Here is a 70,764-nt window from a genome sequence, read left to right as displayed (position 1 = left end):
ATCTTTCTTGTATATATACAATCACATCAACATAAACATTTTCTAAACAATAAACTAAAACCATAAGTTTCGATCAATATGTATGTAACTCGATCTCTTTCTCACTATAAGAGATTTCCTGAAGCTCTTCATTTGCCTCCCGAGGGTCCAAACTCGGGCTACTTGGTAATCCAAGACGAAGAGTCTGAAACTTACTCATTCTTTGGGTTGCACAAGAATAAGTCTCTTAAAGAGTTGCCTTTTCCTCAAAACAAAAGACTGACCACACGTTATTCATCAGGGGCGGGTGAAAATGCAAGTGCTTCTTTGATGAAGTTGTTTTTATTCCAGTTCTTAATCAACCCTTATCTTCAAATCGTTACTATGCCATAAAACCAAAAGGTTCGCATAAAGGGTATGTATCATGTGTCTTTTTGACCTTCTCTCTTTAACTCGTTGTTGTCTTTGAACTTCAAATTGACGTTTTTATTTCATTTATTTAGGGAAGCGTTTGCATGTTCAAAGGAGGAAGACATGGCGCCTTGTTGTTGTGGTGGTTCTCTCAATGATGTTAAACCAAGGCCATTGAATCCACATGATGTATACCAACAGTTTGAGATCATTCCTTACAAAGCATTTTTAAGTGGTGATGGAAGATTTTATGCCAAATCTCTCATGGAAGATGGTGATCCTCCGTATTTCTTAAAGAGAAAAGGTTGGGAGATCTATACTAAAACACCTAAAAACTACACGTTACATGAAGCAAATGGAATCAATGATGCCCTTCGTTCACGTCTCCCTGAATTTAGTTTCCTACCTTTAACCAAAACTTCGAGTTCAGTGGTTGTTGGCAAGTGGTATTGTCCATTCATGTTCATCAAAGAAGGAAGACAGATCGACCAGGTGAAAACCTCTATGTATTATGAAATGACACTGGAACAAAGATGGGAACGAGTTTTTGAACAAGAAAACGAGGACAATACCAAAGGAGATGTTGTGTTTGTTGATGCTGTATTTAATAGTGAAGCAGTTTTTGTTGGTGAGAGTTTGAGGGAGGCTGAGAGAAATGTGGTAAATGGAGTTGTGTGGTTTTTCTGTCGAGGGGGTGATGATGAGAAAGAAGAAAGTGTAGGGTTGAGAAGAGAAATTGTTGAAAGAATGAGGTGGGAAGAAGAAAAAGTTGGATGGGTAGATGGTGGAGAGAACAGGATACATATGGTTACGAGAGAAGAGAAGTTTGAAGGAAGTGGTGGATGGAAGAGATTTGGTTGTTATGTTTTGGTTGAAAGATTTGTGCTCAAAAGAATGGATGGGAGTTTACTTTTGGCCTATGAATTTGGTCACAGCCATCAAATTAGAACCATTTTCGAATAATTTATATGTTTATTTTTTATATTTGTATCAAATGATAGCATATTAGTATTGTGTATTTTTGGATTCAGTGCTTATATGTCAAATAGTTTTAGAAATATTGTTTTGTCGTGTATTCTTTAATGGAATGAATAAAAATTAAATTATTATTTCCTGTTAAGCTTTAAAACACGATCATTCTTTACAATGTCAAGTGTACAAGACGTGGTTAGTTTATAAAAGGACATACATTTTAAAACCTTATAACATTTCATAATCTATATGTATTAAATGATGATACTATTGTTTTAAGAAGGTAACTATAAATTTCAACACAATTTAGCATTTTAAGATTAAGGGGCTCTCTCACATGCCTTTTATTTGATATGGTAAGGGGTTGAATTTGACTCAATCAGATTTTGACCATTTGACAACACACTTAAAAGCCTCTGAGTTGGTCCTGATTCTTCTAATATATCTCTTACCCGGCTAGATTTAAGATTGTCTATAATTAGACATTTGCTCAATCAGATATGATTCGGTCTACAACTATCAAACAACCCTAAATTAAAAAATTATATGTAGAAGTTATGTTATGTAGTTTTTGTTATAGATAAATAGTCCATTTTTAATAAACAAGACATATGGAAAAATATTCACCAAGCCTAATCAAAGTCTCTTCACCAAAGCTAATGAACAATCATCGGGTGATATATATTAGGGATAATGATGATATTGGATCCGGACCAATCCGATAAAATCTTATACCAAATTGGATTGAAAAACGATACCGAATACCAAATCCTAATTTTTGTAATTTTAGAGTATTGTGTACGGTCTCATATATTTAAATTCGTATCGGCACAAAATCATGATTTGATACTAAATGCTCATCCCTAATAAAATTCGTTTAAACAAAAAAGAGAAAAAAAAAACATAAAACAAAATTAAATTTGGATGGAAACAATACACGTATTAAAATACACTACATGAGAAATAGTATACGGATTATAATAGTTGAAAAAAGAGAGAGATCATCCCTAATAAATGAAAATAATTTTGTCACATGTCACTCTCTTATTAATTTGGACAAATGTCTTTTTTTTTGTATTTTTAAATAAATGTTTTTTCCGTTTGTCATTTTCTCATTGTTTATATTTTCTTAATTAACACATCATATTTACACATCAATTAATAATTGTTTTAATTGAAAATAACCATTAAATTACAATGTTACAACTCATATACTATTGAATATGTTTCATTTTAAATTCAAGTTTTAAATTTCAAATTTCAAATTTAAATAAATTTTTGTTTAAACCTTCATACTTAATTTTTTTGTTTTATCCAACCCATATAACATATGGGTCTCACAACTAGTTAGAATAACTACTTAGAATATATATGGAAACAATGAATTAAAGGCTATATTTATAAGCTTTTTAACAACAATACTAAAACAACCATATAAGTTTTAAACCTTCTAAATAAATGAAAATTTGCTAAAACTTTATGATGTGTTTCTGTTGAAGGAGTTTTAAAGAATTAGAATATATATATATATATATATATATATATATATATATATATATATATATATATATATATATATATATATATATATATTGATGGGTTTTAGCCATAAGAACTTTCCTATGTGCGCATGCAAAACCCTAATGCTTGGATCTAGGCTTTCTAATAAACATGCTTTGAATCCAAGACTTCTAATTTACTAATTAGGTTAAACAAGAACATTAAAACAGATCTAGAATCATACCTTTGAGTTCCTTGTTGATCTTGAGGTCTTGGAGCTTCAAGAGTCACAAATGTCACTCCTCTAATGGCTTACAAACACCAAAGCAAGGAGGATGATTTGGGAGAGAGGAGAGGGGAGGAATTCGACCAGAGTTCTCTTGCTTTTTCAGAAGTATCGAATTCCCTATGCCATGGGGTTTATTTATACTTGTAGATTCCTTAAGGATTACAGATAAGTCCCTATCAGATAATCTTCTCTTAAGGCTATCCAAATCCATTCCTAGATAACTCTAATGGACGATTTTAGCTATCCTAATCCTCTTAGAATTCGTCCATAGTATATCCAAATGGATTTACAGTTTAAAGCTTAACTATCAAACAATTGACAGTTTATACCCCTTTATTTAATTAATCTCTTTAAGTCACCAAATTAATTCTAATTAATTCTATGACTTATATTAATCAAATAACAATATATTATTCATTATATTATTCACATAATATATTAATAATATTTACTCTCTCTTAATAAATCATCCTATCAAGTTGCTATGATGAAGGCAACCCAAAAGGACCATGCACAACCGGATATAGTTAAAGCCTTAGACACTATTCCAACAGTCTCCCACTTGGATAAGTCTAGTAACTATACTAGTACAATTCGGTTTGCAATCATAGCTCTCAAAGACGCTGTCAACTCTGATCTAATCAATCTTGTCCTTTAGATAAGGGAACGTACAGTCCTCTGTTAGATATCATGCTGACAATCCTATGGAATGGTTAGTCAAGCATTTAGGTTTCTCGATCTCTGATTTATTCGACATAGAACCTAATCGAACACATCAATTCAGTTCTGACCGGGCCCGGCACATAAGTCAAATCAAATCATCGAGCGGCCGAGATATCGCTTTTACCTTCTTAGATAAAAGTCACAGATAAACTTCGACTTATATGCATTTACTTATTCATTAACCAACTATACACAACAATACGTTTTATAACACCAAGTTACTGATGCGTTTTCGCATTATCAATGTACAATCAATTAACAAATAATAAACCATATATCTAGGTTTTAAGACTATATGATATTATCGTCTTGCGATCACCTTCTATATCGTATTCCACAAGGTGATTCCAGCAAGCGCGGGTTTATTCCAATGCTCAAAACTAGTTCATAAGCACTCATGAACGTTGTAGCAATCCTTTGCTATGTCTAACACCATTTAGACATTCTACACACCAATTCATGACAATCTTCTTTCATATCTACTCCCAACATATGAACGATTGTGGACTATTTGAATAATTCGATTATTCCTAATAAACTCAATTATTCTGGAAGTCAAAACATGCAAAGTGAAACAATAGCTAAACAATTAACATAAGATAGTATCGTTACTCATAAATAAAACTCCTTTATTTAATCATCAAATGTCAATTTACATTTATCTATTACACGTTTCTAATACTATCTAATCTATGCTAATATCATCCTTCAGCCCAATACTCCTAGCATGCTGTAAGTGCTTAACCCTACTCAGTCCCTTCGTAAGCGGATCTGCTGGGTTATCTTCTGATGATATCCTCTTTACTACGAGTTGTCCTTCTTCTACACGATGTCTGATGAAGTGATATTTTCTGTCGATATGTCTTGATCTACCATGATCCCTTGGTTCCTTGGTTAAGGCAACCGCACCTTCGTTATCACAGAAAATCTCCATTGGCTCCTTTATGGCAGGTACGACTCCAGGATCACTGATGAAGTTCTTTAGCCATATTGCCTCCTTCGACGCTTCGCTCGCTGCAATGTACTCTGATTCGCACGTTGAATCAGCTACGGTTTCCTGCTTGGAACTTTTCCATGTCACTGCTCCTCCATTTAGGGTAAAGACCCAGCCCGACTGCGAACGGTAGTTGTCCCTGTCGGTTTGAAAACTGGCGTCACTATGCCCTCGCACCTTCAAGTCATCACTCCCTCCGAAGACTAAGAACCATTCCTTTGTCCTCCGAAGGTACTTAAGGATATTCTTCACCGCTATCCAATGGGCTTTGCCAGGATTCCCTTGATATCTGCTAACCATGCTCAAAGCGAAGGCTACATCAGGGCGAGTGCAAGTCATGGCGTACATGATTGAGCCAACTGCGGAAGCGTATGGTACTCGGCTCATTTCTGCTATCTCAACTTCGGTACTCGGACTTTGAGTCTTACTCAATTTGGCATTACTTTGTATTGGTAATTCTCCCTTCTTTGAGTTTTCCATACTAAAACGTTTCAGTACCTTCTCCAAGTAAGTGTTCTGACTAAGTCCAATTAGTCTCTTACTTCTTTCTCTCACTATCCTTATTCCCAAAATGTAAGAAGCGTCTCCGAGGTCCTTCATAGCGAAGCACTTCCCGAGCCAGGACTTAACTTCCTGCAGAGTCGGGATGTCATTTCCTATGAGCAATATGTCATCAACATATAGGACGAGAAAGCTTACTATGCTCCCACTGGCTTTGACATATACACAAGACTCGTCTTCGCTTCGTACAAATCCAAACTCTTTGACTTTCTCATCGAAGCAAAGATTCCATCTGCGAGACGCTTGTTTAAGTCCATAAATGGACTTTTCAAGCTTACACACTCTATTCGGATGCTTCGGATCCACAAACCCTTCGGGCTGAGCCATGTAAACATCCTCAGCCAACTTTCCATTTAGGAAGGCGGTCTTGACATCCATTTGCCAAATCTCATAATCATGAAATGCGGCAATAGCTAGCATCACTCTAATAGATTTAATCTTCGCAACTGGTGAGAAGGTCTCATCATAGTCAACTCCGGGAGTTTGAGTAAAGCCCTTCGCAACCAATCGCGCTTTATATGTGTGCACGTTTCCATCCACGTCGGTCTTCTTCTTGAAGATCCATTTGCACCCAACGGTCTTACGTCCGGGCACAAAATCAACCAAATTCCAAACTTGGTTATCATACATGGATTGGATCTCGCTATCCATTGCCTCTTTCCATTTTGCAGACTCCGGGCCTGCCATGGCTTCCTTATAGCTATTAGGTTCATCAAGATTTACTAGTGTACCATCACTAATATACGTGTCCCCTTCGGTAGTAATATGAAAACCATAAAACTGGGGTAGAACTCTAACTCTATCGGAACGTCTAAGAGGTAAGGATTCGTCAATTGGTTCAACCGGAGTTTCCTCCTCGGGTTGAGTGCCAGCGGTAGAGGTTCCTTCATCTATCGACTCTTGAATCTCTTCAAGTTCGATTTGCCTCCCACTGTCTCCTTGGCTTATGAGTTCTCGCTCTCGGAAAACTCCTCTCCTTGCAACGAAGACAACATTGTCCTTCGGTCTATAGAAGAGATATCCAAAGGATGTCTGCGGGTAGCCGATGAAAATACATCGCTCACTTCGAGGTTCAAGCTTGTCGTGAGCATCTCGTCTTACGAAAGCCTCGCAACCCCAAACCTTGATATGTGCCAACGAGGGAGCTTTCCCTGTCCACATCTCGTGAGGTGTTTTGGCAACCTTCTTAGTAGGGACTCGGTTAAGGATATGGGCGGCAGTCTCTAAGGCATACCCCCAAAAAGAGATTGGTAGTGAAGCACGACTCATCATAGAGCGAACCATATCCAATAAGGTTCGATTACGCCTTTCTGCCACACCATTTAACTGCGGTGTCCTAGGAGGCGTCAATTGCGAAACTATTCCACACTCCTTGAGATAATCGTGGAATTCAAGACTTAGGTACTCTCCTCCTCGATCGGATCGAAGCATCTTGATTTTCTTGCCCAATTGATTCTCCACTTCATTCTTGAACTCTTTGAACTTTTCAAAGGTGTCTGACTTTTGCTTGATTAAGTAGATATACCCATATCTACTATAGTCATCGGTAAAAGTCACATAGAAGCGGTTCCCATCCTTCGTGGTTGATCTAAACGGTCCACATACATCGGTATGTATTAGGTCCAATAGACCCTCGCCCCTTTCACAAGTACTTGTGAAGGGCGACTTAGTCATCTTTCCAAGCAAACAAGACTCGCATGTGTCATCTTCCCTAAGGTCGAATGACTCCAACACTCCATCCTTTTGGAGTTGGGCTATGCGTTTCTTGTTGACATGTCCAAGACGATAATGCCACAAGGATGCTTTATCCATACTAGTGGAAGAATCAATATTCAAAACATCATTTCCTAAGTTATCAACAATCATAACGGTTTCATATATTCCATTACATGGTATAGCTTCAAAGTAAAAAACACCATTTAGATAAGCCAAAATAGAACCATTCTCATTATTAAAAGAAAATCTAAATCCTTGTCTATATAAACCATGAAATGAAATGATGTTTCTTGCCATTTCTGGCGAATAGCAACAATTGTTCAAATCTAAAACTAAACTATTCCTAAGCACTAAGGAGTACACTCCAATCTTGGTCACAGGCGACGATCTTCTGTTCCCCATGATTAGATTGATCCTTCCTTGCTCCACATCCCTACTTCTTCTTAGTCCCTGCACATTAGAACAAATGTGATAACCACAACCGGTATCAAGAACCCAAGAAATAGCATGATTAGAATCGTTAGATTTGATTGTATATATACCTGCGAAAGATGGCTTGATCTTTCCTTCTTTGATTGCTTGCAGGTAATCCGGGCAGCTTCTCTTCCAATGTCCTATCTTGTGGCAGTGGTGGCACTCTGCCTCCTTCGGGTTAGAGCAGGGCTTGGCGGGATCAACTTTGGTCCCACTAGAAGAGGCAGCATCTCGGGCTTTCACCTTGCGATGGTTCTTGGATGAAGCTTTCCTCTTCTTTCCCTTCCCTTGTCCAATAGCCAAGACAGGAGCAGCGGGCGGATTGGGAGTGGGTGCAACAGACTTGTCCTTGAAGTTGCTCTCAGCAACCCTCAAGAGACCTTGGAGCTTGCTTAGGGTGACCTCTTCTTTGTTCATGTGGTAGGTCATCCTAAATTGGTTGTACATCGGAGGCAAAGAGTGAAGCACCATGTCGATCGCCAAGTCTTCACCGAAGTCAACATTTAACTTGCGGAGGCGGTCAACATACCTTTGCATCTTTTGCAAGTGCACGGTAAGTGATTCTCCATGACCCATCTTCGCGGAAATCATGTTAGTGAAAATCTCGTACCTCTCTTGTCTCGCGTTTTGGTGGTACCTCTCCAATAAGTCTTGATGCATCTCGTACGGGTACATGTCCTCGTAGGACTTTTGGAATTCGGAGTTCATGGTGGCGATCATGATGCAATGTACCTTCGTTGCATCTCGCTCATGAGTTTCAAAGGCGGTGATTTCGGCGGGAGTAGCGATTTCGGGGTTGATTTTCTCGAGCTTCTCATCGAGGACATACTCCTTATCCTCATAGCGAGCAATGGTGCGAATGTATCTTATCCATTCGCTAAAGTTCGTTCCATCGAAGGTGACCTTTTGGCAAAGGCTCATCAATGTGAAAGAACTAGCAGCAGCGTTGTTTGCGTTTGACATCTACAATTAGAAAAGGACAAAGATAGATTAGAATAAGAATCCCTAATTATCACCCAATAAGAAAATTAGGGCTAGGATCCAACAATAACATTTACATACTAGAAAAGGGATGCCGTAATCTAACATGCAAATAAATTGAAGGTAAGTGAATGACGATTCACTAATTCTCCATCAAAAGCTTACACTATTAGTCCTAAGTGTTTTTTTGAGAATTCCTAGGTTCGGATGAGATTCATTGAATCTATTCAATGGCATGTTTAAATCTCGATATGCCCCTCTTGTTTGTGACTGGGATGCCGAGGATCACAAAGCGGGTGTGAATTACCATGCAAATTCACATGGCGCCTTCATTGTAACAATCACCTATTCGACGTGCCGGTAAACCACACACGCTCCATCGAACTATGATAAACAACGAATCACCCTTTGCCACCTTCGCTTAGAACCAATTAGTGTGCCGGTAAACCACACACGCTCCACCAACATCTTAGCAAGGTGCAAAGTGTAATTTCATGGGATTGCATCAATTCACTTTTCCTAAAGTAACTAGGATTGGGAAAATTTTTTAAAATGTGTGTAGTTACTTTGTATTTCTTATTATACTTTTAATGAGAGGATGAGGTTGCCCTATCCTACCCGTTCGGCTAACGACCCTCCACCAATCAAGCAAGCGGTGGGTGTGAGTGTACACCCATTAAGCGCCATTTTATAGGCCGCAACCTTATACCCACCTTATAGACCGGCTTCGTGAATGAGGCCTACTAACGGTAAGACTAGCATTTAGTTATACATATATATTATTCTAGTAATATCATATTAGTATAGGGTTGTATTTTAAAACTTTTAAAATCTAGGGTTTGAAATTTAAGTTGTCTAAATTAAAGCTTTTAATCACAAAAGTAAATTTCAAAACATGAGGGTAGGTTTTAAACATTTAAAACATGGAGGATCAAATAACAAATAATTCCAATTAACAATTAATATCCTAATTATCTATATTTGATTTATTCAAGATTTCTTTTTAAGATAATTACCAAAATAATTAAAATAATTAATTAATTATCATATAAGGAAATTAAATATTTAATTAGTTGATAATTACCCTTAACTAGATCAAGATAATAGTCATATTTATCAGAAAAACGAATTAATGTTGATCTAATTAGTTTATGGTAAGTTAAGATAAGATAAACACAAAGAAATCCCGAATCTGGCCATTCCTGACGCCGGGACTCGCCGAGTGCACAAATGGACTCGCCGAGTCAGGCCTACTCGCCGAGTCCACTTTGAGACTCGCCGAGTCCATGACTCAGAAACCAAAAATTCGAATTTTGCAGGTTTGTTTCAGTTAATCAAGCAACAATTTACAGAAAACCAAGCTAGGCTCTGATACCACTGATGGGTTTTAGCCATAAGAACTTTCCTATGTGCGCATGCAAAACCCTAATGCTTGGATCTAGGCTTTCTAATAAACATGCTTTGAATCCAAGACTTCTAATTTACTAATTAGGTTAAACAAGAACATTAAAACAGATCTAGAATCATACCTTTGAGTTCCTTGTTGATCTTGAGGTCTTGGAGCTTCAAGAGTCACAAATGTCACTCCTCTAATGGCTTACAAACACCAAAGCAAGGAGGATGATTTGGGAGAGAGGAGAGGGGAGGAATTCGACCAGAGTTCTCTTGCTTTTTCAGAAGTATCGAATTCCCTATGCCATGGGGTTTATTTATACTTGTAGATTCCTTAAGGATTACAGATAAGTCCCTATCAGATAATCTTCTCTTAAGGCTATCCAAATCCATTCCTAGATAACTCTAATGGACGATTTTAGCTATCCTAATCCTCTTAGAATTCGTCCATAGTATATCCAAATGGATTTACAGTTTAAAGCTTAACTATCAAACAATTGACAGTTTATACCCCTTTATTTAATTAATCTCTTTAAGTCACCAAATTAATTCTAATTAATTCTATGACTTATATTAATCAAATAACAATATATTATTCATTATATTATTCACATAATATATTAATAATATTTACTCTCTCTTAATAAATCATCCTATCAAGTTGCTATGATGAAGGCAACCCAAAAGGACCATGCACAACCGGATATAGTTAAAGCCTTAGACACTATTCCAACATATATATATATATATATATATATATATATATATATATATATATATATAAAGAATAAACTTACATCAATTAACATATAAGAATAAATATTGTTATATATGTAGATTATAACATTCTATTTTATTTATTATTTCTATTTAATTTTATATAACAATTCATTTTTACAGTACATTGGAAAATAATAATACTTTAATGGTTGATTTTAAACAAATGAAATTATAAATTATTATATTTTGAATATTATTGATTTTTTTTGTTTGAGGTCACTACAATGTAACAAAAGGGATCAATAACTAGTTTATATATATATATATATATATATATATATATATATATATATATATATATATATATATATATATATATATATATATATATCCCCTATTATAATAAAACAGTACCTATGCTCCACGTGTCAATCGCTCCGCCCCTTCCCATCGAGTTTTCCAGCCCACAATTTCTATGTGAATTTTCCAAATTGCCCAGAAACGGATTATTAACCCCTTAGCAATTTGGCTTTTCTATTTGAATAGCACAATCCCATTAATTCAAGGCATTAAATTAGGGTTCTTCTGAAATCTCTCACAGTTTGCCATAAGACGCCTCTTTATGTAAACCTTATCTATAACAAAAACCCTAATCTAGCCTTCACCACCCTACATCGTTGTCACCACCATGACTCAAACATATTTTTCTCTTCAACATCTCTCTAAGAAACGTTGAACGACATGAAGAATCATACCCATGTAGTAATTGGTTTTGAGGTGTGTTTGTTGGTTTGGAATGATATAACTTAACTTTGATCGACTAATTTTTCCACAACACCACAATTGAAGCTTGGTTCGGAAAAACAACAAATCAAAAGGTAAGTTTCAGTTCTCAAACCCTCAATTCATATTTTCTCTCAATGCCTCAATTTGCACTCATGGTTAATTTCTCAAACTTAACCATTTTCCGTTTTCCATTTTCAAAGGTTGTGGTGTGCACTCCTATTCACGTTTGGACGGAATTAATAGCTTACCATATTCATTCTTTTAATTGATCTTAAAATATGTCTATGCATGTAATCACTCAAATGAAATCCCTATAAATAATAAGGAAGTGATACGCTATGATATCTTCTATTTAAATTCAAATTACATTTCAGTTGTTTTACTTCCTACTTTTCATCGTATTGACCTTTTTAATCATCGATTTACACGAACATTTGTCATACTTCCTCCGCAGAAAGCAAGAGCAAAAGCTTCTCCAACCCATGAAATCTTTTATGTTATGACGAAGGTGATAATTGACGTTCGGTGCAAACAAGGTTGACACAATGGGCACACGTTGTTATCGCTTTTACATATGATATGTGGCTAAAAGTAACATCTCCGGAGGTAAGAGATGTTAAATGCCTACTTTTACAATGGATGTGCTTTTTCTTTTGTACAATGTTTATGATTTCTTTTTTGAATTTATGGTTTTCGAAATAAGTATATATTCTTTTGATGTGTGGACCTTTTTAGACAGAATTTATTGTTGAATCGTGATTTGGTGGTAGTCAAATACACTTACGATATTTAACATCTCCATCAGGTTTATTTGTTTGAATCAAGAAAAGAAAAATAAGAGCATAATTTAATGTTTTTGACTTTCAAGATATTGAACTCGAACATGAGGTTCGTAATTGGGTTTCTTTGTTTGATTGAAAAAGCACAACAATGAATCTCTTTTTTTGAAAATGATATATTTTTTAAACCTACTTATTTTTAGGTTCCAAGATGTATAGCTAAGGAGAAATCAAGAAATCCATTTATAGTGTAAACTTTTGTATTGAAATATGCTTCTTCTTTAGAAACTTTCCTTAGGGATGTTTTTGAATTACCAATAAGTCATGATTTGTAGGTTTTTGTTGTATTTGTGCTTTGTTAAACATGTTGTCGTTGTTTTGATGAATTTTTATAGTTTTCTAATTTTGTTTTGAACAGGGTGGATTACATAGTGGATTTCCAGATGTATCCTACATTTAGTATACGCTAAGAAAGATCAACCATTAAAATTGTTTTCTGATTTAAATATTATTTTTTATCTCTTTTTTTCATGTTTTCGGTGTGATTGTGTTTTTCAATTTGTAATTTTAGGAGGTTTTTGCCATGAAACTTAATGTGCTAATGTAATGACAACATATGAATCCATCGTCAATAATGATTTATTTTTTATTATTGCAACATATTGAAATATTATAAACTAATCACTGCCCTTACTTTTTTGTTATTGCAAATATAGTGAATAAAAAAATCAACATGCAAACTTTCTAAAAATAAATATTTACGTGTGATGTAACAACGATTACAGATCTTGAATCAATTGCCTTATCTTCCGTTAATGAATAAAGCCCTATATATATAAATAGGGAATAAGATACAATCGGATATACCCACATATAGGGGGTATATAATATGAAATTATATAAAAGATAATTACAAGATATATAAGTATCTTCCTAAGATATGACCGGCTAATAGTCCCCCGCAGTTTGAGCTGGGGAAGGACCGACACTCAAACTGGATCGAAATTGTTGATATAGGTAGCGAGGTAAGCCTTTTGTGAAGATGTATGCATATTGCATAGAGGCAGGAATGTGAAGAACTCGAACAAGACCAAGACGAACTTTTTCCCGCACAAAGTGGATATCAATTTCCACATGTTTGGTGCGCTGATGCTAAACTGGGTTTTGTGACAGATAAACTGCATATACATTGTCACAGTAAACAATCGTTGCTTTGCTTAGTGGAACATGAAGCTCAAGTAAGAGATTATGCAGCCAGGTAGTCTCAAAAACAGCATTAGCAACACCACAGTATTCAGCCTCTGCACTCGAGCGTGAAATCGTTGGTTGGAGCTTCGAGGACCAAGACACAAGATTGTTGCAAAGAAAAACACAATAGCGAGAAGTGGATCGTCGTAAGTTAGGACAACCGCCCCAGTCAGCATCAGAGTAGGCAGTAAGAGTGTGAGAGGAAGATGCAACCAGCTGAAGACCATAGTCAATGGTACCTTGTAGATATCGAAAAATCTTCTTCATGAATTGAAAATGAGGCTCGCGCGGAGCATGCATGAATAAACAAACTTGTTGAATAACATAGGCAATGTCGGGGCGAGTAAAAGTCAGGTACTGGAGAGCGCCGACAAGAGTACGATTGTCACAACTGACAAAAAATTAGATTAGGATGTGAACACCTTTATTAGGTCATAGTGGGCCCAAAACTCCATCTCAACATTTTTAGGGCTAAAACACTCTTAATGGACCGAACCCTTCTTATTGGGCCTTAGTGGGCCAATAAGCCTTCAACTTAGTCCTTTGGGCCATAAGACATTCTTATTGAACCTTATTGGACCGAAAACTCACTTATTTAATCAAGTTGGGCCGAAACATCCTATCCTTGGGCTTTAAAACCCGAAAACCCTTTTCTTTTGGGCCAAAAACTCTCTCTTGGGTTTGGTTAGCCCATTAAAAAAAAGGTGATGGACAAAGGATTTGCCACCACAACATTGCCTCTCATGTTTCCAAGCATTGACCACTATACTTCAAGGCAAGATATGTTTGTCCACCATACACCCAAGCCTCTCTCTTTCCCTTCCTCTCTCTAAAAATCCATCCAAACAATCCCTCCTCACCACTTTCACTTCAAATTTTCCTCCATCTCATTTCCTCTCAAGCTCCATTATTCTCACCAAGAAGATTTCGAGCTCTTCTTCATCAAAGAACAAGTTCTAAGCTCCTTGAACCACCTCCATTTCGAGATCTCACCAAAACTCAAGCTAGGATCAAAGATTCTTCTTCTTCTTCTTCTTCATCTACATCTCAAAAAATCCAAATGTGAGTTCATACCCCCTTGTTTTCGGTTTTATAATGTTTTTGGGGGAGAATACAAGCGCTTCTATGTTAGATCTATGTATATATGCATGTTTATGTGTTTAACTTTTAGATCTTTACTTGAAAATGAAGTTTATCACTTGGATCTTCATAAAAACCTTGAGAAAACTATGTGTTGTCACATATAATACATGTAAACTTGTAGATCTGAGATTTATCCACTTAAAATAGCAAAAACAACTGTTGTGAACAAACTTAGATAACTTAAACTCAAAAATTAGCCCTTGACAGAAACATTTTAGTCCAATGTCGAACTGTTTTGACCTCCTTAATGATAATATTTTTCAAAACTGTTTTACATGAAAAAAGTTCAGGTTATTACCTTTAAAATGACTACTCTCACGTTTTCATACGAGTTTTCTACTATTTTTGGCAAATTTTACAAAACTGTCTATCAGATTTGAAATAATTTCGGACCAACCTGTGAAGGTGAGCAATTTCACACTTGTTAGAAGCCAATAAAAATTATGAGAAAAATTGTGAACAAAGTAGAAGTAGACAAATTTTCCAAACTTCCAGAATTTACGGATCTAAATTTCGACTTACGATGAATTTTCTACAAATTTTCCAACAACTAGGTCAGTAAAACCAAAAACCAGAAAAAATGTGTATTTCACAAAAATCATGCCAAAAATGATAGTTTTGACAAAAATGGGTTTAAAATGTTATTTTTACCACAAATTAGTCAAAAACACAAGCTTTGAACAAAAATGGGGACTAAAGTGTTATTTTTACTATAATTAGGCCTTAATTGAAAATTTTGTGGCTTATTGGGCCAAAAACGTCATTTTTACAAAAAGTGGGCTTTTTATATCAATTTTGTAAATAATCAAGCTAAAGCAAACAAAACAATAACAAACGGGTTAAAAACGATATTCATATCATTATTGGGCCTGAAAATAATATACATGTTTAGTGGGCCTTAGTGTCCTTTTACATGTATATTGGGCTTAGGATAGACATTCATATTCCTTTAAGCCTGGAAATAATAGACACGTATAGTGGGCCTTAGTGGTCCACTTACATGTGTATTGGGCCTGAGAATGAGTTTTATATGTGTTCTTCTTTCTTTTCCATGTAAATTTTCGATTAAGGATCTAGTGAGACTTGTCGGTTGGCACCTTTGAGTGTACAATCGTAGCCTGTAGTTATAACCAGAGTTTCCTGGAGGGAAAGAGGGAGTTTGTGTATAGATCTATACGGAGGTGACACCACCCCTGAGCTGTTCGCTACAGTTAGACTAGGCCAGTCTAGGGTGACAAAAACCTTATCCTATTCCGTCGGCGTCCCAAAGACGCAAAGACAGGCAAAATTGTCATTATTTAGTATGGTTATAACGACTCACTTAGATGAATTAATGTTATAAGATTTACAGGAAACCATCCTATGTTCTTTTTGGATAAAACGAGAAACCATCCTATGTTCTTTTTGGATAAAACGGGAAACTTTCTTTTTGATGAAACGTAAATTTATATACACCGGTACTCAACCACGGGGGTTGAGATTCCAACATCATCTAGCGCAGACAAGATTGAGTTGTCTGGAAATCATTCTCTTTCTATTTTTTTGTAAACATTAACACACATGCATTAATATAAGATCGGACACAAATATTTCAAACCATTTCTTATTATAAAATATCAGATTTTTGAATGCACTATGAAAACGATTCTAAACAAGTACAAAAACCATTTTTACTTAAAACTGCTTATGAACTCACCAAATTTTTAGTTGACGCTTTTCAAAACAACTTGTATTCTCAGGAATTCCAGTAACAGGTAATAAGCTCGACTATGAGGTCAAGTGGTGCAAGTTCTAGAAATTTCTCTTTCTTACTTTTGTGTAACTGATGAACAAATTCAATATGTAAACTATGTAAGCGTGTATCTTCAATGTATGATGTTTGGTTGCTATGTTTCATTCATATTCAATTGTTATGATACTATACACGAAGTCGTCCACCTCCGGACGTTTCCGCCATCCAAGCTCGGGGGTGTGACAATGATAGAGAGTGCCATCAGCGAGTAGTGCACCGTCAGTGGCACTGAGTTTGGTGGACGTATCCACTGGTGTAGCGCACGGCTTACAGGAGGCCATATTAGCTCGTTGAAGGATGGCACAAGTGTAAGAAGCCTGCGTAAAAAATAACGCATGCTTATCACGAGTAGCCGTGATACCCTAAAAATGGTGAAGCGCACCGAGATCAGTCATAGCAAATTCCTGAGACAAAAAAGTGATAATGCTACGAAGAACGTCAGGGTCAGAAGCTATCAAGATTATGTCATTGACGTACAATAATAAATAAGCACGATGACAATCGTGCTGATAAACAAATAACGAAGAATCACAAATGTTACTCTTGAAACCCCGAGAAGTAACGAATGAGGCAAAGCGAGTGTACCAAGCACACGGAGCCTGTTTAAGTCTATACAAAGATTTCCGGAGACGGCAGACCTGAAATGGACCCGACTATCAACGAATCCAAGGGGCTGGTGCATAAAAACCATCTCGTGGAGATCGCCATGGAGAAATGTGTTCTTGACGTCTAACTGATGTATCGGCCAACCTTGTAAGACTGCGAAACTGAGAACTGTGTGTATAGTAGCTGGCTTCACGACAGGACTGAATGTTTCTAAACAGTCAACACCTATTGTTTGTGATTTCCCATTGACCACCAGTCGTGCTTTATAGCGGTCAAGTGGTCCATCAGCTTTAAGTTTGTGACGAAACAGCCACATACATCGAATAACAGGGCTGTTGGTTGGTCTGGGAACAAGTTCACATGTTTTGTTTACCTGTAAAGCTAGAAATTCATCTTCCATGGCTCGTAGCCAATTAGGGTCAGACATGACGGCAAAGATGGATGTAGGAATTGGAGAGATCGGTGGAGTAGAAGAGGTATGGAGGTTTATACGGGTAACAGGTTTGGTTACTCCTGCCCGTGCACGAGTGGTCATAGGATGAATCAGAAGGGAGGGTTGAGGGGGAGTTTGAGGTGGAGTGAATTGAGGATGGGTTGTTGTAGGTGAAGGTAGAGTGTGGGAGGGAGGTATGGGTGTTGATAAAGGGTCGGTGGTGGTGGATAATGCTTTTGACCGGCGAGAATAGGTCAAGATAGGAGGGTGAGGAGATGAGGAGGTGGAGTGAGGTGGTGTTGAAGATTAGGTAGGGATGGTGGAATAAGGTGGTGGTGAAGGAGGAGTAGGGTTGTGTCACACCCCCGAACCGTCAGAAAACAACGGCGGAAACATCCGCGGGCGGGTGACGTCATGTGTAGTATCACAATAGTTGTATCATAGCTAGCAAAGTAAACACAACCATTACATTACAATATGATTATTTACATCTGTTTGAATAACATAGTTTGTACATAGCAGTATATAACAAAAGTAAAAGACGTGATTCAAAATGCTCCGTCTTCTCCAAAAGTTGGCAGGAGTACCTGTCTATTGTTGCCCTAAGAATACAAGCAGTTTGAAAGAGTATCATCATAAAGCTAGTGAGTTCATAAGTATTTAGTTTTGGTGAAAAATGTTTCTTTGATACTTTGAAAAATGTTTCCCAAGAAAATCCTATATTTTCTTATAGAAAGTGTGTTTGAACGTCCATTAGTTACTTGTTGAACAATCTGTTTATAAGAAATCGAGTTATCCCGGGAAAATCCCATATTTTCCCTTAAAATTTAATGATTGGTTATCTGTTCTAGTCTGAGGTGTACAAGTATCTACTATACTTATATCGTTAGACGTAGTTTTCTTGAAAACCCTTGTTTTCTCCCTATGAGGTGTATTAGACTTATTACATAAATAAAACTAATAAATACGTGGTGAACTAAATCCTAAGGGTACTATTAATACCCTCTAGTAATCAAATTGGTTATTACATTGAGGTTAGTTCATTTGTTTCATTATTACAAAAGTAAATTACTGTTATCTAGGTTGCGAGTGTCATAACCGTACTTAGACTTGTTATGGCACGTAACGGGGCTAGTATCTTTTTTATGACTTTGTCACCGCGGGACTTGTCGGTCCAACTGTAGCTAGCAGTAAGGTGCGGGATAGTCGGTCCTGTATAGATCTATACATAACAGTCACGCTCTCCCTACAAGAGATTCTGGTTACAAGTGCTAATCCTACTCCCTGATTCTGTGGGGGTGTTACCAAGGATGTGTCTTCAACTTTAGACAAACAAAATTTACAAGTAATAGTACTGAAAATCCTGTTTATGATTTGCATGAATCCTTTATAAAATAACACATTTTACCATATGATTCACAAGTTCATTGCTTTAGTTTTGAAAACTATTTCTACGAGTTGATTTCTTAATCGTTTGGTAAAACTGTTTTCTGTGTTAAAAGCATTATGAACATAAAATAATATACTTTGAGCACAAGTTTCCTTGTACTTTTTCTTGTATTCCCCCCTGAAAACATGGAAAACTCGGAAAAAGCGTAGGGGTATGAACTCACAGTTTAACATAGGATTCGAGTGTACGATCGAGATGAGTGCTGAGTGTCAATTGATGTTTCATACTTAAGTGGACCCTATTAACATATGGTAACACATACACGTATTAGATGAGGACATAACAATACTTTTTATGGAAGGAAACCACCTTAAGGACTAAGAAACACTTGAAACTAAGTGTTAGAATCACACGTGATTGAAGATGGGGAGTTTGCGGCCGTAATCAGGACTATACGGTCATGGGTTTGCGGCCCAACAGGGTTTACGGCCCAAGATTTGCGGTCCATGGGTTTACGTCCCATGGGTTTACGACCGTAAACACTTGGTGAAAGGTGCGATTTTCGATGTTTCAAGGTCCTTTCTAGCCTCTTGGAAGTGTTCTAAGCCTTGTGCATAGCTGTCACACCCCAAAACCGAGAATGGCAGAAAAGTTCTGGGGTGGAGGACGTCATGTAATGTATCACAACAAATGTAAAGTAGTAAACAAGCAACAACATCATCCATTGCATTAATAGTATAATTTTGATTACAAGTTTGTTCTTTCATAGTACAAGACAACATGATAACTAATCAAAATAATAGACGAGTCTTGACTGCTCTGTCTTCTCTAAACCTTGCATCAGCACCTGTCTATTTGTAACCTGAGAATACAAGTTATTTTGAAAGCGAGTATCAGCAATAAAGCTGGTGAATTCATAAGTATTTTAATGTTATTGCTTTGAAAAGTTGTTATGAAAGACTGGTGAATGTTTGATGAAACATTTAGTATAAGTATGAAAAACCCTAGAAAATCCCATATTTCCTACTAGTATAAAAAGTAGTCTTCTACCAAGACCTGAATGTTTTGAAGGTAGTCTTCTACCAAGACCCGAATGTTTTGAAAGTAGTCTTCTACCAAGACCTGAATGTTTTGTAAGTAGTCTTCTACCAAGACTTGAATGTTTTGAAAGCAGTCTTCTACCAAGACCCGAATGTTTTGTAAGCAGTCTTCTACCAAGACCTGGATGTTTTGAAATATTTGTTTCTAAAAGTCCAACATTTATCCATAAGTGTGTGGTAGTTTAAAAGTTCCAAAACTATAACACAATGATGTTTTTCATGCCTAAATAATAGATTTATGTATGTATAAAATCGCCAAGGCACTTGATGACTCTGTAAACCAATATATTTTTAATACTCCCTGAGAGTCTTTTGTTTAAGTAAAACTGGTTAAAAGGGTGTTTATCCCGAATTGTGAACATGCTAATAATATCCCATGGTGTAGTTATTACCCCCTAAGCATGATTGAGTTAAATGTATATTACTACGTATAAGAGTTGTTGTTTCCACGTGTTGTGAGTTCCTCATAACCATACTAGACGCAGTACTTATGTTGACATTTGTCACCCCGGGAACTGTAGCTAACAGTCAGGGTGCGGAGTCGTCAGCCCCGTATAGATCTATACACACTTGTCACGCTCTCCCTCCAATAGACTCTGGTTATAGGTGGGGACTTTCGTTTTGGTACTAACAAAGCCATTGTCTCACATGTTTGCTAACAACAAGTTCATGAGTAATATAACGAAATGCCTTTTTTATATGAAAAGATTATCCTTGTTATGAAAATACATACTTGTAAATAAGACGTTGGTATAGACTCATGAATGAACTGACTCTTGTGTGATTCCTTGTAATAGGAATAATGTTTTATATCTCCTAAACTATTCCTATAATAGTTTACTAGAATGTAATTGATGAGTGTCCAAGTAGGTTTATACACCCTTGCTACCCAAGAGTGTCGGAACTTAATTAACTGATGGAACATTTATGACTATATATGTACACATGATATATAACTAATATTTAAACAACCTTCGGACGGGTACCCGATATCCCACCAGACCGCATCCAAATCGAGGAAAAGGAAACAGGGTGGATAGCCTTCCTAATTCTTTTAAACATTATTTATATAACTATACATATAGAGGCATGCAATTTATAATATAAAATCATAAAAGAAGTTTTGTAAAACCCTTGAAAAGTTTAATAAATAAGAATTTGTGACTTGATGTCAGTTTATAAAACGATTCGAAAACAGTTGACAAGACAGTTTAAGTGTAAGAAAACATTTGTTTGATGCACAACAATAACATATTCAAAAAGGAAACATACAGTTTGTAAGACAGTTTTCTAAAAGTGTTTTAACATGTAAAAACGTTTGAGAAAGCTATTTGAAGTACTCTGTGTGGTTAAACGGCTAAAAGTGTAGTAAGTCTAATTGTATGTTAGTTATAAATCACATGTGATTGATTTCATAACCAAAAAGTATAACAAAGATTTATGTCTTTCACACGGGGATAACCGTGTGTTTACTTGTATTCCCCCCCTTAAAAGTGTATAAAAAACATTTATAACGCATTTGAAAGTGTAGATTATAGGGGTATGAACTCACTTGTTTGAAGTTGTTGATTTGAAGTAGTCGAGAGAAGAATCGAGCAGAACTTCGACAGGAAGAGTTGCAAACGCGGGAAAATCTCGGGATACTCGGGAATATCGGGAACACAAAACCTTCCTTCGGGACTTGAAGGTGAAAACCAGGGCTTTGAGAGGGTCTCGAGGGCATAAACGCAGAGTTTCGGCGCGAGAAAGAAGGGAACTGAGCAATGGAACTCGGAGCCCTTGAAATCTATTTATAGGGGCATTTTTGGGGTGTGCCACGTCGTGGCAAGTGATGGCCACGTCGTGGGGAGTCAAACTTATCCTCTTCCATTGATTGGACGCCCTCAGTCACTTGCCGGGTCGCGGCAAGCTTGTGCCACGTCGTGGCAAGCCTGACAACCTCGGATTTCGGACCTCGGACTTGTAAAATCCACAACTTTCGCGTACGAGCTCCGTTTTCGACGTTCTTTATATGCACACGTAGCTAAAAATATGATCTACAACTCTCTTTTAGACTTCATCGGCAAATTTTGACTTTATTTTTAATTATTTATTTTTAACGGGCCGGGACACGAAAAGTCCGTTAAAATTCCATAACTTCTTCATCCGATGTCCGTTTTTGTCAGACTTTTCGTCATTGCGCTACTATTTTTGAGACCTTCGATTCTCATTTAGGTTGTTTCGGTCAAAAGTCTCTCGAGCTCTATTTCGAGTTTTTAGCTGTCTACTGCTATATCCGGATCTTGGAAAAATCATAACTTCTTCATACGAAGTCAGATTTGGACGTTCTTTTTATGTATGCTCACGGTTTAATGTTATCTACAACTCTCATTTAGATACTTAAGGCTAAAAACTATTGTATTGAAACTTCGCGTTTTTCGTTTAATCGGTGTTGCCGGTTTTGTCCGGAATTTTAGAATGGTTATAACTTCCTCGTTATAACTCGGATTTTTGTGTTCTTTATATTTATGAAAACCTTGATACGATTCCTATCACTTTATTTAACCCAAATAAGATTTTAGGAAAGTTATATTTTGACCTAAATTTGACTGGTGTTACATTACATTGTCTCGAAATATCGGGTTGTCACAACAGCTCAAGGAAGAGTTTAAGGCCAATAATCGACAAAAAATGGAGTTTACGACCATTGAAGGGTGTACGGCCGTACACACGGGTTTACGATCGTAAACCCATTTTGTGTTCATGATTTGGGTCGATTTTAGGTGAAAAATCAATGGTTTCTAGTATATATCAAGCATAGATGGTAGTTACTTACTGTAAGAGGCTTGGAATGAGGTTTTTAGCCACCAAGAACTAGTGTGCGTTCTTGGTGTTCTTGGTGAGAGAGAAAATCTAGAAAAAGATGAAATTCATGAGATGAAACATGGATTCATCACTAGAAAAAGGATTGAAACACTATCAAAGTGAAGAATCACTTACATTTTTGAGGATCCTTGAGCAAACTCGAAAATTATAGAGAGAGAAAGTCTTTGGAGTGTTTAAAGTGTGAAATGAAGGCCACTCATCCCTTCTATAGGGGTGAGTTTTCGGCCAAGGGGTGGGGTGGGGGGTGTACGGCCGTAAAATCGAGTTTGCGGCCGTACACTCCTCTCGAAGGGGTGTTTGGCCCGGATTCTATGCTTTGACTTGGAAAAGTTCATTCTTGGACCCAAACCTCGATTGTACTGAGTTCAAAATATTTAATTAGACCCGAGATAATGCTGAAAAGAGCAGAAATAAATTCCAAATTGATTTATTTTTTAACGGTTTGAACGGAAGAAATTTCGGGTTGTCACAGGTTGGTGGATGTGGAGTAGGGAAAAGCATGAAGAGGGGAGGGGGTCATCAAGAAAGTCAAAATATGTGGAGGGGGGAGGGGTATTGGAAAAGGGAAAAGAGGTTTCATCAAATGTAACATGGCGAGACAGATAGACTTTTCTAGTTGATGGATCAAAGCATCGATATCCCCGAAATTTTTCCGGATAACCAAGGAAAACACATTTGACGGATCTTGGTTGGAGTTTATGAGATTGAGTGGATGAGATATTAGGATAACAAGCACACCCGAAGGTGTGGAGATGATCATATGATCATTGACAACCATAGAGAGAAGGTAGGTGTGGAAAAATTTAGGCGTTTAGTAGGAAGGATATTATGAAGGTAGGTGGCGGTGTGGAGAAGAGAGGCATGAGTGGGAAGGGTACATATAATGTCATTAATGCGACGAATCATCCATTCGGCTCGTCCGTTTTGTTGGGAAGTTTGAGGGAAAGAGAAACAGAAGACGAGACCATGAGTGTGGGCAAAAGGATTTAAAGTCATTATTGTTGAATTCTCCCCCGAGATCGCATCGGAATGACTTAATGGTTCGGTTAAATTGCGTATGGATAAGCTTGTGAAATTTTGTAAAAGTGAGAAACGTGTCAGATTTATATTTGAGGGGGTATACCCATACATAATGAGTGAAATTATCAATAAGGACCATATAGTATTTGTAACCAGATTTGCTTAAGACTGGGGATGTCCAAAGATCACAATGTATAATGTCAAATGGTGCATAAGTAACAGATTGTGAATCATAAAAAGTTAAGTGAGTATGTTTAGATAATTGGCAAGCATTGCACAAAGAAGAAGTTGTAGGTTTATTACAAGAAATTGAAAATTTTGAACGAAGTAAATCTAAAACTGGAGCGCCTGGGTGACCCAAACGAGCATGCCAACGATCGTGAGAAGTGGCAAGCAGAGCAGTAGAACTGGAAGGTGCGGTGAAGGGGTAAAGATCTCCCGTGCTATCATGACGAGAAAGAAGAGCTCCAGTCTTGAGGTCCTTCAACAGAAGCTTGATTATTGATAGTAAACTTACGAACAGATAAAAGATTTTTAATAACGGATGGAGTAAACAAGATATTTTTTAAAGTATATGAATGAGAGGGGGTAGTGTAAGAAGCATGACCAGACCCATGAATTGGCAGACTAGAGCCATTTCCAACAAAAATCGATGTTACAGGCAAAGTAGTTATGGAACTTAAGATCTTACCCTAATCAGATGTAAGATGCGTCGAGGCACCGGAGTCCATATACCACGCCGGATCATTGGAATTAATATGAACTTGTTGCATTGTCTGTGCTAAATCTGACAAATTGTAGTCAGAATAACCAACAAATTGAGGAGTGGGAGTAGGCGTCGGACCTGATGGCTACTTCGGAGGTCTAATTGGCCCCTGTTGTGTTGTGGGTCCAGAATATTGACTGGGCCCGTAGGTGTGATTAGCCCAGTGATTTGTGGATTGATTCGGTCCATGAAAAGGGTATGGTGATGGAGGTGGATACCATGATTGCAATCCATTCCATCCTTGCTGTTGCCATTGATTTCCTTGTTTCCAGTTTTGGTGGCGATGACTGCCACGTTCCATGAAGCTTTTGCCATGTCCTCAACCAGTAAAGCCTCGCTCGCGAGTACCTGTACCTCTGCTCGAGTATTTGTTGTAGGGTTGACCTTGATTACGTTGACCAACTGCTTCGTTTTGTGGTGTCCTATTGACAGAAGTAGGAGCAGCGAGAACCGAGTAGGTTTGATTTTGTCTAGCTTTTTGTTTGTGTTGTTCAAGTTGTAACATGCTACGAGCTGTTCGGAGAGCTTTGATTGATGTAGGCCCCGACAACATCAAACTCCGGTGGTAACCCACGAATCATTTGTAAGACCAGTCTAGACTGAGTGACTGGGTTCTCAACATCTCTAAGATGATCAACAAGATCTTTAAGTTTTGGCAATAAGATTCCATTGATAAACATGCTCCCAAGGTAAGACTTGTGAATTCCTGTTCAAGGGCTGCTGCACATGACCCTTTGTTGTTGAGAAAAGTTGATTTGAGTTTATTCCAAGCGGCTTGGGCAGTGGTATCAGTCTCTAAGATGCAGACCATTAATTCATCAGACAAGGTGTTGTATATCCATTGAAGGACAAGTGCATCGATTTCAGCCCATTGGAGGTACCCGGGATTGGTGTCAACTGGTTCAGGAGTGTCATTAATGTGATCGAGAACCTTGTAAGCCTTGGCGTAAAGAGGAAACAACTTTTTCCAGGACGAGTATGTGACTTTAGAGCCATCCAATGTTCGGATCTTTGTCTGGATGTTTGTGACAGTGTAGGCAGGGTGCAAGGCCATGTCCTTCACTTCACCTGAACCAGAAGCATATTTTGTCATGGAAGAAGATTGAAGCAAAACTGTGGCTTTGTTCTTAAAAAAAATCGCCTGTTAGGGTTTAGGTAGGCTCTGATACCATAACAATGATTACAGATCTTGAATCAATTGCCTTATCTTCCGTTAATGAATAAAGCCCTATATATAAATAGGGATAAGATACAATCAGATATACCCACATATAGGGGGTATATAATAGTAAATTATATAAAAGATAATTACAAGATATATAAATATATTCCTAAGATGTGATCAGCTAATATGATGGAGTAGACTGTTTGAATCTTTTTGCAGGTGAGGTTGCTAAGAGAATTTTGAGCATATGTATCTTTCCTGTATTAGAAATGCAGTCTTAGTGTCCCTCAAAAAACTATCTGGTAAGCTTTTTGTTGTGTATCTTGATTTTGCCCATTTGATTGTTATATTTATTTAAAATTATTTAATAGTTAAGGAAGACAAAAATTCTTCTATGGGGTGGTCAAATTGGTGTAATGGACAGTCAATGTGTTGGAGTCTTGGATAGAATTCAAACATTTATTTTCTGCAATGACTTTGCATTAAAACAAAAATCTAAAATTTCTTTTGAGTGGTTATTGAGGAATGCTTATAGATAGATTCATCTTTCTACTATAATCTTGGAAGCAAGTAACTGTGGTTTAAATACTAGGATAATATTCCTAAACATAAGGGAACATAGAGTTGCCACTTTAAATCAGGTAAATTAAAAAGTTTTGTCTGAAATGATAAGCTTTGATATATAGATTATATCAGTCTCATCCTTTTCTAATATTTCACAGGCTTGATGGAGGATGTATAATATGGATGTTATTGCCGAAAGGGAAAAGAAGAGTGAACTGAATCTTATTTGTAGGAAGGAAATGAAAGTACAATGCAATCATATGCTAAAAGTAAAGCACATTGTCTATATTAATAGGAATGGTAAAAAATAAAGTAGATTGTTTATTCTTTCTTATTATTTTTCCATGTAATTCATCTGAAACCTTAGTGATGCATTCCTTCCGATTCTTTATACCCATCAAAAGTTATTGGGTTTTAGATCCAGAAGCAGTTGACATCTGCATCCAACGACACAATTTTCTTGGTTTTGTGGCATTTGGGTTTTGGGGTTTGTTTCTTAATCGCTTTGTTTTTGTCTCTAGGCTCTACTATTTTTTCAGGGTTTTTTCTTGATTGAGATGAATGATGAAGTTGCTACTCAAATACAAGATGAAGCAATCAAGTTTGGTTGATCCATTATGGTCTCTTGCAGATCCATTAAGGAGTTTGAACGAGGGGCAAATGATAATTACTTTTCTGCATATATAAACCTTGAAAGTATATTGCTATTATGGTTTCCTTTTGTTTTTTAATCAATACAAAATCTTAAAAAAAAACTTAAATCTTATTAATTTAATAAAATTTTATAAATCTTTTACCCGTGGTTCCCACGGGTTGTAAGTTGTAACATATATATATATATATATATATATATATATATATATATATATATATATATATATATATATATATATATATATATATATGGTAGGTTATAGTGTGGATAATAAGTATTATGTGGATGTAGGAATAAATGTGGACCAAGAGTTTAATATACATATTCTCATTGAATACAAATTCTGATAGAATACATATTCTGATTGAATGAACATTCTGAAAAATAACAAAATTTTGAATCATGAGTTGAAGAATAACAACATTCTTAAAGAATAATAATTTATTATTAATATTATTGAAAAATCTAAGGTCCAAAAATAAACAAAAAACAATTTTTACTGTCACATTCTATAAACATACAATGTCATTTTTTGAATTTTTGCCACATTCTATAACAATACAGCCTTTATAGTAAATTATTCTTGAAAAAATCTTCATTCTATAAGAAGATTAAATCCAACCTATAACTATTTCTTTTAAACCTCAATCTAATTAAATATATTGTTTCTATACATGTATCCAAGTAAAAGTAAGAAATTAAATTATCTCTATTGTTGGTCCAATACCACTAAACATTAAGTAAAATTAAGGACATTGTAAAATTATCTATACTAAACCTAAACCCAATTTAAGTTATATTGGGTATGTACACAGATTCAGATAGACGGAGATAGATAAAAATCACAAGACTATGATGTTCTTAAAAATTATTTGGGAAAGCCTCAAAACCGTAACATATGATGAATATGAACTCGTCATTAGACAAACCAATTAAAATCTCGATTCTTTAAAACCCTTAAATCGAAAGACAAAAACGAATTTTATAGAGATCGGAGGTCGACGGTGTCCTTGATTTCAAGATGGTGGAACTTGGAAGCAAAGAGTCTGCATGAAACTGATGGCGAGAGATAAGAGAAGTGGCGTGAGGTCTTTTGATGGGGCCGAAGGTCGATGGAAGCGGGAGAGATACGATTTTGTAGGTGTCGATAGAAGAGACAATAGGGTTTTAAATAACTAATTTGCCTAAATTAAAGGATAGATAATTTAATTAATTATTTATTGAAATTAAATAATACTTGGTCATATTAATCCCTACATCTACAAAATATTTGTTGATGCACATTTGAATATATATATATATATATATATATATATATATATATATATATATATATATATATATATATATATATATATATATATATATATATATATATATATATATATATATATAAAAGAACATTTCCATTGAAAAAAATTAAAAAAAAAAACAATCAAATAAATTACTTCAAATCTTGGTCTTGTAATTATCTTATATACATACTAAAATCAAAAGTCGGTTATTTATTTCAGCTACTTTTTCCTTGTTAAAATAAAACTTTATACCTTTACTTTTTCAAATGACATTTAGACATTCTTGATTTTTATCCTCGTAATTATAATTTTACTTTGTAATAAGATACTTTTTAATATTTACCTTTCAAAATATTATTTTCATTCATTTGATTTTTACTTTCCTTCACTCTCTAAACTTTGAATGTTTATCCCTTTTACTATATATATAAAATTTGATTTTCAATATAGCTTTTGTTCGTTAAGACAATTGACAAAACTGCAAAATTGGTCCTGTGGTATTCAAAAAATTGTGGATAAGGTCCAAAAAGTTTACGACTTGCATGGAAGGTTCAAAATCAAGATTTTTCCGTGATTTTGGTCCTAAATTTAAGAAATTTTCGTAGTTTTGGTCCATGGAGCACTTGAATTGACTGTTTTGCCCTTTTAGATTCTCTTTGTATTTTTTTATAATTTTTATTTTGTAAGTATTAATGAAAAAAAGAAAAGAATTATGCTCGTCCACCCCATCATTCCATATGTACCCCCACCCACCCACCCCCTCTCTCTCTCTCTCTATCTCTCTCTCTCTCTCTCTCTCTCTCTCTCTCTCTCTCTTCACCATCTTCCCAATCTATCTCGTTTTTTCTCCCCAGAATTCCAATCTGCAACATGATGCCCCCATCAAACTCGTTCACTTCACCTGATCACAAACCAAAACACCCTAAAACCAAATCCATCAAGAAAAGTCGAGATTACAACACCTAGCACCATGTCTACAACGATGTTAGAATGCCTAACTTGGGTAATTGTGTGTCTGAAATCCATGAGCTGAGGAAGAAATCACGGATATGGCTCGGGACATACCGAGCCATTTTGTCATCTCCAAGGGATGTATAGGCTGCAGATAAGGGAGGATTCGATGGTGTTTTTGGAGGAGCAGATAACATAGGCGACCAATCGGAAAGAATATGGATCAAATGACGACTGATTAGAGCCCGCAACTAGTAGGTAGGGATGAACATTGCTCGATTTAGATCCATTATTTGTTGACAAAAAACCTAATTTTGCTATTTCGGGTTTCTTGATTATGTCATCAGAAGTGGGGCTTGCTTCAACATTGATCTATGTCAAAGAAATCTCGTTATTACCAGATTAGGTTTGATTTGGTTTGGTGATGCATCTTCAGTTTGGGGATTCCTGAGGAACCAAATCTCTTCAGTTGGTTGATGGTGTTTGGGTACCAACAACTGGAGAATATAGGATGGAATAGAGGCGACAGAGACGAGAATGGGTTGGGGGAGAAAATCAATTTGTTTTGGTTCACTTCCGCCCCATTTGTCTGATCCATCTCATAGTTTGTTTATGTGCTTAATATCTCAGATCGTATTAAATGTGTTGTAAGGAGTTGTAGATTTGAGGATTTAACGATGTTCACGATAAGAATGAAGGACCATCGAGAGAGAGAGAGAGAGAGAGAGAGAGAGAGAGAGAGAGAGAGAGAGAGAGAGAGAGAGAGAGAGAGAGAGAAGGAGAGAAAGGTTTTAGTTTTTAGTTTTTATAATTAATAAAATATTGCACTAAATATAAAAGAGAAATAATAACGGCAAAATAGTCATTTTAATTTATCAGGGACCAAATTCACATAAATCTTTTGATTTTGGACTATCCATGCAAGTTGAAAAGTTTTTGGATCCTATTCATATTTTTTTGAATACCACAAAGACTAATTTTGCAATTTTATCGTTCGTTAACTTCAGAAAAATTATTTTTTACGTGTTTATTTTTATATGTGTTGGTATAGATTTGAGGTGCCCAAAGTTTTGACGCAATTTTAGAACTTTGGTTTGTTAATTTTTTTTTAAACAAACTTACTTATTTTTTTTATATATGTTTTTTTATAAATTAGGCATACTTTTTTTATGTGGTTATTTTTAGTTACATTTAGAATCATCAAATTAATTTCTATGTACGGCCAGTAAAAGTAGTAGTTTACTAGTTTACTCTAAAATATAAAATAATTAAATAAATCAACAGAGTTCCAAATAAACCAATCGAAAGTAACATATAAAAAAAAATTAATATGTAAAAATGTGATATGAGACGTGTAGCTTAGGAGCTTGTGTCAACTTTTTGAGATTCGTAAAAAACATCTCTTCACGTTCGACTAGAATTTCTTTATTTATTTATTTATTTATTAAAAATGACAATATCAGTTAACTAGCTTGAAGTTAACATTCCAATTTAAAATACCAACACTTTCCGCGAAGCTACCTAGGATCTTCATCTCTAATCATACACGGATGCAACGAAGTTTCCAACATAATATATTAAACATCCAAAACCTCGATCTGTACCAGATAATATCTTTAATGTCCACAAAAAAGTCAACAGTAGTTGATTTGGTCAAAATAGAATAATCAAAAGAAAATTCAAATTACTTATTTAACTTCTCCAAGATAATCACTTGAATCTCAAATCTCTAATGTATATATACACATGATAACATCAACAACCTATTTTCAAAACCACAAACTAAAACCATAAGTTTTGATATGTATGTGACTCGATCTCTTTCTCATTACAAGAGCTCTCCGGAAGCTCTTTATCAGCCTCCCGAGGGTCCAAACTCGGGTTACTTGATAATCCAAGACGAAGAGTCCGAAACTTACTCATGCTTTGGGCTCTACAAGAATCGGTATCTTGCAGGGTTACCCTTCCCTCAGAACAAAAGATTGACCACACGTTATGCTTCAGGGAATGGTGAACATCGACGTGTTTATTATAATGAAGTTGTCTTTATTCCTGTCCTTAATCAACCATTGTCTTCAAACCGTTACTATGCAATAAAGCCACGTGGATCGCATAAAGGGTATGTGTGTATGCTATACATTGCTTAGTTTTATCAATTAACTTTTTCGCTCAAGTAATCCTTTAGATATGTAGCATGTGTTTTCTGATTTCTCCTATTTGCTTGCATGTTAACTCTTTTTGTCTTCTTAATCCATCAATTTCATTTCACACATTATTAACACATGATTTTATAATGATGATCGAATAAAACCTTAAGGGTGTTTATGTAACTGACACAATGTTAGGAAACTATAAATAATGGTAAAGGTATAAAATATGAAGTTTTTGCATCATTATGTAACTTTCAGGAAGTTAAAATATCAGAAATTGGATCAAAACATAAAAAATTATAAAAGTATAATGCCGTTTATCTAAAAAAAAGTTTGGACAGACAATAATAAGCATACTCAAGAAGAACAATAGAAGCATGAGAGAAACACAAGTCCTATTGATGTCGAATAAACTAACATTAAGGCTTTTCAGGGAAGCTTTTGCATGCTCCAAGGAGGAAGACATGACGCCATGTTGTTTCTGTAATTGTGTTAGTGATGTAAAACCAAGGCCATTGGAGCCAAATGATGTGTACCAACAGTTTGAGATCGTTCCTTACAAAGCATCTTGTAGAGGTGATGGAAGCTTTAATGCCAAATCTGTCGCTGAAGATGGATACCCTCCACATTTCTTAAGGAGAAAAGGTTGGGAAATCTACACTAAAACTCCTAAAAATTATGAGTTACGTGAAGCAAATGGACTCAATGATTCCCTTCGTTCACGCCTCCCTGAATTTAGTTTCTCACCCTCCAACAAAACTTCCAATTCAGTGGTCGTTGGCAAGTGGTATTGTCCTTTTATGTTCATAAAAGAAGGAAGATTGAACGAACAGGTGAAAATGTCTATCTTTTATGAAATGACATTGGAACAAAAATGGGAACCAGTTTTCGAACAGGAAAACGAGCATAATGACAAAGGAAATGATGTGTTTGTGAAAGCTTCATTTCAAAATGAAGCGGTTTTTATTGGTGAGAGTCAGCAAGAGGCTATATGGGATGAGAAAGACATGGTAGATGGAACCTTATGGTTTTTCTGTCGTGGGGCTGATAATGTGAAAGAAGAAAGTGTAGGGTTGAGAAGAGAAATTGTTGAAAGAATGAGGTGGGAAGAAGAAAAAGTTGGATGGGTTGATGGTGGAGATAACAGGATACATATGGTTACAAGAGAAGAGAAGTTTGAAGGAAGTGGTGGATGGAAGAGATTTGGTTGTTATGTTTTGGTTGAAAGATTTGTGCTCAAAAGAATGGATGGAACTTTAGTAATGGCATATGATTTCCGTCATATCCATCAAATTAAAACCATATTTGAATAAGATTTATATGTTTTTTTTGTATTAGAATGAGACGCTGATATGTTAATATCCTGTAATTTTATAAGTATGTACATTATATGTCAGGTAGTGTTTGTTTTTCTCTTGTATTTTATGGTGAATTTAATAAAGTTTGAATTGTTATTATGGTGTCTAACAATAAGTTTTTGAGATATGGTTAAATGTTAAAATCATATGTTTTATATGATGATATTTTGATGTTTATATGATGATATTTTTAGAGTATTACAATGTAGACAAAATTTTATAAATGATACTTGTGGTTTTAAAATTGTCCCCAAAAAATTCTTATGAAACCTTTTTACATTAATGGGCTCTTTCGACAAAACTTAGTACTTCATTGGACCCTTTTGACAAAAGTAGTAACACCACGGGTCCTTATGACTAACATCGTTAGGTTAATACCATTAATTACTAGCATGAATATATGAAATGTCTAAAATACGTTTCTCCCTATACTTCTCTCCATCTCAGTCTCTCAACATTTAAGAACACCATTGTCCCTCGCCATTAACATCTACTCTAACCACCGTCTGCCGCTATGTAACGACCCAAAATCAAGGGTAAAAATTTCATTTTAATTTACCTAAGACACTGATACCATTTATTTCGAACATTTCAAATCATCGTTAAGTAAATCATTTATCAGAGTTCATCCCAAAATCATTCATTGCGGAAATCATAGGTGTATGCACTGCGATCAATCCGAACCCTTCTTTTCCAAATCGATGATACCTGAAACCAAAACTGTAAACCGTAAGCACAAACCTTAGTGAGTTCCCCAGAGCATACTCTACACACAATCTACATAACATATATCACATTAGCTATAAGCTACACATATCACATAAGCCATGCATTCAACAAATAAGGAAGCCCTAGAAACCCTCCCGGGTCTTACACCTAATATCACAGGAACCCCCACGTGGTCTTTATCTGCCATGGGAACCCCCACATGGTCTTCTTGTCCTGGGAACCCCCACAAGGTCTTCTTGCCTTGAGAACCCTCACAAGGTCTTCCTACCAAACAAGACATAATGCAAACTATACAAGCAAGTATACTACGATGTCATGGAAACCCTCCAAGGTCTTATACCAAATGCCACGGGAACCCCCACGTGGTCTTCCATACAAATGTCATACTATCATATCGCATATTCAATCAACCAACCGCATCTCATAAAATGGGCCGGCCTTGGTGCCTTAGACCCATTGATATGGTGAGAAGACTCACCTCTCGAATGTTGAATTGATAAGCTTAAGTCAGTCATATCGCACACACTGCTCCTTCTCAACTTCCCATAATCATCAGGTGATTAACTTGACACAAACCCATAAATACTCTTAGGTCAACCCTGGACAAAGTCAAGGTCCACCGTCAAGGTTAACAGTCCATGTTGACCTCAACTCGTTGAGTATAGCCAGCCACTTGTAGAGCTCTTGCTTAACTCGTCAACTCGCCGAGTCACATGAGTGACTCGTCGAGTTCCCTAACGTTCGCGACCGCAAACTCTCAACCGCAAACTCCTAACCGAAAACCCCTTGGTCGTAAAGTCCTTGGCTGACTCATCACGTTGATTAAAGGAATCGGCGAGTTCCTTTAGTCCCACTTGTTTTCGGACTTTTCCAGTGGGATCTAGCGTCCCAAACTTCAGATCTAGCCTTCCCTAATGTAGATGTCACGTAAAGTTGCAAACTTTACGTGCATGCAAGGCCCCTCATGGCCATAACACCAAAACTAGTCTTCATACAAGGTTTCACTGCATGGAAAGGGGCTGAATTGCATAAAGGGAGCAACTTTATGCCATTGGGGACCTAAGGAGGTCCAGATCTAGAACCATAAGTCCAGATTCAAGCTTGACCCCATTTTTCCCCAAAAATGGTCATTCACTTCCAAGAAAGGGGATCTAAGCAATTAGAGGTAAAGGCCATGGCTTTGTACCTTAGACTGATGGACAATATGATATAGATGTTGGGTCTACAGCTTCTCTCCTGATTCTTTCTCCTTCAATCTCCACAATCCTCCAAAAGACGCTCACAAAGGCTCTTTTTCTCACCAAAAGAGGGTTTACGGCCGAAAACGCTCTCCTCTGGGTAGTAAGTTGCTGAAGGAGGCCACAAATGAGCCATAAGTCCTTTATATAGGGCACAAACCCTTAAAAATTAGGGTTTCTCTTTATAGTTCCTACTCGCTGAGTCGGGGCCTTCCGACTCGTCGAGTAGGTCCCGGTCCCGCGTCCGAAATTAATAGTTCTACTCGACGAGTTGATCCTTCAACTCGCCGAGTCCACAACCAAAACCCTAAAATCAAATAGATCCAATAATACTTGGAATAGGTGTTACACGCTACCGGCTCGTACTCCGACCAAAGTCTGCCACCACATACTCTTACTGATGTCCATTGCTACCACCATCGTCCGCCTATTTTCACCACCACAAACTCCTACTAACCAGAAATTAGAAGGAAAAAATAAACAAAACCAACTCTTAATGAGCCTTTTCTCTCTGGCTCTATCCACACAGCCACCATCAACCTCCTCCTCCTTTACCTTCTGTTTCAGCAGCGACAACAACCACCACCATGAATACTAGACCTGGAAATTCAAGACACGAATACATGAATCTGTGAGTGACACGTCATGACACGAATACTCGACACGAATACATCTTGAAAATTGAGATAAAACTTATCTATACTATGTTATAAAAAGAAATCTCATTATTTCTATAAATTGATTCAATATAATAATAATATATTTTTAAGACGTTCCAGTCTCTAAGCTTAAAGTACAAATAATCACTAATAAAATAATATTAAATTTTAAACTAACCCAAAATCATACAAAAAATAATACAATAAGTACAAGTTAAAACGTAACCAAAAAAATCGCTTCGAAAGAATCAAATTCTCCATCTATCTCTCTAAATCCTCCCACTCTACGAACCGACCATTGTTGTTTCTTTTCCCTTTCTCGATGACTCGTCCCAACCTCTTCGCTTTGTGTGTGTAGGGAACCAAAAGAATTATTGGAATATCATGAAGGATGGTGCTAAGAAGAGTGAAATCGGCTTCAAAAGGGTGAAATCAGCCAAAGAACCTTAATGGATTGACTTCAAAATCGAATTCAGATACATGTATTTGCTATTGTTCATGATTTTTAAATAATTTTCTTTCAAACTTCGCACCACCGCCATCATGCCCTAAACTCACTCTCTATCTAGATTTCAATCCCTAAAACTCACCTTGATCTTGACATTTTGCAGCTAGGAGACAACCTAGGATTTCTCTCTACACCCAACCATCTGTTATCGACCACCACAAAGCTCCCTAGAATCGATTTTCTCTATGGTGTCAGCCTCTTCAATCTCCCAACCAAGAACACACCAAGTAAAGCTAAAAATGGTTTTTCTTTTGCTATTGGGTGCGCAGGTTGAGGTCTTGCTGGTTATCCATCTACGTTGTCTTACAGATGGTAGTTGTCATTGGGAACTCACTGATTAGGCAAACCAAATAGATTTGACCTAGATTCTCTTTGATTCCAAGTAAAGTTTTTTTTTTACCTAGCTTCTCTTTTATTTCAAACCCGAAATGGAGTTTTTGTGCAAGATCACATCTGATACTGTTTGGTTTGATGTGGACGTTTTGTTCCAAATAACACACCACTTACCCTCTCTCTTTCCGATTTAGTTTTTTTCATATCTTTGATCTGTATAAGCACTTTTGTGTTTTTTTTGTAGTTACTTGCCTGAACGAGATTTATCTTAACAAATTTGGATGAACAAAAACAGGGACACGTTTTCTATCTGGAAAAGACATAGAGGATCACAAAAACTTTAATATTTTTCTTATTTTTAGATCTTAGTTGATGGGGTTTTCACTTAATTTGTGTAAATTTCAAATTCTTGATTCGTTATTACACATTCCTACTGATACTGAAGTTTACATTAGGTCTGGATCTTAGGATGAGGTAAATTTTTGCATCAAGATGCCTAAAATTTGTTTTAGGAATTCAAATTTATTAAGATTTATTAACAAACTTACAAGTGATTGATACACTTTTTGTCATAAACGTTGCTAATTACTTTTGATGTTCTTATTTCCATTACTCTATTGTTGGCTAACTAGATGATACTTTCTTTTACAACAAGATGTTGATAATGAGAAGAAAAAGAAGCAGGATAACCTTCAAAACATACCTTGATTTTAATTGAGGAATTGTTTAATCAGATGATTACTGGTGATATATGTGCAGTTAGGCCATCGGGTGTGGTACGCATTTTGACGCATAAAGGTGACGTGGTTGGGGGTTCCTACGCGTGAACACCTCCCCCTTGTCCGTAAACGTGGTGAGGATTGATGTCATTTACGCGTTGTTATGACCAATCAATGTCAAATGTTTTAAACGGTCAATATTTGAGCCGTTGGAAATAAAAAAAAGAAAAAAAAATCAACTTTTTAAACTTATATAAATACCAAACATTTTACACCATTTCACACCACAAAATCCTTCACATATCTCTCTACTTTCTCATTTTTTTTTTCAAAAGTGTGGAGCAAAATCAAAATACCTCTACCACTCTAAACACCCCCAACAACCCCAAACAATCCAAATGATCAATATCAAGGTTACACTCAAATGCTAACATTCCAACAACAACCTCTATTTACCAACATTCCATTTTAACCAAACTACTTCCAACAACAAAGACCACAACAATTCAATCAACCCCAATTCCAAGATTTCAGCAGTTTCAACCCCAACAGTTCCAAACACAACCATCTCAACAACTCCAAACACAACAATTCAAGTCCGTTTTGCTCAATCCCCCACCTATAAATTTGGACAACGACGAAAACGACCGGGTCGAAGCAACACAACCATCAAGGAGAAGGAAAGCAAAAGGAAAAGCTACAAATAAAAGAGGAATGGATTGGATCGAAGAAGAGGAGGAAGATTTAGCTAAAGCTTGGATTCTATATCGTGTGACTTGAGGATGGGCAATGCGCAAATGAGAAACAATTTTTGGCTTCGTGTTTTAGATCACTTTCACTTGCTTTTGGGAAGACAAACGGGCTGAACGTACGACGCGGTCAATGGAAAATGGCGTGAACTACGAGTGGCTTGCACCAAGTTTAACGACATATTTGAAAATCTGGAAAATATGCATAAAAGTGGTAGCGACGATTTCAATATTTTATCAACCGCTTGCCAATAATACAAGGTTACCAACGGCGGTAAAATGTTCGGCCACCAAAAAGCGTGAGAAGTTTGTCATAAGGGTCCAAAATGGGTCCTTAACCCGAAGACTTCACATTTAGAATCGACCACCGGCTCCAACAAAAGGTCAAGAACTTCCGAGTCGGATGTGGGTTTTGTGCCGACCTCAATGACGACTTTGATGAGACCGAAGGGGAGGGTTCACCAGAAGTCCAACTTCGTCGACCACCGGGAAGGGATAAAGGGAAAAAGGCGGCATCTTCAAGCGAAAAAACAAGTAACGAAGACGTACTTGCGGAAAGAATCGACAAAACTCAAAGTCTTTTACAAAAAAAAAATATGAAGCAATGGAGGAAACTCAGCGTCGGAAACAAGCACTCACCGATCTTCAAATTTTAAACACGAAGCCGCAATCCGAAATCGACCTAGAAAATCTAGCCGCGTTTCTGATAATCCAACAACAAGTTTGGGAAAAGTATGAAATTAGGTTTTAACGTTTTTATTATTTATGTTTAATTTCTATGGTTTTTTAGTTATTTAGGTTTAAATTGTTATGTTTTAATGGTTTTTAGTAATTTAGGTTGAAATTTTATGTTTTTATGTTTTTTTAGTAATTTAAGTTATGTAATATGTTTTTATGTAATTTGAAATATTTAATTATGTTATTAATTTAGTTTTTTTTATTTTAATCAAAATATAAAAAAACAAAAACAAAAACAAAAACAAAACAACAAAAAAAAAAAAAAACAAAGTGTAGTGATAACCATTTTCAAGGCTAGTGAACATGTAATGAACATGTAGTGGGGTGATGTATCACATACGTTGCATCACTTTTCTAATGAATATGTAGTGACTACACCCTATAGCCTTACCACCAAAAGAAGTTGAGAACAAGCTTGCTCCATGATGCCACTATAAGAGAAGCTTGTGGTGGTTTGAATTATGAAATATTCTATTTATTTAGGAGAACAGTGAGGAGTGACTCAGAAGGTTAGTTTTATCCTATGTATTTAGTGGCTATGGAGATTTTCATTTTTATTATGGTAATTAACTATTATTAATAGACAAAACTTCTAAAATGGTGCCTGTGGTTTTCGAAAATATCAAGTTTAGTCCCTAAGTTCAAAAAACCTCACAGATGGTCCATGTGGTTTCAAAACTTTTAACATTTGGTCCTTTCGGCTCACTCCGTTAGCTTTTGGCCGTTAAGTGAAAGGCATTTCTGTCATTTCACTAGCATAGGGACCATTTATGAAGTTTTGCCTTATTTAAAAAATAAAAAAATCAAAGTAAAAAGTAATTGTTTAATATACAAATGGTCTCTCTTTCTCTCTCTCTCTCTCTCTCTCTCTCTCTCTCTCTCTCTCTCTCTCTCTCTCTCTCTCTCTCTCTCTCTCTCTCCACTGCCTGCTTCCTTTCATCTTCATCGGATGATCTTGAAAACCCAAAATCAAACGGGAATATGTGGCAAAACAAGTTCATTCATCCCTAAACTATATAGCGAACACAAGAACCCATCCCCAATTTCAACCAGATTCGTTACCAATCGTGATTTGCAGGTTTGATATTCAACAAAAATCGAGACCCATCATTGGGTCTCTTTGGTTAACTGATCGCGATTTCAGGATGCACAATAAGGAAATCGAGACCCTTTGGTGGGTCTCTTGGTCTCAATTAAAATTGACAAGTCTCGACAATGTGATTCAAGATGGTAGAGGTGGTGATGGCTTACCAGCAGCAGCAGAACGACGGTGGCGGTATGTAGCTGGGGGCTGCTCTGGTAGCCTTCTGCTGCTCCATTTATGTTTTTGTTCCAGCGAGTTCCACAAGAAGGGATAGGGAGAAGCAACGACAGGTGGTTGGAGGTTGTATGGTGGTTTATTGAAAGAAGAACAATGTTGGAATGGTGGCGGTTTTGTGGCAGTGGGTGGCATCCCTACTGTTGGCTTTTCTTGCTTCTAGTGGTTCACAACACGAAAGGAAAAGGGAAAGCAGTAACAGGTTTTCAAGGGTGTTTGTCAACTTGCTTGATAGAAAAGGAATCGAAGGAGGAGAGTTTGGTGGTTTATGGCGATGGGGCTTGGCCGACCAAAACAGTGATGGCAACAGGTGGTATGTGGGCAGTGGGAAGTGGTAGAGTGTGACCGGAGAGGAGGCCAAAAATTGGTATCTCCGGTGGTTGTTTCTTCCACCAATGAATCGGTGATAGAGAGAGGAGGAGTGATGAGGGGTTAGAGAGAGAGAGAGAGAGAGAGAGAGAGAGAGAGAGAGACAGAAAGAGAGAGAGAGAGAGAGAGAGAGAGAGAGAGAGAGACCATTTGTATATTAAACAATTACTTTTTACTTTTATTTTTTTTATTTTTTAAATAAGGCAAAACTTCATAAATGGTCCCTGTGCTAGTGAAATGTTAAAAGTTTTGAAACCACGGGGACCATCTGTGAGGTTTTTTGAACTTAGAGACTAAACTTGATATTTTCGAAAACCACAAGGACCATTTTTGAAGTTTTGTCTTATTAATATTTTGCAAATTTATGTGGTGCTGCAGCTTCATTTAATCTTGCTCTTAAAAACCCTGCAATTAGAGTTGTGGCCATTATATGTGAAGGTGTTCCTTAATATAGCATAAGGAAGTTGATTTTTTAATAATAGTAAAAGAACTAGGTAATTCCAAATTTACAATAATACCCTTATATGGCTACAGCGATTGCATCTTTAATTTTAGTTAAAACATTGATGTTTCTTAGTTAAAACACACCACTTACCCTCTCTCTTTTTGATTTAGTTTTTTTTTCTTACAGGTTATTATTTGAGCAGCAACATTTGGTCGGCTTAAAGCCTAAACTTTCAAGATTGGTGATATTTCTAGAATTTTTACAACAATCATGGAGTTAATTTATAAACTTTCAAGATTGTGTTTGCAAGAGGTCACCATACAAGCATCTGGTAGAGCATCAAGATCGTCATCTGGATCAACATACTATTAATGTAGGAAGCTATTAAACTAATACGTTTATGACAGAAACTAAAGTAGGATACTATTAATGTATGGATATGAGGTGTTTGATCCAAGAATATAGCTAATTTTTAAAGAGTTTGTTTCCGAAAACATTTGTTGCAATATAATGTCGTATTTTGATGTTCCATAATTTTTTTGTTCTGTATGTTGTCTAAGTTGATAGCCATGTGTTGCATTTTTAAAATAACCATTTTGCCTATAGACCAAAACTAACAAATAGTACACCAAATTTATAACTCTTTATAATTTTTAAATTAAGGTGTATTACATTTTAACTGCATATGATCTTTTTTTAATTTTTACAATTTTTAGAGGACACCTAATGAATTTTAGATGTCTTTTTACCGTGAGGAAGACATGCGATCAAGAGAGATTTTTTTTAGAAGCCCTTCATCAAAGGCATTATAACAATAACAAATTTACGTTAATTATCACTACTTTTATATATTATTTAATAAAATAAAATGAAACGTAAATATTAATTTTTCTGCCATTGGTTGTTGCTAGCTTGCTAAATAACACAGTCAAGTTGTCCCTTGGCCCTAGGTTGTTGGCTGGTTATCGGATTTTTTTTTTAGTTTGTCCATTAAAATTTGAATTAAATAATTGGCTCAAGTTTGAGTTTTGACAAATGACAAGTTTGAAAGTAGTGTCGAATAGTTTGAGAAATATCAATAGATCATCTAAAAAAATCGGTAAAACGTAAAAGTTTCCAATTAATACATTACAATATAACTTTTATTTTAAACGAAAATAACAATATATTTATAAGGTTTATTTTTTTATTCATAAGGTTTATCAAAAAAAAAAAGGAACCATTAAGTTTTTTGTTTTTAATAAAGTCATTTACTAAACCTTAGCTCATATAAGGACACTAATGATTTCTTATAACCATATCACTTAAGTTGAAGTTCAAATTATTGTATTATAACAATTTAACTTTTTGGATAAAATAATTTAAAGTAATCATTTAACTATGGTTTGAGGTAATTTGCACGTTTGGTTTCTAACTTATTTTTTTAACTTGGAATGTCCCTACTATTTGTTTTTGTTACGCGCTAAGTCCATACTATTTGTTTTTGCTATGTGTTTGTTCTCTGTCTTACCTAAAAAGATTGCTATTTAAATAGGAAAAAATGGTGGTGAAGGTAAGGTAAGGTAAAGGATAAAGTTGGGGTGTGTTTATTTAAATAAATAAATAAATCAAAGGCAAAATAGTCTTTTTAGATAAGACGGAGATCAAACGCGTAACAAAAACAAACATTACAGACCTTTCCAATTAAAAAAAAGTTAGGGACCAAACATACACATTATCCTAAACCATAGGGACCATTCATGTAATTTACTCTATAATTTACTCTATATCTTTGAATCAACACAAATAAAACAATTTTATTTATACAATCATGGTTATTATTACAATTTTTGCAAGATTTTTTTATGTAGATTATGAAATCATGATTCATTCTAAGATATATATATATATATATATATATATATATATATATATATATATATATATATATAGGGTTAGGTTCATGTGAGACAACCTAATTTTGTGAGACCGTGAGACGCATTTTTTTATTTTTTTTATTATTTTATTATTTTTTTAGTTAATTAAAGTTACGAAAATAATATTTAAAAAAAGAATTTTTGGAGTTTTCCATTTATTTTGTATTTTAAAATTATTTTTTAGAATATGTACAGTGTAATATATTCTATTAGAATATTTCACGTATTTTTTTAAAAAAAGTGAGATTTTTTTAGTTAATTCAAGTTCCGAAAATAATATTTAAAAAAAGAATTTTTAGATTTTCCATTTATTTTGCATTTTACAATTATTGTTTAGAATATGTACAGTGTAATATTCTATTAGAATATTTCACGTATTTTTCAAAAAAAAAAAAACGATATTTTTTTTATTTTTTTTAGTTAATTCAAGTTCCGAAAATAATATTTAAAAAAAGAATTTTTGGATTTTTCCATTTATTTTGCATTTTAAAATTATTTTTAGATTTTGTCTCACGGTCTCACAAAATTAGAATGATCTCAAATGAACATGAACCTATATATATATATATATATATATATATATATATATATATATATATATATATATATATATATATATATATATATATATATATATATATATATATATATATATATATATATATATATATATATATATATATATATATAACATTAGGCGGTGAGTGATGTGCACGTTAGATTCTATAGTGTTGTCTCTACAATCTATTCTCTAACTTAGCACTCATAATATTTAACCATTGTCAATCATAACATATTTTTTATTTTAATACAAAACAACATGCCGAAATAATTTACTTTTAATCCAAAACAACATGTCGAAATAAAACCAATTGCCTCCTAGAAACTATTCGTTGAACTATACTATTAATCGCTACATCTTCTAATCACCGAAAAGAATTGATAATTGTCCGAAACAACTCACCGCCGCCGCTTTGTGTAACATCTCGATTCTCAAGTATGAATTTAAAGCTTTTTATATTTACATTTTCAGGGAAACTCGTCGAGTTGGAAGGCTCCAACTCGTCATGTAGAAACTAAGATAGTCGCGTGGATTTTGGAACCTACTAGACGAGTTGAGGTCTTCCCGCATTTGAACAGCTCATTTCTTTAGAGGATCTCCCAATGTGCTTCCTTCAGCACTTGTCACACCATTGTGCTACTTCCCTAGACTTTGAGAATTTTCTCTTCTCGTCGGACCTTGTGGATCCTTCAAACTTTCTCTTATCACCAACGTTAACCTTGATGGTGGCTCTTCCCTTGATCAAATCTTCAATAGACATGGCAGCCCGGATAGTTGCCTCTAGAGTAGGTGTCTGACATACCGGCACTGCATACTCCCAAGGAAGTCCCTTTGCGTACTTGTCGACTTTTGTCAGCTCATCTGGGACAAGGCACAAAGAAAACTCCATTTTGCCTGTGACGTTGTTGGTGTATTCATCGGTGGACATGCTTCCTTTCTTCAAAGTTAGGAATTGGTTCTCTAGCTCGAGCAGGTTTTGGGCCGAGCAGTACTTGCGTTTGAACAACACCAAAAACTCTGCCCACATCGGTTTTAGGGGCTCATTGGGGCTTAGAGTCTTCCCCATATTGTTCCACCAACGAACCGCGCCTATGAACTAGCGCACTGCAAATGTGGTCTGTAGTTTGCCTATGCAACCACACATCATGAAAGCCAACTCCATCTCTGAGATCCAATCCATAACTCCGATCGGATCTTCCTTCCCGGTGAAGGTTGATGGGTTGCAAGTCAGAAAATCTTTGTACTTGCATCTGTTCCTCTCGACTCTATCATCTTGATTGTTCCTCCTAATCACCGGTGGATCAGCTTGACCAATGGTCATGCTGTCGTTCCCTTCCTCAGACTGCCCATCATTCAGCTCTGGTTGTTCAGTAGGTACCGTCAGTTCCTCTCGATTTTGTTGAAGTAAATGCATTGTTTACTCCATTTAACAATCCAACATCATCGGGATAAACGCTTTCACTCCGGCCATCGTGATTGTCTCAGGGGCGGCTACTACAACAGGTATTTGCTCAATCATTAGTGATTGATTCCTGTTTCCATTCGCGTTCCCGCCTCCACTGTCGGTTCTGGCCATTTCGATCTATTCACCGATTTAAACGTTCGGTGTGTAGCAACGAGAATTTAGGTGAGAAAGATTTTATTTATGATCGACGTGTAAATCTCCTTATCACTCCGAAAAGTTACATGTCAGTTCTAATACCGTAATTCAAACGTTTAGAAATCTAAGCACACATAAAATTTCCAGATCCGATCGGCAATAGACCATAGATCTGATCACATAATACATATCAAAAATCATTTAGCACATAAAATCATGTTAGGCATTTTCCCTCAAATAAGATAGTGCTTGTGTCTATTCACGTGTATTACCTAAATTTATTAGACACATTCCTCACAATCATCGTCTAGCATTCTAAGTTTAAGTCTAGAAGTAAATCCATATTCCTAGTTGGCTTAAACTAATGCTCTGATACCAACTGTGACATCCCCATTTTCACGACCAGAAAACACCGATTTTGTTTATGCTTTATAAAAATCAGAGTACCTCTTTTAATAAAAATGTTGCCGAATTTGTTTCTAGAAAAAACATGATAAATACGTTATCAAAACATTTTCGAAGAAATGTATTTTATTCGTTTTAAAACATTTAGGATGTCATCGTCAGTACAGAAACATTAGCATAAACAGAACTTATATTCATTATCACTAGTGATTTATATATCCTTAATCTCTTAGTGTAATGTAACTTCGTATCGACACCTGTGATACAAATAAACTGAGTGGGTCAGATTGGGAAACCCGGTGAGTACATGGGGTTTTCAATCTCACAATGTTATATCATATATATAATTTACAACTCACAAAATTATACAATTTCCCCAAGTTTATAATCAACTCTTACTCCACCCCGTCAATCCTTACAACGAGACTATCCATACTCTCAGACCTTAAATTTTACCTCTTACTCCTAGATCTAATCCATGTTCTCAGATCAATAATTGTGCCCATTCCATACTCTTTGATTAGGGACAAGTTTCTACGTCTAAATCCATACTCCCGGATTAATGAAGGATATCTATGTCCTTTCCATACTCCCGGACTAAGGACAATTGACTATGTCCTAATCCATACTCCCGGATCAATGACATTTGACTTGTCCAACCCATACTCTCAGACTAGGGACAATGACTATATCTAATCCATGCTCACGGATCAATGACATATATTAAAGTTCTATACTGTGAGTATAACTCACTCGTACTCGTAAAAAGATACTACCCGATATTCCTCATAATTAATTTAGATTTACTCTTTATCCTAAATCATCATATATAATCAGGTATGTTCTTTAACACGTAATTTAGGCAACATCAAATAACTCGAACATAAACATATATTTAATACTTCAATCAATACTTGTATTAAAATCATGTTCATGAAAGGGATTATGCACTCGCTTGTTAAAGTGATGATTCCAAACTCGGACAGCGCTTTGCTTCTAACGATTCTATTTTCCTTCGATGAAACCTAGCATTATTATTGCTAAGTTTTAGTCTAATCTTTATTGCAACTAATTATTAATCTACATTCATCATTAAATCAAAGTCTACTTCATGATCTATCAAGTAAGGAACAACCAGGTAGGATCATATCGGAGGTAGGGTCCGTTTGGTATACGAAGTATACTGTTTGGAAATTCCGCTTTAAACACCTCACTAAATCACAACCTAGAAATCAAACCCATAAGTAGATGAATCATTATAACGACTTGGAATCAGTGATAAATCATGTTTATAAGTTCATAATAACGATAATGAACTTCAACATAAGTTATACTTAAAGTAGGGTAAGCATAACTCACTTACAGCGAGTTTTTCTCAAAACCGGGCTTCACTGAAGCAGCATTTCTGAGCCGAAAAGCTATTTCCTCAGAGCTTTCGGGAGCCCCGGGGCCTTCTTCGGGTTCTAGGGGGTTTTCCTAGGCTTTAGGGGGGTTTTGGGGGTTAGAGAGAGACTTTAGAGAGAGAAAGAGAAGTTGGAAGGTGTGAATAATGAAGGGAACCCGACACCTCTATTTATAGGCTGAAAATCACCAAAACTCTTAACTCGTCGACTTCCAGGCCAGGTGTCACCATCTGGTGGCTAGCCTTTGGGAGGACGCAACGACTGTTATCGCGCCACGTCAGCCAAACTCACACAACATCCTCCGGACTTAGAAAAATCATAACTCTTGCATACGAGCTCCGTTTTCAATGTTATTTGTATCTACGCGTACGTAAAAACAATATCTACAACTTTCATTTAGACTCCGTCGACTAATTCTCAACCGATCTTAAATTTAACATTAAGAGGAGATTATATTGTTAAATGTCCGCATAAACTTCATAACTTCTACATACGAACTCCGTTTTCGTCTGTATTTTTATCGTTCAGTTCCTATTAATGAGATCTTCAACTCTCATTTAGTTTGTGTAGGCCAAAAACCGCTCGAACTAAAATTCGAGTTTCGGGTCGTGCACTGCTATGTCAAATCTTAGAAAGTTCATAACTTCCTCATATGAAGTCATATTTGGGTGTTCTTTTTTTGTATGTTCTCGGTTTAAAGTATACTACAAATTTTGTTTAGAACACTAAGGCTAAAATTCATCTATCATAAATTAACTATTTACGTCTCCGGTTGTCGTGCCGGTTTTGCCGTAAAATTTCGACAGGTCATAACTTCTTCGTTATAACTCGGATTTCGGCGTTCTTTATATGTACGGAACCCTTGTGACATAAATTATAAATTGGTTAAGATTATTTATTCTAAATAATCATCTATTAAAGAGTCATTTTTGACACTTATCGTTTCTAAATTGATTAGCCCAAAGCTGCGGGCGTTATAATTGTCTCACCCATAGGATGATTACGTCCCGAAATCATCAACAAAACAGGGCTTGTATAATGACTTCATACACTATCTCTTCATCCTAGCTAATAATTGTTATTTCTATATTCCTTTGAATCAGTATCTATCTCTTAGACTTATTGGCTGCAAGTAGTACTCAATCGTGCACCCACTCTCTATCTCATGTTAGTCTTCCAATCATGACCTTCGAGTCACAATCTCTATTCCTTATTGGAGACTCCTTCTTCTTAACAAACTTATGATAAGTTCTTTGATTACCACCATGGACCAATGGGTCATGTTCTAATGACATCTCGTCGTATGATGCGACGCTTAGAGTCAGATCTTTTAGAGTCAAATTCCAGACTTGAAGACAACTTCCTTCATGCTCTAATGTGATATAATCACATTCTAACATGTAGCACTTCTAGCTAAAAGCTCTTACAATGATCGTGATACTTCTATTGATCGCTTCGATTTTACTTCAATCGTGTGGCTTAAGTCAGATGCTACATCGATCTTGGTTCTCTAAACCATGTAACACACTCATCCTAGTCGGACTCGATATGATATTACCTCTAGGGTCAGAATAACAATTATCTTCTCAGTCATTATCGAAACGATGGTAACGGCATACTTGAATAAACCGAAATCAATTACTAGCTTTTTGGTAACTTTGTGACTTTCCCTGATCCAAGTGTGAGTCCTGTACTTCCATGTCACACCCCCGAACCAGACGGCGGAAACGTCCGGGGGCTGTCGTGACTCAATTGAATACCATCACAATGAATATACATGAAACATAACATCATTCATCACCAACATTTGAATATTACAACTGATAATGTTTACATTCATTACATTGTCTCAAATCATTACATTTCCAAAAATTAAATTGTTCGGTTCATACATAAGTAAACTGCAACCGTCACTGAATATGTTTTCCTTTGGTTCACTGGTTCCCTGAGAATACAAGTATTTTGAAAAACGTCAACATATGAAATGTTGGTGAGTTCATAAGTAGTGTTTGAAATCCAATGTTTTGTATTGTTTGAAAACCATCAGAAAATCCGATATTTTCTGAAAAGAAAAGCTTTTGAAAATGTTGTGAAGATCCATAAGTATGCTTGTTTGTTTCTATACTTAAAAAAAAATTTGTTCGTTAAGGTTGTATGCATTTTGAATCTGTATGTATTGGAAAACCCTAGGAAAAACCCGATGTTTTCCTAATTTCTTGTATTACATGAAGTTACATTGAAACCATTGCATAGCGTATAGTGTCAGTCCTAGGCGACGTTGGATTATTTTTGAGCATGATTAATTACTACAAACCCGCATTACACAAACGCCCAGTTTATAGCTATACTAACGATCCCGAAGGCGTCGTCCGTACTAATCACGTTATCCAATTGCCCTGACTATGTGTAGTCCCACATCCGAAGAGAAAGAGGTCACGAAGACCCCGGTGACTCCATTAACCGGTTGGGGATAAAATGTACGAGGGGTCCCCGACCCGCCTCGCATAAAATGTAGACTTTACTAGCTATACCAAAGGACCCTTAGGGACCAGTAGTATACAAGCCATTGAAAGTCCATTTACGTTGTGTCGGATCGGTAAAACCCAACACCCCGTAAAGAAAATGTCTTCGGGCCTTAAGATCAGGTCATTGGGCTAGCTAGGCTCAACGAACAAGATTTTACACTTTTGGGGCCCAAAGATGGTGCGTAGACGTCTGTGCACACTCGCATGTATAATGTATTACCAAACGTTACTTGTATGAATCGTAGTATCGTAGTGTCGTAGTGTTAGTAGTTGTAGGTTACTATTGGTTCGAGACCGAGCCAATTCGTTTAACAACGACTTTTGGTATTGTAATGTATTGTATTTCGTCGATAGCCGCGGTGCCATTATTTGATCAAATTGTGTATATTGAATTAGCCTTGAAAATTTTCTGTTTTCAGCCCCTCATTGTTTGTAAAATTTACATTTTCAACCCTTTTATTAAATACTTCCCGGTTTGGTCCTTAAATTAATTTTCTTGACATTTTAACACCAAAAATTATTGAAATTAATGTTTTTCAGCATATTTTTCATAGAAAACAGTTTAAGTCCCTGAAAATGCAGTTTTCTCGGTTTTAACCCTTCTTTTTCGCAACTTTGACAATTTTGGCCCAAATTGGAAAATTTTTGCAACTTTGGTCCTTTTTAAATTTAAAAAGCATTTTAAACCTTTGAAAAGGACTTGGATCACTTATGGTCCACTTTTTTACAGAAAATCACAGTTTTAGCCCTCCAAAACAGAAAAATTCGCATAATGGGCCTCATTGGGCCAAAAATGTCATTTTTAGCCCATTAAGCTTGGAATTTATGTTTTTAATCCCCTAAATGAGTGTATTTTCAGAAATTGATTTATGGAAACTGTTTTGGCACACTTCATCCATCAGAATTTGTGATATGCCAATTTGGACCCTTAATTTTGTATTTTTCACATTTTAGGCCCAAAATTTGTGTTTTTAACCCAAAGAAAATTATTACTAAACCACTTAACCATTTTTCTTGAAACACTTTGTATTTAGAAATATATTTGAAGCTAAAATCATTTATCACAAGATATATCTCGGTTTTGAGGGGTTTTATGGCTAGATCCAACATTATAACACACAAATGCATACATATAAGCATGGAAATCATACAAGGCATACAAAACACATATAGATCTACACTTTTACTTGTATCCCCCCCCCCCCATAAAACTCATAAAAACATAAAATAGGGGGTATAAGCTCACCTTGGATGTGGTTTCGGTTTTGGAAGAAAAGATGGAGGAAAACTTGATGATTTTTGGCCTTAGCACCTTTCCTTGGTAGATCTCGAGTTTGAGATGGTTCTAGGGTGCAAGATCACGGTTTTTGCATAGATTAGGAAAGGATTTTGATAAAACAAAGAATTTAGTTCATAGATTCAAGCAACTCTTACCTTAGATGAAGAATTTTGTGGAGATTTCCTCTTGAATGCCTCCTAATTTTCGAGATTTTTGGAGAGGGGAGAAGGGAGTGTTCTTGAGTGATCTAGAGAGAATTTGTGAGAGATTTGTGGTGTGTGTGTGTGCTTGTGGCCGAGAATGAGAGAGGAGAGAAGAAAGAAGTGATTTTGAAGTGATGTTGCATGGAAACATGGACTAATTTGCATGGATATCCAAGGGACAATAGTGAGGTGGCATACTAAAGTCAACTCTTCCTTATCTTCTTGGATTTGGGCCTTGGGCCGAGATTTTTGAAAGGGAAAAGAAAATTTTGGGCTTTTTCCCTTAAGCCCAAAATTTGAGTTAGTTAGAGTGTGTTTTATACCTAAAAGAATGTGGTAGGATTTTTACATTTTTGTTGGACTAGTTTAGGTCATTTATGGAGAAAAGCTTTTAATTCATTTCATTCTAGGCCCAACATGGCCCAAAATGTTGAAATAAATTAGTGTGGGTACAATTAGAGCCCAATTAGGGTTCTAAGCCCATGATAGTCTAATTGGAAGCTTATTGGTCCACTTGGATCCAATAAGGAAGTTCTAGTCCAAGGTGTACCTAAACAAGAACTTTTAGGGTTTCCAATTGTTTGATGACTACTTGTAGTACTTGTATGAGGTATTTGATTGAAGTTTTTGATTCACATTAACTTGAGTGTATAGATTACATGACACAAAATTTCCAGTTGTGACATTCCAGTAGTATAGGCCTCTACTACCATTCACACCTACTCATACTCGTCCCAAGTATTGTCCTTCAGTTTTTCCAAGTCACCATACAAGAAAATCACACAATTGCTTAACACATCAGATAGCAAAACGAAGGTTTTATATTATTCCTTGAAACGATTACATAGGTGTTCAAGTTCACCCTAGACTATTCCTCTAATAGGTTACACCTCCTGATACTAACCGCATGACTACTTTGTAACTTGATCTTCGGATATCAGTTCGCATTCCTGATTCTTTACATTGTCATATGCTTCGTCAAGGATCATATGAAATGCTCTTGCCTTTGGCTTTGGCGGTACATTTGGCTTTGCGGCTTCTTCTTTCCTTGGGCAGTCTTGCTTGAAGTGTCCTTCCTTACCACACGTAAAGCAGACTTCTATCTTGGTGGTGCATTCACTGGCATAATGACCTGTCTTCCCGCATTTGAAACATGTCATTTCTTAAGAGCATCTCCCAACGTGCTTCCTTCTGCACTTGTCACACCATTGTGCTCCTTCCCCAGACTTTGAGAATTTTCTCTTCTCGTCGTACCTTGTGGATCCTTCAAACTTTCACTTATCGCCAACTTCAACCTTGCTGGCGGCTCTTCCCTTGATCATATCTTCAACAAACTTGGCAACCCAGATAGCTGCCTCTAGAGTAGGTGCCTGACGTATCGGCACTGCATACTCCCAGTGAAGTCCCTTTGCGTACTTGTCGACTTTTGTCAGCTCGTCTGCGACAAGGCGCAAAACAAACTCCATTTTTTCCGTGAAGTTTTTGTTGTATTCATCGATGGACATGCTTCCTTTCTTCAAAGTTAGGAATTGGTTCTCTAACTCGAGCAGGTTTTGGTCCAAGTAGTACTTGCGTTTGAACTACACCAAAAACTCTGCCCACGTCAGTTTCATGGGCTCATTGGGGCTTAGAGTCTTCCCCGTAGTGTTCCACCAACGAACCGCGCCTCCTCTGAACCAGCACACTGCAAATGTGGTCTGTAGTTTGCCTCTACAACCACACGTCATGAAAGCCAACTCCATCTTTGAGATTCAATCCACAACTCCGATCGGATCTTCCTTCCCGGTCAAGGTTGATGGCTTGCAAGTTAGAAAATCTTTGTACTTGCATCCGTTCCTCTCGACTACGTCATCTTGATTGTTCCTCCTAATCACCAGTGGATCAGCTTGACCAATGGTCCTGCTATCGTTCCCTTCCTCAGACTTCCCGCCATTCAGCTCGGGCTGTTCAATAGGCACCTTCAGTTCCTCTCGATTTTGTTGAAGTAAATGCATTGTTTCCTCCATTTGACGATCCAACATCATCGGGATCAACGCTTGCACTCCGGCCATCATGAATGGCTCAGGAGCGGCTACTACAACAAGTATTTACTCAATCACTGGTGGTTGATTCCTATTTCCATTCGCGTTCCTGGCTCCACTGCCGATTCTTGCCATTTCGATCTATTCACCGATTTAAATGTTTGGTGTGTGGCGACGAGAATTTAGGTGAGAAAGATTTTATTTACGATCCACATGTAAATCTCCTTCTCACTCCGAAAAAGTTACATGCCAGTTCTAATACCGTAATTCAAACGTTTAGAGATCTAAGCACATAAAATTTCCAAATCCAATCGGCAATAGACCATAGATCCAATCACATAATTCATATCACAAATCATTTAGCACATAAAAGCATGTTAGGCATTTTCCCTAAAATAAGATAGTGCTTGTGTCTATTCAGGTGTATTACCTAAATTTATTAGACACATTCCTCACAATCATTAGAGCATTCTAAGTTTAAGTCTAGAAATAAATCCATATTCCTAGTTCGCTTAAAATAATGCTCTGATACCAACTGTGACATCCCCATTTTCACGACTAGAAAAGACCGATTTTGTTTATGCTTTAAACATCTCATTAAATTGTTGGAATAGTGTCTAAGGCTGCAACTATATTAGGCAAGTATTTGATCCGGTTGTGCATGGTCCTTTTGGGTTGCCTTCACCATAGCAACTTGATAGGATGATTTATTAAGAGAGAGTAAATATTATTAATATATTATGTGAATAATATAATGAATAATATATTTGTTATTTGATTAATATAAGTCATAGAATTAATTAGAATTAATTTGGTGACTTAAAGAGATTAATTAAATAAAGGGGTATAAATTGTCAATTGTTTGATAGTTAAGCTTTAGACTGTAAATCCATTTGGATATGGTATGGACGAATTCTAAGAGGTTTAGGATAGCTAAAATCTTCCATATGATTATCTTAGGAATGGATTTGGATAGCCTTAAGAGAAGATTATCCAATTAGGGTTTAGGTTGTAACCCTTAAGGAGTCTACAAGTATAAATAGACCCTATGACATAGGGAATTCGACACATCTCCAAAAGCAAGGAACCTCTGGTCGAAATTCCTCCCCTCTCCTCTCTCCTAAATCATTCTTGTTGCTTTGGTGTTTGTAAGCCATTAGAGGAGTGACACTTGTGACTCTAGAAGCTCCAAGACCTCAAGATCAATAAGGAACTCAAAGGTATGATTCTAGATCTGTTTCAATGTTGTTATTTATTCTAATTAGTAATTAGAAGTCTTGGATTCAAAGCATGTTTATTAGAAAGCCTAGATCCAAGCATTAGGGTTTTGCATGCGCACATAGGAAAGTTCTTATGGCTAAAACCCAACAGTGGTATCAGAGCCTAGCTTGGTTTTCTTTAAATTGTTGCTTGATTAACTGAAACAAACCTGCAAAATTCAATTTTTTGGTTTCTGAGTCACTGACTCGGCGAGTCCCAAGGTGGACTCGGCGAGTAGGTCTGACTCGGCGAGTCCCCTTGTGCACTCGGCGAGTCCAGGCGTCAGGAATGACCAGATTCGGGATTTCTTTGTGTTTATCTTATGGAAACTTACCTTAATCATAATAGATCAACCTAAATCCGATTTTATGATATATATGACTATTATCTTGATCTAGAAAAAGATATTTATCAACTAATTAAATATTTAATTTCCTTATATGATAATTAATTAAATTATTTAACTATTTTGGTAATTATCTTTCAAAGAAATCTTGAATAAATCAAATATAGATAATTAGGATATTAATTGTTAATTGGAATTATTTGTTATTTGATCCTCCATGTTTTAAATGTTTAAAACCTACCCTCATGTTTTGAAATTTACTTTTGTGATTAAAAGTTTTAATTTAGACAACTTAAATTTCAAACCCTAGATTTTAAAAGTTTTAAAATACAACCCTATACTAATATGATATTACTAAGATAATATATATATGTATAACTAAATGCTAGTCTTACCGTTAGTAGGCCTCATTCACGAAGCCGATCTATAAGGTAGGTATAAGGTTGCGGCCTATAAAATGACGCTTAATGGGTGTACACTCACACCTACCACTTGCTTGATTGGTGGAGGGTCGTTAGCCGAACGGGTAGGATAGGGCAACCTCATCCTCTCATTAAAAGTATAATAAGAAATACAAAGTAACTACACATATTTTAAAATTTCCCAATCCTAGTTACTTTAGGAAAAGTGAATTGATGCAATCCCATGAAATTACACTTTGCACCTTGCTAAGATGTTAGTGGAGCGTGTGTGGTTTACCGACACACTAATTGGTTCTAAGCGAAGGTGGCAAAGGGTGATTCATTGTTTATCATAGTTCGATGGAGCGTGTGTGGTTTACCGGCACATCGAATAGGTGATCGTTACAATGAAGGCGCCATGTGAATTTGCATGGTAATTCACACCCGCTTTGTGATCCTCGGCATCCCAGTCACAAACAAGAGGGGCATATCGAGATTTAAACATGCCATTGAATAGTTTCAATGAATCTCATCCGAACCTAGGAATTCTCAAAAACACTTAGGACTAATAGTTTAAGTTTTGTGATGGAGAATTAGTGAATCGTCATTCACTTACCTTCAATTTATTTGCATGTTAGATTACGGCATCCCTTTTCTAGTATGTAAATGTTATTGTTGGATCCTAGCCCTAATTTTCTTATTGGGTGATAATTAGGGATTCTTATTCTAATCTATCTTTGTCCTTTTCTAATTATAGATGTCGAACGCAAACAACGCTGCTGCTAGTTCTTTCACGTTGATGAGCCTTTGCCAAAAGGTCACCTTCGATGGGACGAACTTTAGCGAATGGATAAGATACATTCGCACCATTGCTCGCTATGAGGATAAGGAGTATGTCCTCGATGAGAAGCTCGAGAAAATCAACACCGAAATCGCTACTCCAGCCGAAATCACTGCCTTTGAAACTCATGAGCGAGATGCAATGAAGGTACATTGCATCATGATCGCCACCATGAACTCCGAATTCCAAAAGTCCTACGAGGACATGTACCCGTACGAGATGCACCAAGACTTATTGGAGAGGTACCACCAAAACGCGAGACAAGAGAGGTACGAGATTTTCACTAACATGATTTCCGCGAAGATGGGTCATGGAGAATCTCTTACCGTGCACTTGCAAAAGATGCAAAGGTATGTCGACCGCCTTCGCAAGTTAAATGTTGACTTCGGTGAGGATTTGGCGATCGACATGGTGCTTCACTCTTTGCCTCCGATGTACAACCAATTTAGGATGACCTACCACATGAACAAAGAAGAGGTCACCCTAAGCAAGCTCCAAGGTCTCTTGACGGTTGCTGAGAGCAACTTCAAGGACAAGTCTGTTGCACCCACTCCCAATCCGCCCGTTGCTCCTGTCTTGGCTATTGGACAAGGGAAGGGAAAGAAGAGGAAAGCTTCATCGAAGAACTATCGCAAGGTGAAAGCCCGAGATGGTGCCTCTTCTAGTGGGACCAAAGTTGATCCCGCTAAGCCCTGCTCTAACCCGAAGGAGGCAGAGTGCCACCACTGCCACAAGATAGGACATTGGAAGAGAAGCTGCCCGGATTACCTGCAAGCAATCAAAGAAGGAAAGATCAAGCCATATTTCGCAGGTATATATACAATCAAATCTAACGATTCTAATCATGCTATTTCTTGGGTTCTTGATACCGGTTGTGGTTATCACATTTGTTCTAATGTGCAGGGACTAAGAAGAAGTAGGGATGTGGAGCAAGGAAGGATCAATCTAATCATGGGGAACAGAAGATCGTCGCCTGTGACCAAGATTGGAGTGTATTCCTTAGTGCTTAGGAATAGTTTAGTTTTAGATTGAACAATTGTTGCTATTCGCCAGAAATGGCAAGAAACATCATTTCATTTCATGGTTTATATAGACAAGGATTTAGATTTTCTTTTAATAATGAGAATGGTTCTATTTTGGCTTATCTAAATGGTGCCTTTTACTTTGAAGCTATACCATGTAATGGAATATATGAAACCGTTATGATTATTGATAACTTAGGAAATGATGTTTTGAATATTGATTCTTCCACTAGTATGGATAAAGCATCCTTGTGGCATTGTCGTCTTGGACATGTCAACAAGAAACGCATAGCCCAACTCCAAAAGGATGGAGTGTTGGAGTCATTCGACCTTAGGGAAGATGACACATGCGAGTCTTGTTTGCTTGGAAAGATGACTAAGTCGCCCTTCACGAGTACTTGTGAAAGGGGCGAGGGTCTATTGGACCTAATACATACTGATGTATGTGGACCGTTTAGATCAACCACGAAGGATGGGAACCGCTTCTATGTGACTTTTACCGATGACTATAGTAGATATGGGTATATCTACTTAATCAAGCAAAAGTCAGACACCTTTGAAAAGTTCAAAGAGTTCAAGAATGAAGTGGAGAATCAATTGGGCAGGAAAATCAAGATACTTCGATCCGATCGAGGAGGAGAGTACCTAAGTCTTGAATTCCACGACTATCTCAAGGAGTGTGGAATAGTTTCACAATTGACGCCTCCTAGGACACCGCAGTTGAATGGTGTGGCAGAAAGGCGTAATCGAACCTTATTAGATATGGTTCGCTCTATGATGAGTCGTGCTTCGCTACCAATCTCTTTTTGGGGGTATGCCTTAGAGACTGCCGCCCATATCCTTAACCGAGTCCCTACTAAGAAGGTTGCCAAAACACCTCACGAGATGTGGACGGGGAAAGCTCCCTCGTTGGCACATATCAAGGTTTGGGGTTGCGAGGCTTTCGTAAGACGAGATACTCACGACAAGCTTGAACCTCGAAGTGAGCGATGTATTTTCATCGGCTACTCGCAGACATCCTTTGGATATCTCTTCTATAGACCGAAGGACAATGTGGTCTTCGTTGCGAGGAGAGGAGTTTTCCGAGAGCGAGAACTCATAAGCCAAGGAGACAGTGGGAGGCAAATCGAGCTTGAAGAGATTCAAGAGTCGATAGATGAAGGAACCTCTACCGCTGGCACTCAACCCGAGGAGGAAACTCCGGTTGAACCGATTGACGAATCCTTACCTCTTAGACGTTCCGATAGAGCTAGAGTTCATCCCCAGTTTTATGGCTTTCATATTACTACCGAAGGGGACACGTATATTAGTGATGGTACACTAGTAAACCTTGATGAACCTAATAGCTATAAGGAAGCCATGGTAGGCCCGGAGTCTGTAAAGTGGAAAGAGGCAATGGATAGCGAGATCCAATCCATGTATGATAACCAAGTTTGGAATTTGGTTGATCACGTGCCCGGACGCAAGACCGTTGGGTGCAAATGGATCTTCAAGAAGAAGACCGACATGGATGGGAACGTACACACATATAAAGCGCGATTGGTTGCGAAGGGCTTTACTCAAACTCCCGGAGTTGACTATGATGAGACCTTCTCACCAGTTGCGAAGATTAAATCTATTAGAGTGATGCTAGCTATTGCCGCATTTCATGATTATGAGATTTGGCAAATGGATGTCAAGACCGCCTTCCTTAACGGAAAGTTGGCTGAGGATGTTTACATGGCTCAGCCCGAGGGGTTTATGGATCCAAAGCATCCGAATAGAGTGTGTAAGCTTGAGAAGTCCATTTATGGACTTAAGCAAGCGTCTCGCAGATGAAATCTTTGCTTCGATGAGAAAGTCAAAGAGTTTGGATTTGTACGAAGTGAAGACGAATCTTGTGTATATGTCAAAGCCAGTGGGAGTATAGTAAGCTTCCTCGTTCTATATGTCGATGACATATTACTCATAGGAAACGACATCCCGACTCTGCAGGAAGTTAAGTCCTGGCTCGGGAAGTGCTTCGCTATGAAGGACCTCGGAGAGGCTTCTTACATTTTGGGAATAAGGATAGTAAGAGAAAGAAGTAAGAGACTAATTGGACTTAGTCAGAATACTTACTTAGAGAAAGTACTAAAACGTTTTAGTATGGAAAACTCAAAGAAGGGAGAACTACCGATACAAAGTAATGCCAAATTGAGTAAGACTCAAAGTCCGAGTACCGAAGCTGAAATAGCAGAAATGAGCCGAGTACCATACGCTTCCGCAGTTGGCTCAATCATGTACGCTATGACTTATAGTCGCCCTGATGTAGCCTTCGCTTTGAGCATGGTTAGCAGATATCAAGGGAATCCTGGCAAAGCACATTGGATTGCGGTGAAAAACATCCTTAAGTACCTTCGGAGGACGAAGGAATGGTTGTTAGTCCTCGGAGGGAGTGATGACTTGAAGGTGCGAGGGTATAGTGACGCCAGTTTTCAGACCGACAGGGACAACTACCGTTCACAGTCGGGCTGGGTCTTTACCCTGAATGGAGGAGCAGTGACATGGAAGAGTTCCAAGCAGGAAACCGTAGCTGATTCAACGTGCGAATCAGAGTACATTGCAGCGAGCGAAGCGTCGAAGGAGGCAATATGGCTAAAGAACTTCATCGGTGATCTTGGAGTTGTACCTGCCATAAATGAGCCAATGGAGATTTTCTGTGATAACGAAGGCGCGGTTGCCTTGACCAAGGAACCGAGGGATCATGGTAGATCAAGAGATATCGACAGAAAGTATCACTTCATTAGACATCGTGTAGAAGAAGGACAACTCGTAGTAAAAAGGATATCATCAGAAGATAACCCAGCAGATCCGCTTATGAAGGGACTGAGTAGGGTTAAGCACTTGCAGCATGCTAGGAGTATTGGGCTGAAGGATGATATTAGCATAGATTAGATAGTATTAGAAACATGTAATAGATAAATGTAATTAACATTTGATGATTAAATAAAGGAGTTTTATTTATGAGTAAGGTTACTATCTTATGTTAATTCTTTAGCTATTGTTTCACTTTGCATGTTTTGACTCCAAAATAATTGAGTTTATTAGGAATAATCGAATTATTCAAATGGTCCACAATCGTTCATATGTTGGAAGTAGATATGAAAGAAGATTGTCATGAATTGGTGTGTAGAATGTCTAAATGGTGTTAGACATAGCAAAGGATTGCTGCAACGTTCATGAGTGCTTATGAACCAGTTTTGAGCATTGGAATAAACCCACGCTTGCTGGAATGACCTTATGGAATACGATATATAAAAGGTGATCGCAAGACGATAATATCATATAGTCTTAAAACCTAGATATATGGTTTATTATTTGTTAATTGATTGTACATTGATAATACGAAAACGCATCAGTAACTTGATGTTATAAAACGTATTGTTGTGTATAGTTGGTAAATGAATAAGTAAATGCATATAAGTCGAAGTTTATCTGTAACTTTTATCTAAGAAGGTAAAAGCGATATCTCGGCCGCTCGATGATTTGATTTGACTTATGTGCTGGGCCCGGTCAGAACTGAATTGATGTGTTCGATTAAGTTCTATGTCAAATAAATCAGAGATCGAGAAACCTAAATGCTTGACTAACCATTCCATAGGATTGTCAGCATGATATCTAACAGAGGACTGTACGTTCCCTTATCTAAAGGACAAGATTGATTAGATCAGAGTTGACAGCGTCTTTGAGAGCTACGATTGCAAACCGAATTGTACTTGTAAATATAGTTACTAGACTTATCCAAGTGGGAGACTGTTGGAATAGTGTCTAAGGCTGCAACTATATTAGGCAAGTATTTGATCCGGTTGTGCATGGTCCTTTTGGGTTGCCTTCACCATAGCAACTTGATAGGATGATTTATTAAGAGAGAGTAAATATTATTAATATATTATGTGAATAATATAATGAATAATATATTTGTTATTTGATTAATATAAGTCATAGAATTAATTAGAATTAATTTGGTGACTTAAAGAGATTAATTAAATAAAGGGGTATAAACTGTCAATTATTTGATAGTTAAGCTTTAGACTGTAAATCCATTTGGATATGGTATGGACGAATTCTAAGAGGTTTAGGATAGCTAAAATCGTCCATATGATTATCTTAGGAATGGATTTGGATAGCCTTAAGAGAAGATTATCCAATTAGGGTTTAGGTTGTAACCCTTAAGGAGTCTACAAGTATAAATAGACCCTATGACATAGGGAATTCGACACATCTCCAAAAGCAAGGAAACTCTGGTCGAAATTCCTCCCCTCTCCTCTCTCCTAAATCATTCTTGTTGCTTTGGTGTTTGTAAGTCATTAGAGGAGTGACACTTGTGACTCTAGAAGCTCCAAGACCTCAAGATCAACAAGGAACTCAAAGGTATGATTCTAGATCTGTTTCAATGTTGTTATTTATTCTAATTAGTAATTAGAAGTCTTGGATTCAAAGCATGTTTATTAGAAAGCCTAGATCCAAGCATTAGGGTTTTGCATGCGCACATAGGAAAGTTCTTATGGCTAAAACCCAACATAAATCACAACCTAGACATCATCCCCATATGTAGATTAATCACTATACAAACTTGGAATCAGTGATAAATCATGTTTATAAGTTCATAATAACGGTAATGAACTTAAACATAAGTTATACTTAAAGTAGGGTAAGCATAACTCACAGTGAGTATTTCTCAAAATTGGGCTTCGCTGGAGCAGCGTTTCTGAGCCGAAAAGCTATTTTCTCAGAGCCTTCGGGAGCCTCGAGGCTTCCTTCGGGTGCTAGGGGGTTTTCCTAGGCTTTAGGGGGGTTTGGGGGTTAGAGAGAGTTTAGAGAGAGAAAGAGAAGTTGGAAGGTGTGAAGAATGAAGGGAACCCGACACCTCTATTTATAGGCTGGAAATCACCAAAACTCATCGAGTTGGCCTCCATCTCGTCTAGTTCCAAGCCTGGTGTTACCATATGGTGGCTAGCCTTGGGGAGGAAGCAACGATTGTGATCGCGCCACGTCACCTAAACTCGCACAGCACCCTCCCTACTTAGAAAAATCATAAATCTCTCATACGAGCTCCATTTTCAATTTTCTTTATATCCATGCGTAGGTAAAAATAAGATTTACAACTTTCATTTAGACTCTATCGGCTAATTCTCGACTGGTCTTAAATTTAACTGTAGGAGGATATTATACTATTAAATGTCCGCGTAAAATTCATAACTTCTACATACGGACTCCGTTTTCATCTGTCTTTTTATTGTTGACTTCCTATTAATGATATCATCAAATTTCATCTAGGTCGCATAGGCCAAAAACCGCTCGAACTAAAATTCGAGTTTCGAGTCGTGCACTGCTATGTCAAATCTTAGAAAGTTCATAACTTCCTCATATGAAGTCATATTTGGGTGTTCTTTTTTTTTTGTATGTTCTCGGTTTAAAGTATACTACAAATTTTGTTTAGAACACTAAGGCTAAAATTCATCTATCATAAATTAACTATTTACGTCTCCGGTTGTCGTGCCGGTTTTGCCGTAAAATTTCGACAGGTCATAACTTTCTTCGTTATAACTCGGATTTCGGCGTTCTTTATATGTACGAAACCCTTGTGACATATACTATAAATTGGTTAAGATTATTTATTCTAAATAATCTTCTATTAAAAAGTCATTTTGGACGCTTATCGTTTCTAAATTGACTAGCCCGAAGCTGTAGGCGTTACAGACGAGTTGGGTCAACATGGACTGTTGACCTTGACTTTGACCAATGGTTGACCAAGTTTGACTTCTAAGGGTATTTTCGTAAATTTGGATTTTAATGGAATTAGTTATATGGTGGTTACATGTGGTTGAGTTCGGAGCTGTGATTTGGGAGTTTGATATTCTCACTACAGCACTACTTGTGAGGTGAGTTCTCCTCATTATACTCAAGGGTCTAAGGCACCATGGCCGGACCTTTGGATTGTTATCCTGTTTATCTTCTGATTGTGTGCTGCTATGATCTGTTAGATCGGTATCCTGGTAGATAGGATGATGTTATGCTTAGTGATCTGCTAGATCTGCTTGACTGTCTATAGACTGTTATGTGATTATCTGATATATATATATATATATATATATATATATATATATATATATATATATATATATATATATGCACATGTTTAATTTGTAGTTTAGGGTATTCCATCCTAAGGATGATTGGACCCATAATATGTTGTCTCTATAGACTGTTCTATGATTATCTGATACAGGTGCACATATTTGATTGGTAGTTGAGAGTATTCCATCCCGAGGATGATTGGACTCATAATATGTGGGCATTCCAACCCGATGGTTGTGGGCCTAGAGTATTCCATCCCGAGGATGATTGGACTCATAGTATGTGGGCATTCCAACTCGATGGTTGTGGGCCGAGAGTATTCCATCCCGAGGATGATTAGACTCATAGCATGTGGGTATTCCAACCCGATGGTTGTGGGCCGGGGGTATACCATCCCGAGGATGATTGGACCCATAGTATGTTGGCATTCCAACCCGATGGTTGAGGGCTTGGGGCATTCCAACCCGATGGTTGATTTGGCCCATAATATGTTGTTAGGCTGTGTATGGGTATTTTGGGGGTAACTCACTAAACCTTCGAGCTTACATTTATGGATTATTGTTTCAGGCACTTCAGATGATCGCGGGAAGGCGAAGGCGTAACCGTACACATCCTCACATGTTATGATTTTGATTACTGGGATACTCTGATGTTCAAACTATTTGAAAACAATTTTGTATTACATGGTGGTTTTGGGTATTTGGAAAAGTTTTAAATTTTGTGAATCTTTATGGATGTTACACTTTGCGCGCGTACACCACTGGTTTTTCTTCGTGTATTCGTATCGTGTCAAATTTGTGGCTGACATGTTTAATCACAAAAATGAATAAATATTTGGATTAATTTTATTAGATGAATAGTCTCAATCGAAAAGCTAACAACATTATGTGGTTTTTCTTTCCTATTTTAGGATTTAGGAACCTGATTTGATTGAATTTGGCTAATTCTAAATTGACGACGACTTCCTTGGCAAGAAGTGGCAGCGAGAAAGTGAGCACGTCCGAAAAAACTTAGTGTATGATAACGACTAATGAACAAAATTAGAAGGCGTGTGGAAGATAAAATGAACTTGTTTTATAATTTGTCGGTAGAGGTAGCGAAAACATACTTGCTCCACATACCACTCCATGTGTCTTTCTTTGTTTTCATACCAACCATAGTGGTTTTCACTATCTTTCCCTCTCCTAAAAAATTATTATAGCCTCTCATGTCGTGTTCTATTAAATCGTTTTTCATTTTTAGTCTATGACTCATGCCCAAGCCCCATCATACAAGTTCCTAGAAGACCTTCCTAGCCCATCCTCTCTAGCTCATGTTTCCTAAGGCCCAACCCACAAATTAAGACCCTTGGCCCACCCCTTCACGACCATGCTACTTTGGGTCATGTTTGTGGTTATCAACTTATCACATGCCCTCCAACTTATAGTATTTGGCCCATGTACAGAATTGGACCCATGTATGGTCGATGTGAGAAATTCTACACAGAAGATCCATGATTTAATGATACATATAAAACATTGTTAGTACTTCGTGATTTACCACTATATTATGAGTTTTGGAAGGGTTCGTTATGAATCCGTTTAGACGGCAATGTTTACTATTATAGAAAAAGGAATAATAAATATAATTTCAAATATTTGATGATGAATTCTATATAAGTACGTTGACAATTTCTATAATTTGCTCTGAAAATATTTTGAGACCCTTGCGTGAAGTAATCTAATCTTGGAGCAATCCATTCCGTACCAACCACGATTACAAATGCAAATTATTGGCCCATCGTAGTATAGCACAAGTATGGTTTCATTAATATATAGTTATTGACCCACAGTATAGATAGTTATATACTGGATGATCTTTGATCATGTATTCATGTCCACACTTTTAGTCAACAATTGACTTGCCAAAATTGGAATCACAATAAAACAATATATCAAATTACTTATTTTAGCATATCCTTGATCACTTGAGTATCAAATCTTCCTTGTATATAAAAAATCACATCAACACAACCAATTTCAAACACTACAAATAAGTCTCACTATGTATGTGACATGATTACTTTCTCACTATAAGAGCAATCCTCAAGCTCTTCGTTTCTTGCAATGTTGCCCTTTCCTCAGAACAAAATATTGACTGCACGCTACACAACATGGTCCGGTCAATATCAACAAGTTTCTTATGATGAAATTGTCTTCATTCCGGTTTTTAATCAACTGTCGTCTTCACACCGCTACTATGCAATAAAACCACATGGATCGCATAAAGGGTATGTATCATATGTCTTTTTCCAATTTGCTTGACTATCAACTTCTTCTTGTCTTCTTAATACATGAAGATTGTGTCATGATTCAAACTTGTTTTTCTAAATTTAAAGGTATCTTTTTAAGCCCCCCAAATTCTGGATCCTTAGCTTTTGGGTATAGGCTAGCTAGATAAGAAGCTTGACTGCATAGCTTGAACAACTAGAAACTATCAAGTTTTAGGGTAGCATTACATCAAAGTTGGTTTAATTATAATGATCACTGAATATTTCTTATTTTAGGAAGCAAGATGTGTAATCTTGTAGATTTTCTTTGGTCGGTGGAAAATGTCGATCCTTTTGTTAGAAACATAGTTTCTTAATTTACAAGTGAAAGTTTTGTCCTATTCGAGTATGTATGTGGATGGAATAAATGATGGATTTAGATCCCTTAGATTTAGTCAACCAAATCAACGAGTACCAATATTACCCATCTACACATGGGTTAATGACTTAAGAGGGTAATAAAATTTTAATTTTGTCCATATTAGGTCGTTAAGGTTTTTTTGTACATATTACATCATCATGGTTGTTATAACCATTTAAAAAGGATAATAAAGTTTTAATTTTGTCCACACTAGGTCTTTAAGGTCTTTTTTGTACATATTATACCAATATGGTTGTTATAACCGTTTAAAGAAGGGGTAATAATGTTTTAATTTTATCCACGTTAGGTCCCTATTTTTAATATTTTTATCATTTCATCTATCTCTTTTACAATTTATATTAGTATCTAGTAAGATGGTTTTATCATTTCATCTTCTCATTTTAGTCGACTATTCACCACAATCATGGTTTCAATTAAAAGGTTACATAACAATTTTTGTCATTTTTAAATAATAATAATAATAACAATAATAATAATAATAATAATAATAATAATAATAATAAAACCTAATAATAATCAAAGTTTTAATGATTAAGGCTATGTTTGACACGTCGCAGCTAGTTGATAAACTAGTTTATTTTACGATCTTTTTTAAGTCATCATGTTTGACAAACCAAAAAGTAGCTCATAAAAGAATAGGTTTGATCTCATATTGACAAGTGTCGTATAATTGGAGCTCCTAATTAATGTTATATATCACCAATTATGTCATTTGTCAACCTATTAATTATACAATTCGAATTTCAAATTTTAAATTTCCACTATAATAACATTAAATTAATAATTGATTATCCATTTTATATTTTAAATTTTAAATATTTCACTCTAATTATATTAAACTAGATTATAACCCGCGTTCAACGCGGAAAACGTATAAAAACATACAACTGTCTATAGATATTGCATAATAATTATATAAAAAAATTATGGATATTGGTTTTATTGAAATGTGTAGAAGATACATTGAAATCGATAAATATCTATAATCATTAACCTTTTTATATATACCATTTTTGCTTTATTAGTTGAAAGATTTTCCTCGTCACATATGGTTATGATATTGTTATATATGCATAAGTATTCTAATTAAACGTTCCTTCCGTAATAAGGTTACTTAATTTAAGCCCATATTGACAAACAATATACCATTTTGTCCACTCCATTAAATATTTACTATTTCATTTATTCAAATAAAGTCATAAAGTATAATTTATAGAATGTTAAATGTTATATGAATTTGATTTTAATATATCATGAATGAAAATTCTTTTCCAAATCATGATTGGTTTATTTTAAATTAATTATAAATATACGTGCTAGCTTTTATATTTGTTCTTATTTTTTTGGGGTTCGCAGGAACTTTGCATTAGTCTTCGCGCAACGTTGAATAATTTTAGTATATCATCAATGTAATTTGGTATATCTTTCAATTATATAACATATCAAATAATGACATTTCATTACTATTGTGACAATTTAGTTTATATATTGTATTTTTACTGATCTTAACAATCTTATTTTTTTCTAATAACCGTAACACTTTTACGAATTGTACTTACAACTCTCATAATATCTTATAATTTTATCTTACTTCATAATTTTTCATAACTATATTATTTTCAAGATCGACTCTTTTAATAGCTTTTTTTCAGTCTATTTAATTTTATATTTTAATTTTACAACACCATCGTTTGTATGTATTATGAAATTTCATTTTAAAAATGCTTAATGTTTACATCTTGATATTTTTTTAATAAACTCGTGTAATAATTATGGAATATATACCTTGTTTGAATTAACATTACTTCCTTCACTAAATTAAATTCCTCATTAAACGAATACATCTTGGAAAGTAATAATTATAAGGAGGCAACATTATCTAAGACATAAATGTTTGATATACTTTTGGAGGGAAAAAATCGAGATCATTAAAAAAATTTATATAAAGAAAATACAAATTTAAATTGGGTGAAATTATGAATGAAATTACCGACGAAAATAATTTTGGATGGAAATGTATTTTGTAAAGTATGATACTATGACAAAATTCGAAATATGTATATTGTTGTGTAAATTTATAAATTTTATTGTTACAATATAAAGATAAAACATAGTAGGTTGGTATGTTAAACAAAAAAAATCAATGAACGTATGTAACTAAAAAATGGAATTTGAAGATGAAAATTTAAAACTTAAAAGTATGAAGACATGTGATAAAAAATGTGTGAAAGAGTTCTAACCACATTTGACCAATTTGTTAGTGAGAAGATCATAAATTGACCCTTTGATAATGATCAACGAATTATTTCATGTATGAAAAAAGGTAAATTCTATAATTAGCAGATTCGAAATGTTTTAAGTAATACTAAAATAAACATGTACATTGAAGTGTAGATGAACATGTAATTTTCATGCAAACAACATGTTTTATGGTATCATGTAGAAAAATATTTTAGAAAATAAAATGTTTTAAACACATATACTTAACTTAGATCCTAATCAACCAGGTTCATCAACCGTTTCTCCCTTGAATTTTCAATAATCATTTTCATGGGATTAGTCGACACAACCTGACCAAGAAAATCTGGAACAAAAAAATAAACGATTTTTGTATTATAGATGTGTAATACAATAAATACTTGCGTGTAGATAAGGTAGAATGTTAAAATAAAATCTTACCAAATGCAACACGAGTGTCGAGATTCCTCGCTATAAAATATTGGAAAGTCGAAAAATTATAAGGATCCACCATAACAGTAAAATCATTTGATATACGAACTTTGGTTGTTTTGTAGAAATTATTCTTCTGCTTATGATCAACCAGCATGTAATCTTCTTCATTTATGGTCATACAAAAACTACTAATTTCCCTTACTGATCCTTCAACAAAGAGGGCCTCAAACGAACTAATGAGATTTTTTTATTGTTGCTTGTATTTTAGTGTCATGTTAGTGAAAAAAAAATTGGTTAAGTTTAAAATTTTATAAATTAAAAGAAACTTAATAATAAAAAGAAAAAAATTGTACCTACTCGTCAATTAAAATCGTGTCCAAGCTGCTGAACATATTTGGGTTGTTTTTTAAGTTTGCTTCCAAAGCAAGAGTACTTGAACACGAATGTTTCAGGTTTCCTTGGATGCATCGATGTCAACAACCTTATCAAAGACGATCTCGTCACGATTGGTTTGTACCATGGGTGTAAAATGAAAGGAAAACCAATTAGAATTATAAATAAATTTTATATGAAATAGAACGTACATATACAATGTGTTTATCTATAAAGAGGTATGATTTATAAAGAGTACTGAAAACTATTATAGTTGTCAACAAAATTGTTTCCATACTTAATTTCGAAGGGTGAATAAATAGATTATATATTATTTCCTACTAAATCAATCTAAAATTATAATAGGATCATACCATAATATTTTAAAATCATATCAAAATTAACCGGATTCTTATGGTATAATAATTAAAAAAATAATAATCATCTATGATATATAAAAATAACATTTTCCTAATTAGTATCAATTCCAATTATAGTTAATTTCTGTTTTGTTAAAGGTACATAATATATTTTCTTGTTTATTTGAAAAGTTTCAGAAAAATAGTTAAACCGATTTCATGTAATTTGTGACAAAGAAAATCAAAATATATGAATACATATATTTGATATAGGAACAAAAAAATAATCGAAAAAAATATAAAAAGCGAAAGAATGTACTGACCTTCTACTACACAACAACAAATGTTTGAAGTAGAGAATTATGATGAATGTTATAAACAACAAGAATAATGTTGTAGGAGAAGGTTTGAAGAAAAACAACGATTAGAAATAAATGTGAGTTGTGGATTCCTAATAAAAATGGATTTTATATTAATTTGAATCTGATTTTTTGGTATCGATGGTTTCCAAATAAAAATGGATTTTTCATTAATGATTTACTAATATAAACATATTTATATTAACGGTTGATATTAATGCATTAATTGAAATGGTTTGTTATTAATATGTTTTTAAAGTTGACCATATTAAAACCTTTATAACCGGAAATTCAAGATTTAAAATATGGGATGATTTTATTAGAATTATATACATTCAATTTCAACGGATTTAAGTTAATTTTGTTTGACAATTGGAAAGCTTCTATTGAAGTTAAATACATTCTATTTGGGAGGGGGGATGCTGTCAGCAATTTAATCTAAAGGTAGAAAACATAAGATTAAAATACAATCAAATGCCTAGATTGTTTAAGATGATGTCATAAAGTTTCTCTTTTAATAATATTTAGAGATTAATAATTGATTCTTCATTTTTAATTTCAAATTTTAAATTTTCTCATTCTAATTATATTAAATTCATAACATTAGATTGAAAAATAAAATAAAATTAATACAGATTATAAGGTGATATAACATCAAGTAATTACTTAAATCAACAATTATAATTTTATATAACTAAAAAAATATCTCTTAAGTAATAATTTATTTAAAATAATTAATTAATAAATTTAATTTTTTAATATGAAATTTTAATTAATTTTATAACCGTGTTTTCCACGGGTTATAAACTAGTGTATATATATATATATATATATATATATATATATATATATATATATATATATATATATATATATATATATATATATATATATGGTTCTAACATTTATTATTGGCTAAAATACACCAACAAGAATTTAGTAAAAAATAAATAATTATTTAATCAAATAAATAATTATTAAATTAAATGATTTTCATAATTATATGTATATTAAATTATTTTCATGGTTATAATTCTTTTTTATGGAAACTAATTAAATTCGTCATTAATATCAACAATAATATTCTTTCGGAATAAATTTGCATCTAGTTTTTCATGTATGAGTTCGTATTTTGTTTTGTAATCCACTCACTTTAAATAACAACAAAGTTGTCTACAACATAGAGAACGATAATGTATTCTAGTAGAATAAAAGTTTATTCTAGAATAATGAAAGTATATTCTAACAGAATGAGAGTGTATTCTAGTAGAATACATTATCGTTCTTCATATTTCATGCAATTTTGTTGTATTTTAAGTGAGTGAGTCTATGAAAAAAAACATGAACTTATACTGAAACCTAGATGTGAATTCATTTTGAAAGAATGTTATTGTTGATATTAATGATGAATTTAATTAGCTTCCATAAAAAAAATTATAATTATGAATATCATTTAATATACATATAATTATGGAAATAATTTAATATCTATCTTTATTTAATTAAATAATTATTTAATTTACTAAATTCCTATTGGTGCATTCTACCACACAATAAATGTAAGAAACACATGAACCTAGCTATATATATATATATATATATATATATATATATATATATATATATATATATATATAGAGAGAGAGAGAGAGAGAAGGAGAGAGAGAGAGAGAGAGGTTCATTTGAGACCAACTATATTTTGTGAGACATGGGGACCAAGTGTGAGCCTTTAATCAAAATTGTTCTTGTGGCTCATAAGAAGACGCGATTAACACTAATTAATCTAAAAGATTAGTTAATTAGGGATAGATTAGTGACTAGGTTAAATTTTAGATCATTGGATCT

The 70,764-nt window shown here is 35.6% G+C and overlaps 2 protein-coding genes and 1 non-coding gene across 3 annotated transcripts; 2 read left to right on the top strand and 1 right to left on the bottom strand.

The window, feature by feature from the left end:
* Positions 1–30: 30 nt before the first annotated feature.
* LOC111920356 (uncharacterized) lies at positions 31–1,504 on the top strand. The gene is made up of 2 exons (XR_008230889.1): positions 31–394; positions 483–1,504. It is a non-coding gene; the product is annotated as an uncharacterized LOC111920356 (transcript).
* A 23,713-nt stretch (positions 1,505–25,217) lies between these two features.
* LOC111920323 (uncharacterized) lies at positions 25,218–25,733 on the bottom strand. The gene has a single exon (XM_023915899.1). The coding sequence runs from the start codon at positions 25,731–25,733 to the stop codon at positions 25,218–25,220; it is 516 nt and encodes a 171-aa protein (XP_023771667.1).
* Positions 25,734–31,002: 5,269 nt separating this feature from the next.
* LOC111920354 (uncharacterized) lies at positions 31,003–32,893 on the top strand. Its single transcript, XM_023915924.3, has 2 exons — positions 31,003–31,389; positions 31,854–32,893. Exons 1-2 carry the CDS (start codon positions 31,073–31,075, stop codon positions 32,731–32,733), a joined length of 1,197 nt encoding a protein of 398 aa, XP_023771692.1. The 5' UTR covers positions 31,003–31,072; the 3' UTR covers positions 32,734–32,893.
* The last annotated feature ends 37,871 nt before the right edge of the window (positions 32,894–70,764 follow it).

Source organism: Lactuca sativa, chromosome 3 (genome assembly GCF_002870075.4).
Source record: "Lactuca sativa cultivar Salinas chromosome 3, Lsat_Salinas_v11, whole genome shotgun sequence".
In the NCBI taxonomy this organism is placed as follows: Eukaryota; Viridiplantae; Streptophyta; class Magnoliopsida; order Asterales; family Asteraceae; genus Lactuca; species Lactuca sativa.
This window is presented reverse-complemented; position numbering and strand designations above follow the sequence as displayed.

What these genes read in the sequence shown, in the direction of transcription:
- LOC111920323 (XM_023915899.1), bottom strand. Translation starts at nt 25,733, where the DNA reads ATGACAAAATATGCTTCTGGTTCAGGTGAAGTGAAGGACATGGCCTTG.
- LOC111920354 (XM_023915924.3), top strand. Translation starts at nt 31,073, where the DNA reads ATGTATGTGACTCGATCTCTTTCTCATTACAAGAGCTCTCCGGAAGCT. An exon ending in CCACGTGGATCGCATAAAGG is followed by an intron (nt 31,390 to 31,853) that starts GTATGTGTGTAT and finishes AAGGCTTTTCAG; the next exon opens with GGAAGCTTTTGCATGCTCCA.